Raw genomic sequence first — 72089 nt, 5'->3', positions numbered from 1 at the left:
AATAAGTAGATAGACACATCGACTGCCACGTCACGATTTCGACCCATCAGCAGCCAAATAAGATGCCACATCATTAAATGACAAAAAAATTGAATAAGTTTTTTTATTTTAAAAATTAAATTTTTGAATACACTTTTTACTACCTTATATTTAAAATAATAAATTAAAAAATAATAAATAATTAAAAAATTAATCTTACTTATTTAACACCATTTATTATCAATTAAAATATTTATTAATTAAAAATATATGAAAAATCAATATTAGAGTTTAAAAAATAAAAAATAAAATATGTATACAGCTTAATTAAAAATATTATTAACATAGTATTAATTAAAAATATTTATAAATAGAAAAAATCTTACTCTTACCCATTTATTATCGATTCAAAATATTTATAAATAGACAAAATCTTACTCTTACCCATTTATTATCTATTTAAAATATTTATAAATTGAAAAAAATATTACTCATACAAATCTTACCCATTTATTATCAATTTAAAATATTTATAAATTAAAAATTTATACAAAGAAGTTATTTTGTAGTTTAAAATACAATTTATCTGTACACTTTTTATCACCTTATTTATAAAATAATAAAATACTAAAAATATTAATTAATTAAAAATCTTACAAGACCTTTTATTATCGATTTAAAATATTTATTAACTGAAAAAATATGAAAATTTATTTTAGAGTTTAAAAAATAAATGTATCGGTACAGGTAGACTTTTTATTACCTTATATTTAAAATAATAATTTATTACAAATTCTTACTCTGACCTATTTAATCCATTTTTATTATCAATTTATAATATTTATAATTATTTTTTTAAAATTTTAGTTTTGAGTTTAAGAATGAAATTTATCAATACATTTTTTTCAAATTTATCGATACACTTTTTATTACCTTATATTTAAAATAATTAAAAATAAAATAAATGTACTACTTAATTAAAAAATCTTACTCTTACTTATTTATCACATTTTATTATCGATTTAAAGTATTTTTTTATTAAAAAATTATTAAAAAAATTTACTTTAGTTTTTAAAAATCAATTATTTTGATACACATTTTTTTACGTTATATTTACAATAATAGATATAAACTTAGTATATTAATTAATTAAAAATCTTACCTACCTATTTAATACTTTTTATTAATGATTTAAAATATTGTTAATTAAAAAATATTTTATTAATTGAAAAAAATTTTAGAGTTTAAAAATCAAATTTATCAGTACACATTTATTTACCTTACATTTACAATAATAAGCAAGGATGGATGTAAAAGGAAGTCATTTATTAATAAATATTTTTACATCAAAATGTCAAAAAACATAAAAAATCATATTTTCTACCTCTTCCTTCCTTCCAACAAGGACTTTGTAGTCAAATAACTATAATTACTGGTCTGGCTTTTAGTTTTTGTATCATGACCTGAATTGGTGCTCTCCTGTTGCTTAGGTCTAATATCCTCAAGAATTACTAAACGCCCAGCAGAATCCATCTCTAAATCATTATCCACACCTAGTTTTCGCTTGAGCTGCTTTGATGACCCAAAGGTTGCTCTTGTCTTTTGTCGGTCTAGGAGGTCAAGTGAGTCATTTTCCAATTGATCAGAAAGGTCCTCTACCAAACTCTTACCTGCTGAATAGGATCTACAAACGAATCTGGAGGACCTATCCGAGTTTTTGATTGATTATTTCAAGATGGGGAGATCAAATCTTGAACCTACATGAAAGGAGGAAAAACAAACCTTAACGCATTCAATTAAGTACTTTATATGTTGAAATGAAACAAAAAATACAGAGGAAACGATATTGGCAAAGAGACAGATATAAATGATCAAACATGTTCGTTGTAGAGATCAAATGTAGTGATATAAAAATAAAATTGTGAAGTGGAAGTGCTATCTGAGTTTGACAAATCAAATAAAATCACTGAATACCCTTGGTAGAGCCCCATTTGACTTCGCAGTCACTAAGAATCGTACCTCATCAGTGATGGAGGTAGGGTTTCATTGGCTAATGGATGCCCCTGCAGGCGACTTAGCCTAGTTTGAACTAGACACGACCCACCCTCAATTATCCAACCTACTCTTAATTAGACTCTCTACCCATCCTTAGGGACACATGGAAACTCAATAAAACATAGACAAAAAAAATACCATGTGGTGGTTATTTATAACACTCGAATCTCCTCACCACATAGCAAAATCATTCCATCGCACTTCAAAATTATTCAACAATATTTAAAAATTAATCGAGCTAATTCTATAGCAGATGACTAGTCCTAACAATGCAAAAACACACCTAAGTCCAAATTCACCGAACACCTGATGCAGGAGAAGCATGAGGCGGATAAGTAATCGGATCCGTAGTCGGATCCGTCTTCTCTGAACTCAATTTGGGTTTGTTTGTTTTGAGCTGTAGCCCGGGCTTGTCGGGAGCTTTGCATTTTTTGTTAAAACTTGTTCTGTGTACAGGGGAGAGGGCATTATTGATTGTGAATGATATTGAATAGAAATAGGATGGTTTTCTCTCTATTTTTAGGACAACCTATTGTCATTTTCCCCGCAGATTATGGGTGGAATTCTCTGCAGGATAATCACTATTCTGTGTCCGACATCAGTTGGTATCAGAGCTTCAGGTTGGGGAAGAAGCTAGGTCTCACCAGAGACGCTATAGTAAGCAGTTAGAAGGGTCGACGAAGATGACACTGTCACCCTCGGGATTCGATCGAGCAGTTATAGAAACAGAGCTTCGGGACTCGGCAGAGAGCTCGAGTAGGTCATCGTCGTTGCCAAAACCGTCGCACGACGTCGCCGTAGCCAAAACTTCCGTCAACGTTTCCGTTGTCGTCGCCACAGATAGGGTTCGAAACTTACCGAATGCAGGGGTGCCAAACCCGAGGTTTCGTGGTGCTGAAACAAGGGTCGTCTGAGAGAAGAGACCTCACGCGAGAATGTAGGACCTAGAGCTGCCTGAGACGACAGCCGGAAAGAGCCATCGGAGCGTCGCGATTCTGGGACATGGGCTCCTAACTTCCGATTTTGGTAGATTTCGATAGCGTCCAAATTGTTTTAATTTTGGGGAAGCGCAGTCGGTTTCGGGAAATTTAGATAGATTAAAGAAAAAATGGTTGGTGGTCGTGGTCGTCGCGGGCAACATCCGAATGAGGAAGCTCCACACCATGACCATAATCTTCATAATGTGATGATTGACGATTTACAGCGGCAAGTCACGGAGTTGACTCAGCATCTAGCAGCGCAGGATTTCGGTGATTGTGAGATGGAAAGCCACGATTCCGATACCAGCTTCGAAAATCCATATCGCAATCATGCTCAATTCTGGGAACACCTCGGTCAGGGAGATCAACCTATAGACCTCAGTTTCAGAGTGACACTACCCAAGTTTTCTGGTACGTTATAGGCCGAGGGATTCATCGACTGGTTGCAGGAGATAGAGCGTATCTTTGAGTATAAGGAAGTCCCAGATAGTGTTAAGGTGAAACTGGTGGCCATCAAACTCATGGGCAGAGCATCTACGTGGAGGGAGCAGTTGAGGCGATCAAGAGACCAGCAGGGCAAGGCCAAGATCACCGATTAGGAGAAGATGAAGAAGAAGATGAAGGGTCAATTCCTTCCTTTCGGCTACACTCAAACCTTGTTTCAGCGACTTCATTTGTTGCGGCAAGGCTCGAGATCAGTAGATGATTACACGGAGGAGTTCTATAAATTGATCACCCGGAATGACTTATCTAAGACAAAAGAGCAGATGGTGGCACGGTATTTGTGGGGGGGTTACGACAGCCCCTAAAGGATGTCCTCAGTTTTCACTTGTTGTGGACCGTTTCGGAAGCATACCAGCGTGCATTGACTATGGAAAAACAACAAAACAGAAGGCCAATGGTCAGAAGCGATCATAGTAGCCGACCAGTTTGCCCTCAGGAATCTCGTCCTGCCCTGCAGCTCCCCAAGGTACTTCTAACTCAAATATTAGATGTTTTTGTTGTGGTGAGTCGGGACATAAAGCTACTGAGTGTAGGAAACCTGCTAGTAAGAAGGGCGAAAATCTTCTGATTGAGGAAGACGTGGTAGATGAGCCTGAGGAACTTGGTGAACTTGTGTATAAAGATGTTGAGGATGGAGATGTATTGTACGGTGATGGCCGTGAGACTCTAGTTGTTTGTAAGAGTCTTTTGACTCCCAAGGGGGATTCAAGGGATGATTGGTTGCAAACCAATGTTTTCCACATGACCTGCACAGTAGCAGATAAAGTATGATTTCCATGTCCAGGTTTCTCGTAGAGATAGAGTAGGAAGATTTAGTCTATGCTCTACTGCCTTGCGGGAAGAGAATCACAGATGTGACTCCTGATTTACTAGCAGAGGTGCATCAACTCCTAGCAGAGTTTTCTGACCTGATGCCAGAGGACCTTCCTCCTGGACTACCGCCTATGAGGAATATTCAGCATCAGATTGACCTTGTTCGGGGGTCCAGTTTGCCTAATCGGTCGGCGTCTCGCCTCAGCCCCAAGGAGTCCGAATATTTGCAACGACAGGTGGTAGAGTTGTTGGATAAGGGTTACATCCATGAGAGTATGAGCCCATGTGCAGTTCCTGCCCTACTGGTGCTGAAGAAAGATGGCATGTGTACAAATTTCCCATTCCTCGCCTGGATGATATGTTAGACCAGTTGTCCGGTTCTAAGGTCTTCTCCAAAATTGATCTTAAGAGCGGATACCACCAGATCAGAATAACGCCTGGAGATGAGTGGAAGACAACGCTTAAGACGCAACATGGGTTGTCCAATGCACCCAACACCTTTATGAGGTTTATGCATCAGATTCTACGGCCATTTATGGGAAAATTTGTTGTCGTGTACTTTAACGATGTCCTCTTTTATAGTTCGACGTGGGTATCCCATTTTGATCACCTCCGTGCTGTTTTTATGATGTTGCAGACAGAGCGCCTGTTCGTGACTCAGCTGAAGTGTTCTTTCTTCACTACCTCTATAACTTTTCTTGGTTTTGTTGTGTCTACTGATGGTGTTCATGCAGATCAGTCGAAGATAGATGAGGTCTTGGAGTGGCCCACACCAAAGACCTTGCACGATGTCCGCAGTTTTCATGGCTTGGCGTCCTTCTACCGTCGGTTCATTCGACATTCCAGCACTCTGATTGCTCCTCTCACAGAGTGCCTCAAAGGACGTGAGTTCCGATGATCCGAGGAGATAGAGGCCAATTTTCAACTGGTCAAGCAACAGATGACAGAGGCCCCATTTTTGGCACTTCCTGGTTTTGAGAAGGTGTTTGAGGTGAACTGTGATGCATCCGGGGTTGGCATTGGTGGTGTTCTGAGTCAGGAGGGGTGGCCCATAGCTTTTTTTAGTGAGAACCTATCCGGTTCCAAGAAGAATTATTCCATATATGATCCAGAATTTTATGTCATAGTTCAGTCCCTGAAGCATTGGCGTCACTACCTCGTACAAAAGGAGTTCATTCTATTCAATGATCATGAGGCCTTGAAGTACATCAATGGCCAACACAAACTGAGTCGACGGCATGCCAAGAGGTTGGCGTACTTGTAGGAGTTCACATTTGCACTGAGACACCAAGCAGGGAATCTGAATCGTGTTGCAGATGCCTTGAGCCATCGTATATTACTCCTCACCACCATGAGCGCTAGAGTTGCATGATTTGAGGCTTTCTCTACTATGTATGTTGTAGATCCTTCATTCGGGAGGATACTTCGCGAGGTAACTGAGGGTCAACACCATGATTTTCTTTTGCATCATGGTTATTTGTTTCGTGGATTAAAGTTGTGCATTCCAGAGTGTTCACTACGACAGTTGATTATTAGTGAACTTCGAGGGTCACTTCGGGGGCGATAAGACGTTGGCTTTGATATCTTCTCGCTATTACTAGCCCAAACTGCCCAGTGATGTGGCTCATTATGTGGAGCGTTGTTATGTGTGTCAGCGGTCCAAGGGAGTTCTCACTAATGCGGGCCTGAACACCCCGTTACCAGTACCTGAAGCCCCATGGATTGATGTCAGTATGGACTTTGTGTTGGGCTTACCCCGTACCCAGTGGACCTTGGATTCTATTTTGGTTGTGGTTGACAGGTTTTCCAAAATGACCCATTTTGTAGCTTGCAGGAAAACAATGGATGCTGCCCGGATCGCCCATCTTTACTTCCAGGAGATTGTGTGTTTACATGGTGTTCCTCGCTCCATTACTTCTGATCGTGACACCAAGTTTATGAGTCATTTCTAGAGGAGTTTATGGGAGAAACTAGGGACGAAGTTGAACTTTAGCAGCGCCTACCACCCCCAGATGGATGGTTAGACTGAGGTGGTGAACTGGAGTTTGGGCAACGTTTTGAGAAGTTCAGTAGGAACTAAACCAAAGCAGTGGGATTTAGCATTACCTCAAGCAGAATTTGCCTATAACAGGTTGAAACACAAAACCACCGATATGAGCCCATTTGAGGTTGTCTATGGTCAGAATCCCTTTGGGGTGCTTGACTTGGCCCCTATTCCACGTTTGGGTCATCCGAGTCACCAGGCAGATGAGATGGTAGCATATCTTCGAGATATCCATGAGCAGGTGAAGAAGGCCATTCACGATAGTAATGCCAAGTACAAGGTTCGGGTAGACAGTTGTCGTCGTCAGGTACTTTTTGACGTTGGTGATTTTGTTTGGGCAGTTTTAACTTGTGAGCGTTTTCCTGTTGGAGAGTATACTAAGCTTAAGTCACAGAAGATTGGCCCATGTGAGGTCCTGCAGAAGATTAATGATAATGCCTAAAAATTGGGCCTCCCCAGTCATTTGCCGACTTCTGATGTCTTTAATGTTAAACACCCGAGTCCTTGTTTTCTGGATTCCGATGCTGCTACTATGAACTCGAGGACAAGTTCTTTCGAACCCGAGGCGACTGATGCAGGAGAAGCGTGAGGCGGATAAGTAATCGGATCCGTCTTTTCTGAACCCGGTTTGGGTTTGTTTGTTTTGAGCTGTAGCCCGGTCTTGTCGGGGGCTTTGCATTTTTTTGTTTAAACTTGTTCTATGTACAGGGGAGAGGGCATTATTGATTGTGAATGATATTGAATAGAAATAGGAGGGTTTTCTCTCTGTTTTTAGGGCGACCTATTGCCATTTTTTTCCCGCAGATTATCGGTGGAATTGCCTGTAGAATAATCACTATTCTGTGTTCGGCGTCAACACCCCTGGTACAGCCCCATATGACTTCGCAGTCACTACAAACCGTACCTCGTTAGTAATGGGGGTTGGGTTTCGTTGGCTAATGGACGCCCCTACAAGCGACTCCACCTAGTTTGAACTAGACACAACCCAGCCTCCATTACCCAACCTACTCTTTATCAGACTCTCTACCCATCCCTAGGGACACATGAAAACTCAATAAAAATAGACAAAAAAATACTATGTGGTTTTTATTTATAAAACCAGAATCTCCTCACCACATGGCAATATCATTCCATATCACTTCAAAATTATTCAAAAACATTCTAAAACATTTAAAAATTAAGCAAACTAATTCTATAGCAGATGACTAGTCCTAACAATGCAAAAACACCTAAATCCAAATTCATCGAATACCCTTGGTAGAGCCCCATATGACTTCGCAGTCACTACGAACCGTACCTCATCAGTGATGGGGGTCAGGTTTTGTTGGCTAATGGACGCCCCTGCATGCGACTCAGCCTAGTTTGAACTAGACACAATCCACCCTCCATTACCCAACCTACTCTTAATCAAATTCTCTACCCATCACTAGGGACACATGGAAACTCAATAAAACATAGAAGTAAAAAATACCATGTGGTGGTTATTTATAACACTCGTATCTCCTCACCACATAGAAAAATCATTCCATAACACTTCAAAATTATTCAACAACAGTCTACAACATTTAAAAATTAATCAAACTAATTCTATAACAAATGACTAGTCCTAACAATGCAAAAACACACCTAAGTCCAAATTCACCGAACACCCCTGGCAGAGCCCCATATGACTTCGCATTCACTACGAACTGTACCTCGTCAGTGATGGGGGTCGGGTTTCGTTGGCTAATGGATACCTGTGCAGGTGACTCAGCCTAGTTTGAACTGGATTCAACCCACTCTACATTACCCAACATACTCTTAATTAAACTTTGTACACATCCTAGTAACTAAGGCAAACACAAGAAAACATAAACAAAAAAAAAAAAACCCATGTGGTGGATATTTATAACACCCAAATCTCCTCACCACATGGCATGATCATTCCATGACATTTCAAATTTATTTAACGACAACTAGCAACTAAAAATCCTACAAATCTTATCTCAATAGAATAAACTGCAACTTCATAAATCAAAAAATTAAACTAAAATTAAACTAGCAACTTCAAAAAATACAACATTCAATGGCATAGGAAACCATAAACTAAAATACAGAAAATTAATAAATACGGAGAGGGAAATTCAATCAAGTTTCAATTAAACTTTACGATAATTTTAATTTATTTGCAATTGACAGAAATTTCATTAACATAAACTCAGATATTAAATAGTAAACCACAAAAAAAATCAATACGGTAATTAAACACCTAAATAAAAATCAATATTTTAATTAAACACAGTAATTAGATTCAATTAACAAAAGCCCTAAAAAATCACCCTGCTAAATCGGCTTCTGAAATTCAAATTCGGGATTGGAGGGTGAGTAGGGCTTCAGTTTTGAGAGAAGGGGCAGCGAGAGAGTGAAATGATAGGGTATTAAGAGAGGGGGTGCTGAGAGGAAATTATAGGGTTCGGTTTTGAGAGAGGGGGCAGCGAGGAGATGAAATGATAGGCTTTGGTTTTGAGAAAGGGGCGGCGAGAGGATGAACAGAGGGGAATGGAGAAAAAGAGTGAGAGATGTGGCTGAGACGAAGTCTAGGTTGAGTGGAAGAGAGGGCGGTTGAGAGGGGGGCATTGAGGGCGAGGGCGAGCGGCTGCAGCAGGGGAGCAGTGCGTAGCGGTGGCACCTGGCACGGCGAGAGGGCGAGAGGAGAGGAGAGGGGGTGACAAGAGAGGAGAGGAGAAAGATCGAGCGGAGAGAGAGAACGAAAAAAATAAGTAGAGAGGGCTTACATGGCATCTTACCTTGCAGATGATGTGTCAGAATGGTGACATGGCACTCAATGTGTATATCTACTCATGCAATGTTGATGATGTGGTGACACGTAATCAGTCAAAGCTTACGTGTCACCTGTGACTGTACACATGTATAGTGGACCGGTCAAAGTTGGGTATTTTTAAAAATAAGTTCAAAGTGACATTATTTATCAAAATAAGTTTTTAAAAATGGGTAATTGGGTAAAAAACCCTAATCTATTTCGGGTACCCTATAATCATGGATATTCCGATCTCCCCTGTTGTCGCTCGCTCCCCTGCTGCCGCCGCTCGACTTTGGCCGCTCCCCTGCTGCTGCTGCTCTGCCTCGCCCTCGCCCTCGACGACGCCCCCTTCTCAACCGCTCTCTCTTCGCCTCAACCCAGACTCTCATTCTTCTTCTCCGTTCCCCTCTGTTCATCCTCTCGCCACACCTCTCTCAAAACCGAAAACTATCATTTCATCTCTTCGTCGCCCCCTCTCTCAAAACCGAACCCTATAATTTCCTCTCTGCGTCCCCTCTCTTAATACCCTATTATTTCACTCTCTCGCCGCCCCTTCTCTCGAAACCAAAGACCCCAATTTGAATTTCAGAAGCCGATTTAGCAGGGTGATTTTTTAGGGCATTTTTTAATTGAATCTAATTATTGTGTTTAATTATAATGTTGATTTGAATTTAGGTGTTTAATTATAATGTTGATTTTAATTTAGGTGTTTAATTATAATGTTGATTTGAATTTAGGTGTTTAATTACTGTATTTATTTTTTTGTGATTTATTGTTTAATTTCTGATTTTATATTAATGAAATTTCTTTCAATTGTAGATAAATTAAAATTATTGTAAAGTTTAATTTTAGTTTATGGATTTTCTGTATAATTTGTTGTATTTTTTGAAGTTTCTAGTTTAATTTTAGTTAATTTCGTTTAATTTTCTGATTTATGAAGTTGCATTTTACTCTATTGAGATAAGATTTGCAGGATTTTTAGTTGCTAGTTGTTGTTAAATAAATTTGAAGTGTCATGGAATGATCATACCATGTGGTGAGGAGGTTTGGGTGTTATAAATATTCACCACATGGGCTTTTTTATTTTATTTTTGTTTTATTATGTTTGCCCTAGTTACTAGGATGGGTACAAATTCTGATTAATAGTAGGTTGGGTAATGGAAAGTGGGTTGTCTATGTTTTATTGAGTTTCCATGTGTTCCTAGGGATGGGTAGAGAATCTGAGTAAGAGTAAGTTGGCTCCAGTTCAAACTAGGCTGAGTTGCCTGCACGGGCGTCCATTAGCCAACGAAGCCCGACCCCCATCACTGATGAGGTACGGTTCGTAGTGACTGCGAAGTCATATGGGGCTCTACCAGGGGTGTTCGGTGAATTTGGACTTAGGTGTGTTTTTGCATTGTTAGGACTAGTCATCCGTTATAGAATTAGTTCGATTAATTTTTAAATGTTGTAGAATGTTGTTGAATAATTTTGAAGTGTTATGGAATGATTTTGCCATGTGGTGAGGAGATTCGGTGTTATACATAACCACCACATGGTATTTTTTTTGTCTATGTTTTATTGAGTTTCCATGTGTCCCTAGGGATGAGTAGAGAATCTGATTAAGAGTAGGTTGGGTCCAGTTCAAACTAGGCTGAGTTGCCTGCATGGGCATCCATTAGCCAACGAAGCCCGACCCCCATCACTAACGAGGTACGGTTCATAGTGACTACGAAGTCATATGGGGCTCTACCAGGGGTGTTCGATGAATTTGGACTTAGGTGTGTTTATGCATTGTTAGGACTAGTCATCTGTTATAGAATTAGTTCGATTGATTTTTAAATGTTGTAGCATGTTGTTGAATAATTTTGAAGTGTTATGGAATGATTTTGCCATGTGGTGAGGAGATTCGGGTGTTATACATAACCACCACATGGTATTTTTTTTGTCTATGTTTTATTTAGTTTCCATGTGTCCCTAGGGATGGGTAGAGAATCTGATTAAGAGTAGGTTGGGTCCAATTCAAACTAGGCTGAGTTGCCTGCATGGGCATCCATTAGCCAACGAAGCCCGACCCCCATCATTGACGAGGTACGGTTCGTAGTGACTACGAAGTCATATGGGGCTCTACCAGGGGTGTTCGGTGAATTTGGACTTAGGTGTGTTTTTGCATTGTTAGGACTAGTCATCTGTTATAGAATTAGTTCGATTGATTTTTAAATGTTGTAGAATGTTGTTGAATAATTTTAAAGTGTTATGGAATGATTTTGCCATGTGGTGAGGAGATTCGGGTGTTATACATAACCAGCACATGGTCTTTTTTTTGTCTATATTTTATTTAGTTTCCAAGTGTCCCTAGGGATGGGTAGAGAATCTGATTAAAAGTAGGTTGGGTGATAGCTTTAGTGATTATGATATTGGTTCAGAAGATAGTGAAGGGGATGGGGATGAGATATTCGAAGTCAGGGTTCATACAAATAGAGTTGAAACAACAGATTCAATTGGGTACCTGGATATATATGAAGATGCCTGGGAGGTTAATACTAGATGTATCAAAGATGATTCTAGAATAATAAATGTTTTAGACTCAACATCAAATAATATCAACGTGGGTCAAATATTTGAGGATAAGTCCCAAATGGTAGATTTTTTGAAAAAATACTCGATTGAAAGACATGTTAAGTATAAGACATTAAGGTCTAGCAGTTGTGATTATAAAATTGAATGTGGTGAAGATGGATGTCCTTGGAGTGTTTCTGCATCATGTGATCAAATGATTTGTCAATTTAAGATAAGAAAATATGGTGGAGATCACACTTGTGTTAATAGTATTATTCGTGAAGATAATCCAGTGTGTACATCATCTTTCATTTGTAAAGTCATTATGCCAACAGTGAGGACGAATTTTACTTTGAGTCCTAATGATATACAGCAGATCATGAAAGATAAGTATCATATCTCTATCCGGTATGCGAAAGCATGGAGAGCAAAATGCAAGGCTATAAAAGTAATTTATGGTGATTGGGATGAATCATATAATCTTTTGCCATGGTTTTTAGATGCAATAAAAGAGGTGAATCCAGCTAATGAATTTATACTGTGTTGTGAAAAATTTGGCCATGAAAGGATGTTTAAGTGTGTTTTTTGGGCATTTGGGCCATCCATTGCTGGATTCCAATACTGTAGACCCCTTATTAGTGTTGATGGAACACATTTATATGGGAAGTATCCTCATTATCTATTGATTGCTACTACTCTTGATGGGAACAATGGTCTTTTTCCTCTAGCTTTTGCTATTGTTGAATCAGAAAATTAAGACAGTTGGGAGTGGTTTTTAGCTTGTCTAGATCGTTTTGTTATTAAAGGAAAAAAAAACCATTTACTCTGATCTCAAATCGTCAAAAGGGTTTATTAAGGGCGGTCCAGAGAAAATTTCTACCTTCAAAATGTTTTCATCGTTTTTGTGTGCATCATTTAGTTGCCAATTTCAAGAAGACGTTCAAAAATGATACATTGAATGCTCTCATATGGTCTGCAGCAAGGAAGACAAATATTATTGAATTTGATCGTACGATGGAGTTGATTGAGCAACGAAGTGAGAGAGCAAAACAATTATTGACAGAAGGACCATTGAGACCTGAGTTTTGGTCATTGGTACACGATGGCAATGTTCGCTTTGGTGTGTTGACCACCAATATGTCTGAGAGCTTTAATAATGTTCTAAGAGGTGCTAGAAGGCTTCCAATTCAAGCATTGGTGGCAGCAACTTTTCATAGATTGAATAAATATTTTGTGGAAAGACATGAATTTTCAAGAAAGATGACATCATTTTGTACTCCTTTTGTTGATGTTTCTCTGAAAAATAAGAGGGATAAAGCAAGAGCATGTCGTGTATATCAGTATACGAATAATATGTACGAAATTTCTATGGATGATGAAAGGTTGTATCAGGTTGATTTGGTGAATATGACATGTACGTGCAACCATTTTCAAATGGAACAAATTCCTTGTACCCATGCCATTGCAGTGTGTGCAAAAATCAATTATGATTTCAATCAATTGTGTGGTCGTTGGTATACAATAGAGACATATAGAAGAATATATGCAATTGGATTCTATCCTCATGAAGATAAACTTTATTGGCCTAATACGGGTGTTTGAGTTGTTCCACCAATTGCAAAGAAGCAACTAGGTCGTCCACGTTCAGTTCGTATATGTACAGAAATGGATAAAGGAGAACGTGGTACCTATTTTTGTGGTACATGTAAACAATCGGGGCATAACTCTAGAAAATGTCGAAACCCGCCAGTTAACGCTCGCCCCGATAAACACTCCAGGAAGTAGCAATCCAAGGTGAACATTTACATTACTCATGAAATGTTAAGTATTACTATTGATAACTGTCGTTTATATTGTGGTATTCTATATGTATTAATCAGTCATTTTAAAATTTTATATTTTGTAGCCATTCTTAGTGGGTGGAAGTTGTGGTTAGTGCCCATTTGGTAACCCTTGTTTGAAGATGAGGGCACGTCAGTGGTTCAGTTTCTTGATGATTCACCATTCGTGTAAAGACTGGTAATAATTCAATCGTTTCCATTGTATTTTTTGTTTCATTTCAATATATAGAGTAGTTAGTTGAATGCATTAAGGTTTATTTTTCCTCGTTTCATGTAGGTTCAAGATTTGATCTTCCCATCTAGAAATAATCAATCAAAAACTTGGATGGGTCCTCCAAATTTGTTTGTAGAACTTGTCCAGCAGGTAAGAACTTGTCAACTTTTGAGATAATTCACTTTTAAACAGCTACATCCAATGTCTTTTCAAATCAGGTCAAGCTGCTTCTTCAAATGCTTGTAAAGAAATGTGGTCTTAATGCTTGTAAGGTTTGTCTTGTTTCAGGAAATGTTATCAACCCTTTTGGTTTCTATTGTAATTATAGGTCCAAACTATTTAATTCTCCATGTTGAAACTAACTTATCCTTTTATCCTTGTCTGTGTCTTTTGGCTTTTATTATTTACATAGGCATCCATTTGATTTCACGAAATGGAATCGCATATGTCAATTTCTCATGGAATATGGTGTCTTCGACAAGAAGAAGATAGTGGAACCAGTTGAAGCTTTAGAGGAGGAGGATCTTCTAGTGGTAACTACAATACGTACTGACCTTTTGGGCCACTGGGTGTAGGATTGCACATGTTTACTTTTGGATATGTTGATATGGATTTGTTCAATCAATTCAAAGTTGCATCACTTTAAGCTTACTGCAAAATTAGAAAAGGCCGCCTGCTTTCTTACCTCATATTATGGTTGTGAATATTACTCCCTTGATCTGTCCTTTCAAAGATCAACAATATACAAAATTTTTAGTATAAAGTCAGTACTGAAGCTTCTTTCTCCCAATATCTGTCTTTCGAAGACCAATGAAACATAATCTAGATTTCTGAAGTTATTATTAAGCCGAGGAAACCATAAAAGGAAGTGGTCACTTCTTAAAATTAGCTGCATAAAAGCTCATTGGGAACACTAACCTATAAAGCCCTTTTGAATAATGCTAGCTTTTGTATCTTTTGTTTTAATTTTGGTGAATATGCCATGAATGATCTGAGAGAAGGTTACTAGAAGAGGTTTGTAGATATAAGAGACTAGGTTTACTATTTGGAAACTTGATCAGGTGACTTAGAACTCTTTTAATATTATTTAACATGCTCAGTTTGTTGTTGAGTTGTGTAAAATCATTTCATCCTTGCTGTTGTTGAATGCTTATCCATTTTTCTATGGCTGCCCACATAGGAACGTGGGCAGCCATAAATGCTGGTGGAGGGTTTCATCACTGCTCTGCAGAAAGGGGAGGATTCTGTGTATGCAGATGTCTCACTCTGTTCGCCATATTGTTTTTGCTGTATATGAATTATGCAGGGTGTTGATAATAGATCTTGATGCCCATCAAGGAGATGGGCATGAAAGGAATTTCTCAAATGACAATTAAGTCTCAACATGCCGATGAGTTTCATTGCGATAACACTGTAAAAGGTGAGTACTCTCTCTCCCTCTTTTACTTTTTTTGTAATGAAAGTCGCGCTAGTTTCATGGTCCCTCACTTTCATGCCTCAATGTGCTTTTCCTTTTTCAGAACAGAGAAGGAAGAGTTGTTTCGACAAAGATCGATATGTTTATCTAAATGAAGAAATTTCAGGCAAGGCCCTTTGTTATAATCAGAAAAAAGACTGGAATGAGAATTTTAATATTCTTTGATATTTTAATGTAAAATTATTTATTAATATACGACTTTCCATTGATCATATTTAGAGCTTTCAAATTAAGAAAAAAAAGATTAAAAACTGTGTGCAGATTGGTAATGGGTGGATAGACTCAGAGATAGACTAGAATGGCTTTGTAGATTATGCATATGCATGGAGTTATGCAATGATATCAGATGAGAGTTACAAGGAGATTTTAATTTTTCTCTTATTGATGAAACTACTTGGCAGAAGGATGACTCTGATGATGAGGAAAAGGAGCATTATGATGATGAATGAGCTAGGAGTACCTTTGGCTGTTGAGACTTGAGATAACTTTTAAACTTGTTGAATGTATAATTTTATCTTGCTAAATAAATTTTATGTTGGGTTTGCTTTATATCTTGAGTCTATTTGGTTCGTCCTCTATGAAGTTTGTTAGAAAAATTGGGTGTGTTATAACTTGGTTCAAGAAATGTAATTTGAGTCTTTTGAAACTATGTCAAATATGTTGGGACGCCATGGATCCCATTAACAATCTCTTTTACCTTGACCACAATTTAACATTTTTTGTTTCAATGTTTCTATCATATTTTTAAATATTCATATTTTTTTAGTTAATAAATATTTTAAATTAATAATAAAAGGTGTTGTAAGATTTTTAATTAACTAATGTATTTTTTAATAATTTATTATTTAGTAAATAAGGTCATAAAAAGTATACAAATTAATTGCATTTAAAAAATTTAAAATATATTTTTTGTATGTTTTTTATTTTTAAATATTTTAAATCCATAGTAAATGGGTAAGAGTTAGATTTTTTCTATTTATAAATATTTTAAATTTCTAAATATTATTATTTTTAAATAAGTCAAATAAAAGTATACAAATAAATTTTATTTGTTAACTCTAAAATATTATTTTTAAATATTTTTTTAGTTTATAAATATTTTAAATCAATAATATATGGGTAAAACTTAAGAGTACGATTTTTTAAATTTATAAATATTTTAAATCCATAATAAATGGGTAAGAGGTAGATTTTTTCTATTTATAAATATTTAAATTTATAAATATTATTATTTTTTAAATAAGGTAATAAAAGTATAAAAATAAATTGTATTTTTAAACTCTAAAATATTTTTTTGTATATTTTTTTAGTTTATAAATATTTTAAATCGATAATATATGGGTAAAACTTAAGAGTAAGATTTTTTAAATTTATAAATATTTTAAATCCATAATAAATGGGTAAAAGGTAGATCTTTTCTATTTATAAATATTTAAATTTATAAATATTATTATTTTTTAAATAAGGTAATAAAAGTATACAAATAAATTGTATTTTTAAACTCTAAAATAATTTTTTTGTGTATTTTTTTAATTTATAAATATTTTAAATCGATAATATATGGGTAAAACTTAAGAGTAAGATTTTTTAAATTTATAAATATTTTAAATTCATAATAAATGGGTAAGAGCTAGATTTTTTCTATTTATAAATATTTAAATTTGTAAATATTATTATTTTTTAAATAAGGTGATTAAAAGTATACAAATAAATTGTATTTTTAAACTCTAAAATAAATTTTTGTATATTATTTTAATTTATAAATATTTTATATCAATAATATGTGGTAAGACTTAAGAGTAAGATTTTTTTTCTTTATAAATATTTTTAATCTAATATTTTACTTATTTTATTTTATTTTTTAAAATATAAAGTAATAAAAAGTATAATGATAATGTTTTTTAATTAATAAATATTTTTATTGATATTAAATGGTGTTAAATAAGTAAGAGTTATTTTTTTAATTATTTATTAAAAAATTTTAATTTTTTATTTCATATATTAGGTAATAAAAAGTGTATTTGATTTTTTATTTTTTTAAAAATTTATTCAAAATTTTATCATGATGTGACAGATGACATGTCAATAATAATGACTTGGCAGCCTATGTGTTCATCTACAGTGCCGCTCTGATGACGGGGTGACGCGTAAGCAGTCAAAGCTTACGTCGCCTTTGACTGTCCACATATATAGTGGACCGGTCAAAGTTCGGTAGTTTTGTAAATATTTTTTGGTCTTCGTTATTATTATAAATAAGTTATTTTAAATTGGTATTTTGGTAAAATTCCTTTTTTTATAGGATATAGGACGTTTATTTTGCAAAAAATGTCTTTCATTTTTATACCGAATCCTTGTTTTGACCTTTACTGAATAGCCAAAATTTTTGCAATCCAAGAAGTGTTTCTTTCGCGGGGTTTCAACCCTTAGGCTTCGATTCCATTAGGAACGAGGAATCGGAATATCACACATTAATCAATCAAACAGAGATTCCGCAACTAAAAGAAAGATCCATTCTTTGGGATCCTTCCTTTCTTCTCTGACAGATGCTCAGAACTTCATCCGGGTTCGAATCCTACGGAGAAGTCCACTAGAGATCTGGTGTATCATAAGGGATTTTCCTTTTCTATTGTTCCAACGGATTGGATAAAAAAAAATTCTTGAATAAGGTACTCAACTAGTTTTTTATTTGAAGAGAATGAATCTTTTTATCCAAAGGATCAGAAAAAAAATAGGTCCTGCGGGAATGATTTCGAAGATGATCCAATCATCTTTAGTTTTTTTCTTTTATTTTCTATTGGTTTAAACAGACATGGCGATTGGCCACCGGTCATGAAGAGTTTACGGGCAGCACGACTGTATCTGCCTGCCATCAACGCGTCGTGCCTGACAAAGAGAGTTGAAAAGTTGAAGAGCGCATTAAGTTGCAGACAGTAACTAGACACTTTCTTTGGAAACTAATAAATAGAGCCAAAACGGATCTTAAACCGATTTGTTTCTTATTCGGGTTTTCCCGTGCTATTCAATGCCCATTTATCTAATTTCTCTCTAATTAATATTAAGCCTTAAAAAATTCCTGAGATCGTTACTGTTATTATGGTCAACGAACATGTTCAAATGTAGGAATTCCTGAGACGTGGTTCATGATCCTTGCCAGCAAAACACCAGGGCAGTGCCGACTCTTCCTTGCCCTGGAATTAGAGTTTTTACTACAAATAACCAAACAACATCTATAGCAAAGAGTTTTTAGATAATCTACCAATTAGACGTAAAATCAGCCTTCTTCCATGGTGAACTAAGTGAAAAAGTATTTGTGGAACAACCTCCTGGCTATGAACAAAAGGGCAATGAGCAGAAGGTTTTAAGACTGAAGAAAAACCTTGTATGGACTTAAACAAGATCTACGAGCTTGGTATAGTCGTATAGAGTCCTATTTTATGAAAGAATGATTTGAAAAATACCACCATGAACATAATTTATTCATCAAGACTGGAAATGGAGGAAAGATCTTAATTGTGTGTCTCTATATGGATGATCTTATATTTACTAGGAATGATGAGTTTAAAAACACACATGAGGTTTGAATTTGATATGACTGATCTTGGAAAAATGAGATACTTTTTTGGCATTGAGGTGATGCAAAGATGAGATGGAATCTTTATTAGTCAAAAGAAATATATACAGGACGTGTTAGAGAGGTTCAACATGGACAAGTGTAACCCAGTTTGCAATCCTATAGTTCTTAGATTCAAACTCATGAAAAATGGAGATGGAGTGCGGATAGACAGTACTTTCTATAAGCAGATTGTGGGAAATTTTATGTATTTGACTGCCACTCATCCAAATGTTATGTTTGTGGTGAGTCTCATCAGTAGAGTCATGGATTGCTCTACTGAACTTCATTTTCAAGCAAAAAAGAAGATATTAAGGTATTTGAAAGGTACTATTGATTTTGGTGTGTTCTACAAGAAGGCAGGAAGAGAGGAATTGATCACCTACACAGATAGTGATTATGTTGGGGATTTAGACGAGAGAAAAAACACTTCAGGTTATGTGTTTATGTTGGGCTCAAGAGCAATGTCTTGGTCATCGAAGAAACAACCAGTAGTTGCCTTGTCCACTACTGAAGCTAAGTTCATTGCTACAACCTAATGTGCCTGTTAAGCAATATGGATAAGAAGTATATTGGAAAATCTCAGTCATGCTCAATATGATTTCACTACCGTTTATTGTGATAATAGTTCAACAATCAAGCTTTCTAAAAATTCAGTGATGCATGGTCGCTGCAAACACATTGGTGTTCGTTTTCATTTTTGTGAGCTCACAAAAGATGAAATAATAAAGATGGTTCATTTTCATACGCATGAGGAAGTTGCAGATATAATGACTAAGCCTTTAAAGCTTGACGTGTTCTTGAAGCTACACGATTTGTTCGGGACTATTTTTAGTCCTTAGACCGGTTCTTCTCGATTGTCAAATAGAAGAAATTTTTGTTTTCTATAAGGCTATTTGTAAGTCATTTTAATATTTCAAAAAACGGATTTTTCATCTCCTGAATTCTTGCTTTGTATACAAAAATCAACATCCTCGATTTTGTAGTCATAGATCTTAGAATCTTTTGAATGACCACAATATCCTCCGTTTTCTCACCATGAACCCTCATCTTGTTGGCTATAGTAAGGGTTCGAACAAAATATTCATTCACATATTCTCCTACCTTCATGTTGAGAGCCTCAAATTCTTTTCGAAATACTTGTCATTGTACACGCTGCACCTGTGTTGTCTCCTTGTACTTTTGCTTCAAGGAGTCCCAAATATTCTTCGATGTATCCTTGTTCAAAATAGTCTCTAAGACTGATCGATCAATGACTTGGAAGAGATAATTCTTAGCCTTCAAATCCTTCAACTTGGCATTTGTAATCACCTTCTTTTGCCCTTTTATGAGGTCTACCCCTGCTTCTGGTGTAGGGATCCCTTGTTCTATCAAGTCCCAACAATTCCTTCTAACAAATTTAACATATATTCCATCCTCAATAAAAAGTTGCCAGTACAAAAAAACAAAAGTTTGATTACTACATAATACTGTATATTTTGATAAAAAGGCAGACCATGTCAATGGTTGCCAAATGTGACATGAAATTTCATAGGCTAAATATTATTGCACTACAAACATGTGGTTGCAGTCGTATGCCATTGTATTATCTTGTAATCTGGATCACAAGTATGAAACTTCTCCTCTCCTACTCTGGTTGCACTTCAGACAAGTCCGCCAAACTTAACAGTAATATGACCAAACTTGTCTTGTGCATTGACCCAATGATGGGACGGAGAGTTCGAGCCTGGTGATCAGCAAAGACGTAGCAGGTTTAACAGGAAAATAATCAAACAGGTGGGATCTGTAAGGACGTTTAGGTACAAAGGGTTAGGCGGCATCAGAGTCTTTAACGTGTAATGGAGTGTGTGGCATCTCAATCTTTAACGTGTCTTTTGTTTCTCCAAATGGTAGGATCAGTTGAACCCTGTTCGTCAACGCTGCCACTGTGGTCTTCTCCTGCCTTAAAATTTTCAATCCATTTCTAATTGGCCACTTATCTATCTTTTCCAGTCAAAAGAATGGAAACTCGGATTGAAGAGATTAGGAGAGTTGTGCTGATTGGATGACGTCTAAGTGTCTTCGTTTTGAGAAGTGTTTGTTTGATTCATGTCAAGAACCCCGGATTTGGAATACGGGGTTTACTATATAAAGGAGAGAGAAGTCGTGTATTTCCTGATCCGAGGTTTTGAGGGAATTAAACATGGTGTTCTCAATCGAAACTGTAGCTGTGAAAGGATGTCGTTCATGGGTTAGCTGCTTCGTCTCTCTGCTAACACTTTTCATGGTTGCTCAGGGGCAAATAGTATCGCCGAGAGGGGTGCAGTTGAAGATTTATAGAGAATATGTACTGAACACTTTTTCATCTTAATTCATCTTCCATGTCAGCCTTTTCTTCTCTTTTGGTTTCTGAGCGTTGCAGTTGCAGATATTCTCTTTAACTATTTCTTCTGTTAGCTTTCATGGTTCTTTCTCTAATTACGAGACTGCCGGTTGAGATTGATAACGGGATTCTGAAATTCACATTACTTAAAACTTTTTCATCTTAATTCTTCTTCCCTGTCAGCCTTTTCTTTTCTCTTTTGGTTTCTGAGCGTAGCAGTTGCAGATATTCTCTTTAACTATTTCTTCTGTTAGCTTTCATGGTTCCTTCTCTCATGACGAGACTGCAGGTTGAGATCGATAACGGGATTCTGAAACTCACATTGTCGACACCTGCTGGGATCGTCACTGGCATCAACTACAACGGCTTAGATAATTTGTTGGAGATTCGCAATAGAGAAGTTAACAGGGGATACTGGGATATTGTTTGGAATGACCCCGGAAGGGAGGGAAAATACGAAGTGTAAGTGTGTTTTCCTCTTCTTTTCGTTAACACAAAAGCCTGAGAGGGACTGAACCTTCCTCTACTGAAAAAGCAATCCATCTTTTCTCTGTAGAATCAAGGGAAGAAAGTTCAAATTAATAAGTGAGGACGACGAGCAGGTCGAGGTCTCCTTCACTAGAACATGGAATGCCTCTCACGGCAGCGACCAAGCTCCTTTGAACATTGACAAGAGGTGAATACTGAATATTACTCTATCGTCGTCTTCGTAGAAGAAGAGACGACTGATCTTTCATTTTGTGTCGTTGATCTTTAATTTAACGTGCAAACAACGCAAAACACTAAATTGCAGATTCGTCGTGCTGAGGGGTTCGTCTGGTTTCTACAGTTACGCCATCTACAGTCGCCCTCGAGGATGGCCCGAGTTTGAGATGGCACAGACGAGGATCGTTTTCAAACTTAGGGGAGCCAGGTAAAGTTTTCCAATCGTTTATTACAGAGAGAGTTAGGATACTGAGGATCGGCTTCTTTCAGTTTTTTTTTTTTTTCCTTTTTGAGTTCCGATCCAGCAACCTTTTCTCTTACGGCAACGCTTCTTTCGGGCAACCTCTGTAAATGTAAATCCGAATCTAGTCCACTACGATGGTACGATTAATTAACTGGGATTCGGAAAAAGATCAAAACGGTCTAATGTCTAAACTGAAAGATTTCATAGATCTCCTTACAAAAATTATAAAATTAAACATTTTAAGTTTCATTGCATGCCGGGCCAGGTCCTGGAAATCCCTGCACAAGACCAAAATAAACTACTGATAATCACTTCAAACAATGAGGTTCATCTCAAGAAACTGTAAAGGAATATAATCACACAAAAGGGTCCAATTGAGATTGAGATCATGATCAAACAAACTGGAAACTTGCAGCTTTCACTACATTGTGGCGGACGGGACGAGGCAGCATGTCATGCCTGAGGATAATGACCGTCGTCAAGCTCACAATTTAGAATTCAAAGAAGCTATTCTCCTCGGAAATGCCACCAACCACGACGAAAAAGGAAGGGCAAGTAGCTAAGAATCAAATCAACCCGTTTCTCTTTCACATTTGTTGTTCCTCTCCACATTTAATAAAGCATCGGACATTATTCCTGGTGGTGGTACGCAGGTTGACGACAAGTACCAGTACTCGTTGGAGAACAAAGACAACAAAGTACATGGTTGGATCTCCTCCGACGCTCGGATCGGTTTTTGGCAGATTACTCCCAGCGACGAGTTCAAAGTTGGAGGACCCATGAAGCAGGAGCTCACATCTCATGGCGGACCTACCACGCTTGCTGTAAGTCCTTATTATCGTTTGATTCCAAAGCTTTCTGTGATAGTCTTCGGTGGAAGAAATATTTTCAAAAGCTTCCTTAAAAATATATGAACATACGGAGTAAGTTTCTTTTTGACAAACTGGTTTTAATGGAGAACTTGAATCTGGCGATATTGTTATAATAATGGGTCACGATCTTTTAAGTCCGATAAGGAAATTAAATTGCTCAGTAAATTTCTTTGATTACAGAATAATTAGATATTGCAGTACTTCCTATTAGGCAAGAAAATTTTCTCTCCCCTCTGGTAAACTTTTTTCTTCTTTTGCAGATGTTTCAAAGCAACCATTACTCTGGAGATGATATGAAGACAACATTTCAAGAAGGAGAGCCATGGAAGAAAGTCTATGGGCCTATCTTCATCTATCTCAACTCAGTTGAAGAAGGAACTGGGATTCCTGCACTCTGGGAGGACGCAAAAAGAAAGGTCTGGATCCTGCCGTTGCTTCTTCAGAGAATTATAGCTTTTTTTGATGGTAAATTGCCCTCATTTTTTACAAATTTTGTTTTTTTTGTTTTTTCTCTGGTTATTGCAGATGGAACAAGAGGTGAGAAGCTGGCCATATAGTTTTCCAGCTTCTGTTGACTACCCTCGTTCTCATCAGCGTGGTTCAGTCAGCGGTGGACTACGTGCGAGAGACAGGTAATGGAAATATCAGAATCACTCTCTGCATTTCTTCCTTTTTTTTATCAGATTTCAGATTTGAAGTAAGTAAACTTGCCGATCATCACGTAAATGCAAACTATTCTGTTATCAGGTACCTAAATGAAGGTGCTTCTTTGCCGGCAGCTTCCGCCTATGTAGGCTTGGCTCCGCCTGGAGAGGTTGGATCATGGCAAACTGAAACTAAGGTAAATGTATTTCGACATAATAACTGATCTGTCTTCTTCATCAAATTTACTTTTATAAACTTCCTATAAACGGTATTGTGATTCGATGGCGTGCCTTTTTTTCAGGGTTACCAGTTCTGGAGAAGAGTAAACGCTAATGGGTCTTTCTCCCTAAGTAACGTCAGATCAGGAACTTACAATCTATACGCTTTTGTCCCTGGTTTCATCGGTGATTACAAGTTTGCCGAACCGATTACTGTTACACCAGGTCAGTGACTAACAGAAGACAATCATCATTCAAAACCTATGAACAAATAATCAAGAAAAAATGACTTGATTTGACGTTTCTTTTCAACTCATTAATAAGGCCATTGAAATACAGGAAACGACGTTGTTCTGGGTGATCTTGTATATGAACCTCCACGAAATGGTCCGACGTTGTGGGAGATTGGTATTCCAGACCGTTCAGCAAACGAGTTCTATATCCCTGATCCCAACCCAAATTACTTCAACAGTTTTTTAGCAAACCCAAGGAACAGGTAAACCCAAGGAACATCGTTGTAACGATTGAAGAAACGAAGGACTTGGAAGAAATGGCGATAGAGCAACTTCAAGGATCGTTGCAAGCCTATGAAGAAAAACACAAAAAGAAGAAAGATCTCTCTGAACAACTGTTCAGGACACAGATCACAGAAGATGGTGAAAAACAAGGCTACGCAAGAAATGAGCGTGGTCGAGGAAGAGGCTGAGGCCGTGGACGTGGAAGAGGCCGCGACTCTGGAAGAGGTTGGAATAACAATTCCAACAACAGCCATGAGAGAGGTGAAACCTCAACAAGAGGTCGTGGAAGAGGAAACATGACTTCCAGGTATGACCACTCTCATATTCAGTGTTATAATTGCCAGAAATTTGGGCATTATGCTTCAGATTGTAGAGCTCCCAAGAACAAGTTCGTTGAGGAAACAAATTATGCTGAAGCAAATATAGAAGAAAAAGAAACGCTGTTATTAGCATACAGAAACAGCAATGAAGAGCAAGAGAATACATGGTATCTTGACTCAGGGGCCAGCAACCATATGTGTGGAAGAAGAAGCTTGTTCGTCGATCTCAATGAATCGATCAGTGGCAATGTCTCTCTTGGAAATGATTCCACCATGGCGGTACAAGGAAAAGGTAACATTCTTATTCGAGCAAAAGATAGTAGTCATCAATTCATTTCAAATGTCTACTATGTACCACATATGAAAAATAATATCTTGAGTCTGGGTCAACTCTTAGAAAAGGGCTATGACATTCATATGAAAGATGATAGCCTTTTTATAAGAGATGACAGAGGAGATTTGATAACAAAGGTACATATGTCAAAGAATAGAATGTTTCCTTTAAATATACAAAACGATGTTGCCAAGTGTTTACAGGCTTGCTATAAAGATACATCGTGGCTGTGGCATCTTCGCTTTGGGCACCTAAATTTTGAAGCTTTAAAGCTATTGTCCAAGAAAGATATGGTGAGAGGCCTACCTCGAATGACTCACCCGAATCAAGTGTGTGAAGGGTGTTTATCAGGGAAGCAATTCAGAAAAAGCTTTCCGAAGAGATCAGAGTCAAGAGCCAAGAAGCCACTTGAGCTAATCCACACAGATGTGTGCGGACCTATCAAGCCAAATTCTTTAGGTAAGAGCAACTACTTTCTTCTCTTTATTGATGATTTTTCAAGAAAAACATGGGTATATTTCTTGAAACAAAAATCAGAAGTATTTGAAGTCTTTAAGAAATTTAAAGCTTCAGTAGAGAAGGAAAGTGGTCAAGAAATCAAAGCCATGAGATCTGATCGAGGGGGAGAATTTACTTCCAAAGAATTTCAAGAATTCTGCGAAGTAAATGGAATTCGTCGACCACTGACAGTTCCTAGATCTCCCCAACAAAATGGAGTGGCAGAAAGAAAGAACCGAACTATTCTCAATATAGTTCGGAGTATGCTTGAAAGCAAGAAATTACCTAAAGAGTTTTGGGCAGAAGCTGTGGCGTGTGCGGTTTATTTATCAAACCGATCGCCGACAAGAAGTGTTTGGGGAAAAACACCACAAGAAGCATGGAAGGGAAGAAAGCCTGGTATCTCCCACTTAAGAGTCTTTGGGAGTATAGCTCATGTACATATACCAGATGAAAGAAGAACCAAGCTTGATACTAAAAGCGAAAGTTTTCTCTTCATTGGTTATGATACACGTTCCACGGGCTACAAGCTGTATAGTCCGGCCAGTAAGAAGACAGTAATCAGCCGACATGTGGTGTTTGACGAAGAAGGATTATGGGATTTTGGATCTCATAATAGTGACTTCAATATCGCCCCTCCATCTGAAGATGGACCAATATCGGTCGAACAGAATGGAGAAATGCAGCCTACAACTCCATCTACTGCCGTTACACACGGAGATGAGTCACCTTCATCACATTCCAGTGGGAGCCAGAGAATTGCGCCACGGATACGTAGTCTTCGAGAAATATATGAAGAAACCGAGTCATCTGGTAATCTCACTCTTTTCTGTCTCTTTGCTGGTTGTGAACCAGTAAGCTTCCATGAAGCTGCTCAAGAGAAGAAATGGCAAAATGCCATGGATGAAGAAATTAAGGCTATCGAGAGGAACAATACTTGGGAACTCGTTCCACTCCCAAAAGGGCATAAACCCGTTGGTGTCAAATGGGTGTACAAGACAAAGAGAAATGCCAAGGGAGACGTTGAAAAACACAAGGCCCGATTAGTGGCCAAAGGATACAGTCAGAGAGCCGGCATTGACTATGATGAGGTATTTGCTCCTGTTGCTCGTTTAGAAACTATACGACTAATCATTTCTCTTGCAGCTCAACACAAATGGAAAATACATCAAATGGATGTAAAGTCTGCATTCCTAAATGGAGTTCTCGAAGAAGAAGTTTACATCGAGCAACCTTTAGGGTATAAAGAGAAGGGAAATGAAGACAAAGTGTTGAAGTTAAAGAGGGCTCTTTACGGGCTAAAACAAGCACCAAGAGCATGGAATAGCCGGATTGACAAGTATTTCCAAGAGCATGGTTATACAAAATGTCCATACGAGCATGCCCTATATATCAAGATCAAAAAGGAAGATGTGCTGATTGTGTGCCTCTACGTGGATGACTTGATCTTTACAGGTAATAATCCAAACCTATTTTATGACTTCAAGAACGAAATGGCCAGAGAATTTGAGATGTCAGATATCGGGTTTATGGCTTATTATCTGGGCATCGAAGTGAAGCAAGAAGAAGATGGAATTTTCATTTCACAAGAAGGTTATGCAAAAGAACTCTTGAAAAAGTTCAAAATGGAAAATTGCAAGCCAATCAACACACCGATGGAATACGGAATCAAGATATCCAAGAATGAAGAAGGAGAAAACGTAGATCCAACTTTTTTCAAAAGTTTGGTAGGCAGTCTACGGTATCTCACCTGTACAAGACCGGATATTCTGTATGCAGTTGGACTGGTCAGCCGCTACATGGAATCTCCAACCACCACTCATTTTCAGGCTGCAAAGAGAATTCTTCGCTATTTACAAGGTACTATGCACTTAGGCTTGTTTTATTCAGTTTCTAAAAATTACAAGCTTATTGGATATAGCGATAGCGATTGGGGTGGAGACATAGACAACCGAAGGAGTACTACTGGCTTTGTATTTTTCATGGGAAATACCGCCTTCACATGGATGTCAAAGAAACAACAGATTGTCACATTGTCGACTTGTGAAGCAGAATATGTTGCAGCTACTGCATGCGTGTGTCATGCTATTTGGCTCAGAAATCTGTTGGAAGAAATAGGCTTAATACAAGAAGAGCCTACCAGAATCTATGTTGACAACAAGTCAGCCATTGCTCTAGCAAAGAATCCAGTATTCCATGATCGAAGCAAGCACATCGACATTCGCTACCACTATATACGGGAGTGCATTGCAAGAAAGGATGTGCAAGCTGAATATGTGAAGTCACAAGATCAAGCTGCAGATATCTTTACCAAGCCATTGACCAGTGAAGACTTCATAAGGTTAAGGACTCTACTTGGAGTTACAGGATCAAGTTTAAGGGGGAGTGTTGGAAACTAACCTTGATCCACGAAGCCCATCAAATAGAAGCTTCGGATTTTCAGTGTGCTGGCAAGAGAGGTCGGCAAGCACCATGCGCTGGCAAGGAGGTCGGCAAAGGAGGTCGGCAAGCTCAATGCGCTGGCAAAGAAGACGGTAGAACCAGTGAACGTGTTCGGTAACGATGAAAGATGTATGCGGTGTAGGTTAAATCCAAATGTCTATAAATAGGACCTTAAGCTATGTAATTCATCATCCAGAAATAAAACGAAAGTTCAGAGAGCTTCGTTGTCCCGAGAGAGAGTTTAATTTTCCGTAAGAGACGAGCGTCGATTATTTCCAACACTCTCTCTCTCTCTCTGCACTGCAATATGGGATTCAATTGTAAAAACAAACCAACGCTCTGAAATTCACAGGTTTCGGCAGTACGGCCTTTGGGAAAGATACGCGGAATTATTTCGTGAAAATGATCTCATCTACACTGTTGGTCTCAGCGATTACCGAAAAGATTGGTATTTCGCCCATGTTACCAGGTCTGATCTCTTTCTCCCTTCCCCTACCCTGCTCAGGCTACTTGTTCAATTGGGAGCCTAAAGCTTATTCTAAAAAAATCAAAACGTCTGAATTTTTTCGATGCAGGAAGATCGATGATTACAGGTACAAACCCACGACATGGCAGATCAGATTTCAACTAAGAAGTATCAGAGCCGGGACATATACACTTCGAGTGGCTATAGCATCAGCACATTTATCTCAATTAGTCGTATGAATCTTACAACCAATTAAGCCCTGAATTATTTTATCCAACATTATCCAAAAGTCCTAACTTAAAAAAACTTTTTTCTGGGTTTTTGAAGATTCACTTAAACGACCAAACAACTACCATCTTTAGAAGTGCCACCATAGGACGTGACAATGCAATTGCTAGACACGGAATCCATGGATTACATTGGTTGTACAGCATCGACGTGCAGAGTCACTGGTTCCAGCCGGGATGGAATATCTTCTTCTTCACTCAGACCAAAAGCATCAGCCCCTTCCAAGGATTCCTCTATGACTACATTCGTTTAGAAGGACCCCCAGTATAGAGGGAGTGTTTTTGCCCTCATATACTACAAATCATGAAGAGTCAATAACGAAGAAGAACTTTCTTCTGCCACTTCAAAGTGGGGGTGTGCATTTTTTCGTTCGTTTATCAGTATGGGTCATTTGATTCGGGATTAATATAAGCAAACTGAATAAGCCTAAACCTTGTATCATCTCTAGTTTTTCCCTTTTTGTTTTCATTTTCGGTTCTGAACATTGTAATTTTTGTTCCGATATGGCAAAGCTGTTTGATTAAAAGTTCCCTAAGATCTCATTTCTCCCTTCACTCTCTTCTTCCTTCCTTCGAAGGTGTTTCCTTAGGATTATTGGGTGTACTCAGATCTTTTTAATGTAATTTGGAATAGAAGTACTTCCATTGCAAGGGACAGGATCTCATTTTACTGTAATTAGCGCTGAGGAGAATTTATTTTGTCAATAAAAAGAAGGAAATATGGAAAATGGTGGCATCTAAAGGGTATATCACTTTCTTAATTTTAGATGCATATCTTATTAAATGGAGAGGGAGACTTAGAAAGAAGTTTCTTAACCAATTTCTAGCATTTAAATCACCAATAACTAGTGTAATGGATATCCTATAAGGGGCATCCAAGATCCACAAATTTGTTGCCTTTTCTCTATTTTTTTTTCGTTCCCTAAGTCCTTGATGTACCTGCATCAGCCCTCTTCCTTCCTTCCTCTCTCACATTGTCCCCTGCTCTCTATCCATTAGGTTCCTTCCTCAAGTTTCTTTGAGGTAAGTTCATAAATAATTAATATTAAAAAAGTGCTGATATGACAAGTGAAGCCCTAATCCAAAGAAGCTCACTCACTGTGTGTGCCATGGTCCTGTATTATGCTTCTGCACTGAACCTTGAGACAACATTTTGCTTCCTGTTTCTCCATGTAACTAAGTTTCGTCCAACCATTGTACAATATCCCAAAGTAGATTTTATTTCATCCGGGAATCTGGCCCAGTCTGCATCTAAGAACCCTTCTAAGTTGAATATAATATACATTGGCTCTCATTGCAAGATAATGTAACAACTCAAATTTTTTCCTTTCATGAGTCCAAATGATCTATTCCATAACAATGAAAATAAATTTATATTTGGAATTACGGGTGAGCACTGAACCAATTTTTGTGGGGAGGCGACCTGACCTAGAAACCTCGTTTTAGTTTCACACTACGAATGGGGGATGGGGTTGAGGAAATAACCCCGAATGGGTTCAAGGTGGGGTGGGTTTACCAAATCCAACTTGAACCCGATCTGAATGCTAACCCAACCCAATTATATATATATTAATATTAATTTTCTAGTAAAAGAAAAGACTTCTTTCATTTTTGAGAAATTTTTATTATCTTTATTATACATATAAGAATTATAAATGTTAATTTTTAAAGGGAATTTGATTCAATTACCCATTTTTAACAAATATTAACAAAAAAAAAACAAATTCCTAACTTGATATAAAAAATACCCAACTTTGACAGGTCAACTGCACATGTGTACAGTCCACTAAGAAATAACGAAGAACAGGTGGAGGTCTCCTTCACATGGACATGGAACCCCTCTCTGACTGGCTCCGAATCTAGTCCACTAAGATGGTACAATTTCAGATTCGGAAAAATATCAAAACAATTTAATGTCTAAACCGAAAATATTTCATAGATCTCCTTAAAAAATTATAAAATTAAACTTTTTAGCTTCATTGCATGTCGGGCCAGGTCCTGGAAATCCCTGCACACGGCCAAAATAAACTATTGACAATCACTCCAATCAATGAGATTCATCTCAAGAAACTTTAAAGGAATATAATCACTCAAAAGGGTTAGATTGAGATCATGATCAAATAAACTGGAAACTTGCAGCTTTCGCTACATGGTGGCGGACGGGACGAGGCAGCATGTCATGCCCGAGGATAATGACCATAATCAAGCTCACAATTTAGAATTCAAAGAAGTTGTTCTTCTAAGAAATGCCACCAACCACGACGAAAAAGGAAGGATAAGTAGCTAATAATTTAATCAACCCATTTCTCTTTCACATTTGTTGTTCCTCTCCATATTTAATAATGCATCGGACATTATTACTGGTGGTGGTACGCAGGTTGACGACAAGTACCAGTACTAGATGGAGAACAAAGACAACAAAGTACATGGTTGGATCTCCTCCGTCGCTCGGATCGGTTTTTGGCAGATTACTCCCAGTGACGAGTTCAAAGTTGGAGGACCCATGAAGCTGGAGCTCACATCTCATGCCAGACCTACCACACTTGCTGTAAGTCTTTCTGTCGTTTGATTTCAAAATTTTCTATAATAGAATTCAACGGAAGAATTATTTTCATGAGCTTGCATAAAATATATGAACATATGGAGTAAGTTTCTTTTTGACAAACTCGTTTCAATGGAGAAACTTGAATCTTGCGATATTGTTAAAATAATGAATCATGATCTTAGTCTTGGCCCCACGGAGCTGATTTTATAATTGTGCTCTTTTATGTACGTTAATGGTTGCTTCTGGAATACTTATAGTAGTTGTATTGCCATTTGTTGATTTGTGAGCTTTCAAAAATCCACCGTGGGTACTATAACCATGACCCCTTGTGTCTTCTTCCATGGCCAATATAGAATTTCAATCTAGTGAATCTCAGACTTCCTCTATCTAGGTCAAGTTGACCATGATAATGACTGAAGCTTTGAACAAAGCTTCAGCCCCGACCCAGACCATCGATATGACTGCACCGATTGGAACAAAGTTGGATGACACTAACTATGCACTCTGGTCCCAGGTTGTAGAGATGTATAACTCGGACAAAGACAAGTTTGGGGTATTTGAACGACGATCTCCCTCAACCTCCTCAGATGGATCCTATCTTTCGACGATGGCTCAAAGACAACGTTATTGTCAAATAATGGTTGATTAATTCCATGAACTTTTCCCTCATCAGCAACTTCATTCGATTCTTGATAGCCAAGATACTATGTATTTTTATGGCAATGACACCTCCCAAGTATATGATCTCCAATGACGTGCGACATGTCTCAAACAGTCCGATGGGTCTCTTGAAAAATTCTACAATAATTTTCAGGGCCTCTGGCATCAAATAGACTTCCATCAACCAAATCCGTTGGAGTGCCCAGCTGATATTCAACTATACAATACCTTAGTTCAATAAGATCGGGTATATGTGTTCTTGGACGATCTCGATGATTACCTAGATCATATCTGAAGTGACGTTCTCTAGATACAACCTTTCCCAACCGTGGAGCAAGCATATGCTCACGTCCGCAGAGAGGTTGTTCGTTAAGCAGTGATGATGATTGGTAGCTCCGATGATACACTAGGAGTAGATCTGGAATCCAAGAGCTTCAAACATGGTTCACAACTTCCGACACACTCTGGATCTATCTCTCTGCATGGTGGCAAATTTGGTTCTAACTCCAATTCACGAGCCACTCCTGATGGAACTAGATGCCATCACTATGGGAATGCAAAGCACACCCGTGAAACTTGCTTCAAGCTACACGGGTATCCCGATTGGTGGCATGAACTCCAGGCTAGAAAACACCGAGATGCAGTTGGGATTAATGAAGGCACGAGCAAGGCTATAGTGGCTGCAGCAGAGCCGCATCTTTCCCTTCGTTGAATTTAGGACCTCTTTACTGATATTTCGAGCAAGGTGAGAGAGGGAAAAAGAAAAGGAAAAGGAGAGAGAGCTCTCGGGTAGAGAAGAGAGAGGAGAAAAAGAAGAACAAGTTTAGGCAAGAGAAAAACTCTTCACGAGAGAGAAGTGGAACACTACTTCACTTTGATTTTTTATTTTCGAGTACAAGCACCTCTATTTATAGTAGAGGAAAGTAGTAGAGTCCAAGTACAATCAAACTACCTTCTTTTAATTACGTTCAAACTATAACTCTTAAAGATAAGCCTATCATAATAAAATAATTCAACATAATTAGAAGACTAATATAACTCAAACTAAACCTCTTCTATGAGGACATGACCATAGGATAAAGATGCCAGCTCGTGGTCATCTTTGTGGGTCCCACTTAATCTTTCAGCTCATGTGATAAGGATACCAGCTCATGGTATCTTTGTGGGTCCCACTTGATCTTCAAATCTTTCAACTCTAGTCATCTCGTGTGATGACTCTTCTTTGCATCTCACATCTTTATTGTGGGTCCCACCAGCTCGTGCAACCATGGTGGGTCCCACATTATAACACTCCCCATCAAACTAGGGGTGTGAAAACATCGTAAACACACAACTTGTTGCAGATGGTGGACAAGATCTTATGAGTGATTGTTTGGTGAGAATACTTGCAACTTGGCTTTGTGAAGATATGTGTTTGAGAGGTAATATGCTGGTTTAAAATTTTTCTCGTATGAAGTGCCAGTCAATTTCAATGTGCATTGTTCTCTTATGGAAGGCCGGATTTGATGTTATATGTATTGCTGCTTGATTATTGCAATAGATCCATAAGAGTTTCTTTATAAAATCCCAGTTTAGTGAGAAGGGATTTGATCCATAGAAGCTCACTATCTGTGTATGCCATGACTCTATACTCTGCTTCTACACTAGACTGTGCAATTACATTCAACTTTTTGCTTCTCCATGTAACCAAGTTCCTTCCAATCATTGTACAATATCCCGAAGTTGATTTTCTGTCATCAGGGGATCCGGCCTAGTTTGCATTTGAGAATCCTTCTATGTTGAAGTGATCATGGTTCTTATAGAGAAGCCCTCTTCTTGAAGCTCCTTTCAAATATCGCAATATTCTTTCTAGGGCTTGCCAGTGACTGAGTTGTGGTTTGTGCATGTATTAACTTATCACACTTACTACATATGATATATCTGGTCTTGTTACATAGAGATAAATAAGTTTTCCCACAAGTCTTTGATATTTTCCAATATCCACAACTTCTCCAGTATCTGTACATAATTTTTTATTTGAGTCCATAGGGGTTTCTGTTGGTCTACACCCCATCATTCATGTCTCCTCCAGTAGATCAAAGACATACTTCCTTTGAGATAGTAAAATCCCATGTTTGGACTATAGTACTTAAATACCCAGAAAATATTTAAGTAGCCCAAGATCTTTTTTCTTGAATTCTACACATATTTTTCCTTGGTTTCGTGGATGCCCTCGGGATCACTATCGGTTAAAATAATATCATCAACATATACTGCCAAAATTATCTTTCCTTTATGTGTGTTTTTAATAAATACAAAGTGATCTATTGAACACCTGTGAAATCCAGCCCGTATGAGGGTTTTGCTAAAATTTTCAAACTATGCTTGAGGAGACTATTTCAGACTATAAAGGGATTTCTTAAATCGACATACCGACTCCCTCTCAACCACATAACCAGGTGGTTGATGCATATAAGTTTCTTCTTTGATATCCCCATTAAGAAAAACATTTTTCACATCAAGCTGATATACCTGTCAGGAAGAATTAGCTGCTAGAGATAATAAAATACATACCGAGTTTATTTTGGCCACCGGAGAAAATCTTTCCTCATAATCAATTCCATAACACTGTGTATAGCCTTTATCAATGAGGCAAGCCTTAAGGCAAACAATGGACTCATTCGAATTGTGTTTCACTATAAAAACCCACTTGCAACCGACATGTTTCTTATTTGATGGAAGAGGAACTAGTGCCCATATCTATTTTAGATATAGTTCCTATATTTCTTTGTCTATTGCCGCCTTCCACCCTGGATTTTTTAGAACTTCCTGATAAAACTATGGGATTGATATTGAGGAGATAGATGAAAGAAATAGACAACATAAAGGGGATAAACGATGGTGAGACACAAAATTGGATATGGGGTGAGAAGTAAAGGGCATAGTGCAAGTTTAATATGACAAAGTTGTTTAATTAAAAGTTGTTTTTTTTGTTCTAATATGACAAAGCTGTTTGATTAAAAGTTCCCTAAGATCTCATTTCTCCCTTAACTCTCTTCTTCCTTACTTCAAAGGTGTTTCCTTAGGATTATTGGGTGTAGTTAGATCTTTTTAATGTAATTTGGAATAGAAGTACTTCCATTACAAGGGACAAAATCTCATTTTACTGTAATTAGCGTTGAGGAGAAATTTTTTTGTTAACAAAAAGATGGAAATATGGAAAATGGTGGCATCTAAGTGGTATACTGATAGATGCCATATTCTGACATGAGAACTAGGTTAATTATAATAGAATAACCTTTATAATTGTGTTATAGGTGGTTACTTATCGGTTTTCAAATGAAATGAGCATTTATTGAATTTGGCATTAATCACTGTCGATATTGCATATTTCTCTCTCCTGAATTATATTTCATTATTTTTTAGTCTTATTTCTTCCTGAGATGCTTTTTATAGATTCAATTATGGAATTTCAGGAGAATTTGGGTGGAGAAGAAGATATTTACCAAAATGCCCTTAGTGAAATGGAGGTAATTTCTAGGGCAAATCGTTTTAAAATAAGAAAAATCATATTTAAAGAGAAGAGGAGCGTGAAGAGGAGGAGAGCGTGAAGAGAAGAGAAACAGAGACCAAAAGAGAGGACTTTGACCGGAAACAGGGGAGGACCCGAGAGGAGTTCCCCACCGCTGTTCGCCGGCCAATACCTTTCACCGCGCCACCGTTGTCCACCGCCGTCCACCGCCGTCCAGCAACTGAGAACAAACCCGAGGAGAGCTCGAGAGAGTCTCCGTCGAGGTGAGTTCGACAATCGCTCGCCAGACCGAGAAGTGATCTGAGAGGGCTTCTCCGGTGCCACTTCCGCTTTCTGACCATCCTCCGGCGTCGTTTACATATTCCGACCAGTCCCGGAGCCATTCTGACTCCAACCGAGACTCGAGAGAGCTGGTTAGAGAACGTAAGCTCTGTTTCGCTCTTCGCCGGATGTTACCTCCGTCCGTCGACTTCTAACCGGCGTCGCCGGCGTCGTCTCTACCTCCGTCCACTCACTATTGCTACCCGACGCCACCAATTTCCGGAAATCGCAGCACCCGTGAGAACGAGTTGCTGCCCGAGCGAGAGGAGGAAGAAGGGGAGTAATTCGTCATTATTGAATTTAATTTTTCATATGGTTTGAACTTAGGTTTTGAATGTTAATTGAATCTGATTTGATAATTAAGGTTTATTTAAGATTTGTTTTCTTGATATTTGATTAAATTAGCTAATTAGGGTAAGATTATAATTGAGGTTGGATTTTGGTATTTTAATCCGATTTTTGTCTTTAAGTCTAGGCGCCCGAGAGGGGCTAGACGCAAGGATTGAGAATCCGGATTCGTGGTTACGTGGCGCTCGAGAGAGGCACGAATCACGGTAAAATCCAGAGTTGACGTTTCCTGTTGTGCAAGTAGTTAATTAAATTATTGCTTGATAATTTAGGATATAATTAGTGTTTAGTTCAGATTAATTCATCATAAGTGGTTAGGCTAGTTGACTGAAGAATACACGAAATTCAATCCTCCCTGTGGATATGACCCTCGCTTACTGCTAGATTACATGAATGATTCGTACGCTTGCGAGGTATAAAAGTCGATGTAACTAAAATTTTACATCAAGTTTTTGGCGCCGCTGCCGAGGAGGCACGTATTAAGCGTATATCTTTGTTCTCCATAGTCTTAGGTTAGATTTTATTTTATTTTATTTTATTTTATTTTATTTTATTTTATTTTATTTTATTTTTTATTTTTATTTTTTATTTTTTTGCTTTCATAATTTTAGTTTGGTATTTTTTATGAAATTATTTTAATTTCTTCTAGTTAGTTCATATTTTTAGTAGCGAGTTTGTTAGCTTAATTTGATAGTTCATTTTGTTTCTTTTTGTGTTTTTATGCACGGGCGCCGCTCCCTAGGTGGACCATTAGCTCCCTTTGTTGAAGAGGTAGAACATATTTGTAGGAAAACACCCGAAGTCAAGTTAGGAGCTACCATGGCCAATCAGGGCGAACCATTATAGTTACCTGCAGCAGGTGACCGTAGAGCCCTGAGGGATTATTCTATCCCATCCCACTTCACATCACCTTCTTGCATTATATTGCCACCCACTACTGCCGCCAGTTATGAGTTGAAACCGGGTGTGATCCAACTCCTCCCTACATTCTATGGGTTGGATAAGGAGGACCCATATTACCACATCAAGGAATTCTTAGATATTTGTGCAACTTTTAAATTCCAGAATTTCTCAGATGACTCTATCCGGTTAAGACTTTTTCCATTTTCACTTAAGGATAAGGCCAAGTCTTGGCTTAATTCCTTGGAGGTGGGCAGCATTACTTCATGGGGCACGTTAGTCACAAAATTTTTGTCCAAGTACTTTCCCATTCAGAGAACTACAGCCCTCAGGAGAGAAATCTCCAACTTTATGCAGCAGGAGGGTGAACACTTTTATGAGGCTTGGGAGAAATGGAAGGATTTGATTCGTAGGTGTCCGCATCATGGGTTTGAGAAATGGCATTTAGTGCAATACTTTTATCAAGGTCTTACACCCCAGGTTAGATCCATGGTAGATGCAACGAGTGGTGGGCGTTTGATGGGTAAGAGTGCTAGTGAGGCGTGGGACTTCTTTGAAACGTTGAGTAATCAATCTCAACAATGGGGTTCGTCATTTAATGTTGATAGGAGATCCCACGAAACCAAAAGAGGGGGTCTCTACGAGGTTAGTGAAACACCTATGCTCATGGCCAAGATTGAGGGGTTGACTAGAAAAATTGATGCCCTTATGGTGTCCAAGAGTTCACCTGCTCCTAACCCATCTACTGTCTGTGCCATATGCTCTGGTTCATCTCATCCCACACAAATGTGTCCATCTAGTTCATCCTCCCCAGAGCTCATTGAGGACTTGAATGCAGTCCAGAATTTTCATAGACCAAACCAGAACGATCCTTTTTCAGAAACATATAATCTGGGTTGGGCTAGGCACCCAAATTTCTCATGGTCCAAGGGCCCACAGGTTGGGGGTCCTCCAGGGTTTACTCAACCCCAAGCTCCGCGCCCACACTTCACCCAACAACCATTGATTCCACAAAAACCTTCACTTGAGGATACACTTTAATTATTCATGCAGAATACACAGTCCTCCATTGCCAAACTTGAAATGCAAGTGCGTCAGTTGGCCAGCCAAATGAGTGAACAAGCACAAAATAGACTCCCGAGTCAAACCATTCCTAACCCCAAAATCACACATGAGAGTGAGTTGAGTTCCAAACCCCACCATGAGCAAGCAAAAACCATAACCACCCTTAGGAGTGGTCGTGAGTTGAACAATGGGGTAGGGACCACTAAGTCTAAGGAGTCAAAGGATGACAATGGGGACACATCATTGAGTGACGAACCTCCAAGTTCTCCACCAACAGCCAAGCAGATCCCTAACCAAGTCCCACTAGCTCCTTATCCGCAGAGGTTATCGGGCCCACCTAGGAAAGGAGATAGCATGCATGAAACGTTGGAATTATTTAGTAAGGTTCACATTAACATTCCACTTCTTGATGCTATTAGGCAAGTCCCTGCCTATGCCCGATTTTTGAAAGACCTTTGTACACAGAAGAGAAAACAACATGTTAACAAAAAGGTCTTTCTTACTGAGAATGTAAGCTCAATTCTGAAGCACAACACTCCTCCTAAAGTTAAAGATCCTGGATGTCCCACAATTTCATGTGTCATTGGTGAACATACCATCTAGAGAGCTCTTCTTGACTTAGGAGCAAGTGTGAATTTGCTTCCTTTCTTTGTGTACCAGCAATTAGGTTTGGGGGAATTGAAGCCTACCCCCATCACACTTCAACTAGCTGACCGTTCTGTCAAGATACCACGAGGAATAGTTGAAGATGTTTTGATAAAAGTGGACAAATTTATGTTCCCGGTTGATTTCATTGTTCTTGATACAGAACCAGTAGTCAATGTGACCAACCAAATTCCTATCATCCTAGGACGTCCCTTCTTAGCCACATCTAATGCTATCATTCATTGTAAAAGTGGTGAGTTGGAGTTGTCTTTTGGAAATTTTAAGGTCTCATTGAATGTATTTAATGCCGGGCACCACCCACTTGAGTCTGATGATCTGAGTCCTGCATTTAATATAGAAACTGTTATGCTTGATAACGAATCCACTCTTGAATCTTTTGAGTCTTGCATAACATCTTTAGACATGGACTATTTTGATGAGGAAACATATTTCCTAGAGGTTAATTCTTTACTCAATTCTGTACCTCTGTTGGAGGAAGCTTATGAGGTTATCACAACTGATCATCCACAGGATCTTCCTCTTAACTTGGACAAACCTCTTGAAACTTCCAAGCTAGATCTTAAACCACTTCCTCCCACGTTGAAGTATGCGTTCTTGGGACCCATGAACTCATTACCAGTCATTATTTCCTCTGATTTGAGTATTGAGCAGGAGGAACAATTGACTGAAGTTTTACAAGCACACAGAGAGGCATTGGGGTGGACTCTTGATGCCTTAAAAGGGATTAGCCCCTCCATATGCATGCATCGTATTCATTTGGAGGAGGGGACTAAAGTCTCACGTGAGATGCAACGTAGGTTAAATCCCCATATGCTGGAGGTTGTGAGAGAAGAAGTCATCAGGTTGCTTGTGACAGGAATCATTTACCCTATTTCCGATAGCACCTGGGTGAGTCCAATTCAAGTTGTCCCTAAGAAAGGGGGGATAACAATAATGAAAAATGAGAGTGGTGAATTGATTCCCACAAGAACTACCACCAAGTGGCGTGTCTGCATTGACTATAGAAAACTTAATTCTGTCACTAGGAAGGATCACTTCCCACTACCTTTCATTGATCAGGTACTAGAGCGATTGGCGGGCCACAATTTTTATTGCTTCTTAGATGGATACTCCGGCTACAATCAAATTCCCATTGCTCCAGAAGACCAGGAAAAGACCACATTCACGTGTCCGTTTGGCACCTATGCTTACAGACGCATACCTTTTGGTTTATGCAATGCACCCGCCACTTTCCAACGGTGCATGATGAGTATTTTTTCTGACATGATTGGTGAATTTTTAGAGGTCTTTATGGATGACTTTTCTGTGTTTGGCTCTAGTTTTGATACATATCTGTACAATCTTTCTCTCGTATTGTCCCGTTGCATTAAGTCCAATTTAGTCTTGACTTGGGAGAAATGCCACTTCATGGTGAAAGAAGGAATTGTGTTGGGACATGTAGTGTCTGAGAGGGGTGTAGAAGTGGACAAAGCCAAGGTTGACCTAATTGCCAATCTACCACCACCTACTTCTGTGAAGGGAGTGCATTCTTTCCTTGGCCATGTTGGGTTCTATAGGCGTTTCATTAAAGACTTTAGCAAAATTTCTCGTCCTTTGACGAATTTACTTGCTCAAGATGTTGCTTTTGCCTTTGATGATGCCTGTATTCATGCTTTTGAGACACTGAAGAAATGTTTGTCCACTGCACCCATTGTCCAACCCCCTATTTGGTCTTTGCCTTTTGAGTTGATGTGTGATGCCTCTGACTATGCATTGGGGGCTGTTTTGGGGCAAAAGACGGATAAAATGCCCTGTGTCATTCAATATGCTAGCCGAACTCTTCATGATGCTCAATTGAATTACACTACCACTGAGAAGGAGTTGCTAGCTGTTGTGTTTGCCTTGAACAAATTCAGATCATATCTGTTAGGGTCAAAGGTTATAGTGTTCACTGATCATTCTGCTTTGAAGTATTTATTATCCATCAAGGACACTAAACCTCGCTTGATTAGATGGATCCTGCAATTGCAAGAATTTGACCTTGAGATTCGAGATAAGAAGGGTTGTGAGAATGTTGTTGCTGATCATCTATCTAGGATATGTGTAGTACCTCAGGAAGGATTCCTTCCTTTAAATGATTCCTTCCCTGATGAACAACTTCTCCAAGTATCCCAGTTGCCTTGGTTTGCTGACATAGTCAACTATCTTGTAACTCATAAGATTCCTGATTATTGGAGTAAACAAGATAGGTTGAAATTCTTTTCCCAAGTCAAACATTTTTTTTGGGATGACCCTTATTTGTTCAAGGTGTGTTCTGACCAAGTCATTAGGCATTGTGTACATGAGCAAGACTTTGCCAACATTCTTGAATTTTGTCATTCCCACGCATGTGGTGGACATTTTGGTGCTAGAAAGACCGCGGCTAAAGTCTTGCAATGTAGTTTCTATTGGCCTTCATTATTTAGAGATGCCCATGAGTTTTGTCAGGTGTGTGATAAATGCCAATGAACTGGTTGTTTGTCTAGGAAGAACATGATGCCTCTTAACCCCATTCTTATTGTTGAATTGTTTGATGTGTGGGGTATTGACTTCATGGGTCCTTTTCCTGTCTCGTTCGGCTATCAATACATCCTTGTTGCTGTTGAATATGTCTCTAAATGGATTGAAGCTATATCATGTAAGACAAACGATCACAAAGTGGTGGTAAAGTTTTTAAAAGAAAATATCTTTAATCGATTTGGTACCCCGAGAGCGATCATCAGTGATGGGGGATCTCATTTTTGTAACAGAGCATTTGAGACCTTATTGAAGAAATATTCCATCACTCATCGGGTGTCCACTCCATACCACCCGCAAACTTGTGGTCAAGTGGAAATCTCTAATAGAGAGATCAAACGGATTTTGGAGAAGACGGTTCGCTTTGATAGGAAAGATTGGTCCACTCGATTGGACGATGCCTTATGGGCCTATCGAACCGCTTATAAGACTCCTATTGGGATGTCTCCATTTCGCCTAGTATTCGGCAAAGCATGTCATCTACCTATTGAGCTTGAGCATAGAGCTTATTGGGCCATTAAGGCTTTAAATTTTGATTTAACTCAAGCGGGCGAGGAGAGAAAGTTGCAATTGAATGAGTTGGAAGAGATACGTTATGATGCTTATGAGAATGCCAAACTGTATAAGGAGCGAACAAAGCTTTTACATGATAAATCTATTTTTCGCAAGTCTTTTACTGTTGGGCAGAATGTTTTACTTTATAACTCACGATTGCATTTGTTTCCAGGGAAGCTAAGATCCAGGTGGTCCGGTCCATTTGAAGTTACACAGGTGTTTCCTCATGGCGCTATTGAGATCCGCAATCACAGAGACGGGTCGATCTTCAAAGTTAACGGTCAGAGGCTCAAACCGTATCTTGAGAATGTCCCCACACCAGAGGAGGTGATGGTGATTTTCTTGGAGGAACCTGTCATTTCATCTTGAATGCGTCAGAGTCTTGCTTATGACTATAAACTTAGCACATTGTGGGCAATCCCCACGTTTCTATCCCTTTGTACATTACAGTTTTATTTTTATTTTTATTTTTATTTTATTTTTTGGTTTATTCATACTCTCTTACCGGCTGAGAGCATAAATGGTTCCGGTAGTTGATGACCAGACTTTTGGTCCCTAGTTTGAGAGGTCTGTACTCAAACAACCGTTCTGGGATTGACCAGTTCGATCTTGAAGTATTGAATGAAAACCTTATGGTGAGTAACTTAAGGACTTGTGTTCAGCGCGTGATTCCTGCTGCCTTCAGTGGCCAGTCACACGGAGATTTCTTCAAAGTGTGATGTGGGATAGCGGTTTCATCTACGGATGATTACCTACTGGTACGGTTGATACGAGTAAACCTTCTTCGAGGGAGACTATGTATCATTCCTGGGGGTCTTTATTATTCTTTTTTTTTAGTCGTTATAGTGTTTTAACTTTTCCCCATTGAGGACAATGTCAGGTTTAGGTTTGGGGGGGGGGGGGGGGGGGGGGGGGGGGGAACGACTCTTTTATGTCTTAGCAATAATTTTCGTTCGATTTTTGTTCGTGGTTTTCAAATTACTCCTCTTAGTATGTGGTTAACATTAGTAGAGTTAAAATAATTTGCTCAAATGTTTTTCAAAAATTTTCGTAAATTTGTGTAGAATATGCCTATTAGAAATCTGATATCATTTGTTGTGATTCATGAGAATTCAGTGGGATAGCTTCCTATTGCATTAGACTTGGAACTTAGTTGCAAAAGAGAACATGTAAATCTAGTGTTGATCTATGTTAGTCTGAATAGTCTTGTATGCCTGTTTGAACTCATACCTCAGTAAAATTCCTTGTTGTAATGTATAAATGCAAATGGAAATGCTCTTGCTTGCAAAAGACAGATAACTTCAGAAACAGCCTGGGCAAACCCAGGGACATGCACCGGAACAGTCGGTTACTTAAAAATAAGTGCATGTGCAGTGAAGACGAATACAAAATGGTGGTAATACCAAAAGTATTCAGTGAAGAAAAAAAAAACAAAAATTACGCTGGTAATAGCGAAAAATGGTTTTAAATCTGGAAGCAATGAGTTTCCTTAACTTTGATGATGAATTGTAATTTGAAAGAAGTTACAAGTTAAGATTGAAATTGGTATATTTCTTTGGTGAGATTGTAAGACAACAGGCTTACTTTACTATTTTCTCTTAATTGTGATGTGACCAGGATTTTATTGTTATTTGCTGCCTCTTTGTTCTATTGAAGTAATAGCTTATGGGTCACATTGGTTCAGGTGGAGTAACAATGAGTGTATTTGGATTGATAATAGGCTATCTTTTACACAGATTTTAATATTTCGCAAGATCTCATATGAATTTCAGATATTTTACGATACTAAGTGTTAGTCATATGCTAATGAGGAGTAAATTTTCTTTAGTTTTCCTTTTTATATTATTGATTTAGATGAATTTTGTGGGTAAATTCCATGCAAACCCTCACGAGACATAACTCGTCCACTACTGCAGAGTAGGGGTTTAACGGCTTGTTGCATGCGCTAAATGCAATCGTGCTCCCTACGAAAGTGGCATTTTGTTTTCCTAGGCTTAATTTTGGTTCGATTGTTGTTTTGCTAGGGACTAGCAAAGATTTAGGTTTGGGGTGTGATAGATGCCATATTCTGACATGAGAACTAGGTTAATTATAATATAATAACCTTTATAATTGTGTTATAGGTGGTTACTTATCGGTTTTCAAATGAAATGAGCATTTATTGAATTTGGCATTAATCACTGTCGATATTGCATATTTCTCTCTCCTGAATTATATTTCATTATTTTTTAGTCTTATTTCTTCCTGAAATGCTTTTTATAGATTCAATTATGGAATTTCAGGAGAATTTGGGTGGAGAAGAAGATATTTACCAAAATGCCCATAGTGAAATGGAGGTAATTTCTAGGGCAAATCGTTTTAAAATAAGAAAAATCATATTTAAAGAGAAGAGGAGCGTGAAGAGGAGGAGAGCGTGAAGAGAAGAGAAACAGAGACCAAAAGAGAGGACTTTGACCGGAAACAGGGGAGGACCCGAGAGGAGTTCCCCACCGCTGTTCGCCGGCCAATACCTTTCACCGCGCCACCGTCGTCCACCGCCGTCCACCTCCGTCCAGCAACTGAGAACAAACCCGAGGAGAGCTCGAGAGAGTCTCTGTCGAGGTGAGTTCGACAGTCGCTCGCCAGGCCGAGAAGTGATCCGAGAGGGCTTCTCCGGTGCCACTTCCGCTTTCCGACCATCCTCCAGCGTCGTTTACATATTCCGACCACTCCCGGAGCCATTCCGACTCCAACCGAGACTCGAGAGAGCCGGTTTGAGAACGTCAGCTCTGTTTCGCTCTTTTCCGGACGTTACCTCTGTCCGTCGGCTTCTAACCGTCGACGCCGGCGTCGTCTCTACCTCCGTCCACTCACTATTGCTACCCGACGCCACCAATTTCCAGAAATCGCAGCACCCGTGAGAACGAGTTGCTGCCCGAGCGAGAGGAGGAAGAAGGGGAGTAATTCGTCATTATTGAATTTAATTTTTCATATGGTTTGAACTTAGGTTTTGAATGTTAATTGAATCTGATTTGATAATTAAGGTTTATTTAAGATTTTTTTTCTTGATATTTGATTAAATTAGCTAATTAGGGTAAGATTATAATTGAGGTTGGATTTTGGTATTTTAATCCGATTTCTGTCTTTAAGTCTAGGCGCCCGAGAGGGGCTAGATGCAAGGATTGAGAATCCGGATTCGTGGTTACGTGGCGCTCGAGAGAGGCACGAATCACGGTAAAATCCAGAGTTGACGTTTCCTGTTGTGCAAGTAGTTAATTAAATTATTGCTTGATAATTTAGGATATAATTAGTGTTTAGTTCAGATTAATTCATCATATGTGGTTAGGCTAGTTGACTGAAGAATACACGAAATTCAATCCTCCCTGTGGATATGACCCTCGCTTACTGCTAGATTACATGAACGATTCGTACGCTTGCGAGGTATAAAAGTCGATGTAACTAAAATTTTACATCATATACCCCTTTCTTAATTTTAGATGTATCTCTTATTAAATGGAGGGGGAGATTTAGAAAGAAGTTTCTTAACCAATTTCTAGCATTTAAATAACCAATAAATAGTGCAATGGATATCCTATAAGGGGCATCCAAGATCCACAAATTTGTTGTCTTTTATCTTCTTTTTTTTCGTTCCCAAAGCCCTTGATGTACCTGCATCAGCCCTCTTCCTTCCTCTCTCACTTTGTCCCCTGCTCTCTATCCATTTGGTTCCTTCCTCAAGTTTCTTTGAGTTAAGTTCATAAATAATTAATATTAAAAAGGTGTTGACATGAGAAGTGAAGCCTTGATCCAAAGAAGGCCACTCATTGTGTGTGCCATGACCCTGTATTGTGCTTCTACACTGGACCTTAAGACAACATTCTGTTTCTTGGTTCTCCATGTAACCAACTTTTGTACGATATCTCAAAGTAGATTTTCTGTCATCCCGGAATCCGACCCAGTCTGCATCTGAGAACCCTTCTAAGTTGAATATAATATACATTGGCTCTCATTGTAATACAATGTAACAACTCAAATTTTTTCCATTCACGAGTCCAAATGATCTATTCCATAACAAAAATAAATTTATATTTGGAATTACGGGTGGGCACTGAACCCGTTTTTGTGGGGAGCCCAACCTGACCAGAAATCCTTGTTTTAGTTTCACACTACGAATGGGGTATGGGGTTGAGGAAATGACCCCCCGGGTTCAAGGTGGGGGTGGAGGGTTTACCAATTCCAACTTGAACTTGATATGAAAGCTAACCCAACCTAATTTTATATATATATATATATATATATATATATATATTAAATTTCTTATATTTATTTAGTAAAAGAAAAGACTTCTTTAATTTTTGAGAATTTTTTTATCTTTATTATACATATAAGAATTATAAATGTTAATTTTTAAAGGGAATTTTATTAAATTACCCATTTTTTAAAAAATATTAACAAAAATAACCAACTTCCAAACTTGATATAAAAAATTCCCAACTTTGACCGGTCAACTACACATGTGTACATTCCAACTCGTGACCACTTATATGGTGCCACATCAGCACGCCCACGACAAGGTTCGAGGGCATTAATGCCATGTAACCTTCCATGTCATCAAATTGCCCTTAACAACTTACATGTACTCATTACCTGTCATGGCATTAACAAAAATAAGCAATGTCATGGAAAAACATAGCGAGATGCCCGTATGAGCTCACAAATGAAAATTTCATTTAGGTAATCTGAGGCACATTTTTGCATTACCAGACTCTAATCACTCGTAATCCTTTCAACCAAGATAGACACGTTATGCAAATAAATACTTTTATTTCTGTAAACAAGTGGAGTGAGATATTCAATTCACTATGGACAGTTGCTGTTAGCAACGATCATTTCACTTGCAAAGATGAAACAAACCTGCAAACCTATTCAAAACCTACCATTCAATATAAAGAATAGAAGAGTATCCGACCACCCTAAGCAGGAGGCGCCTCTAAGCGTATGTAGTCATACAAGACACCTTGGAAAGGACTGAGGCAAGATGTCTGGGTCAGAAAGATTGTATTCTCGCCTTGCACCAACCAGTCACTCTGCACGTCGATGGTGAACAGCCGATACAATCCGTGAATTCCATGTCTAGCAATTACGTTCTCCCTTCCAATTCTTTCACTCCTGTAGAGCGGAGGACTCCCCAGATTGTTCAAACGTATCTTCAGAGAAGCAAGAAAAACAGCCTTAGTTTTTCTGAAGTTTGAGAGAAATAATAACTGGGAAGATGAGGATTATGTCTTTTGTTTGTTTTAGATTAGTTTTACCTCCAACACCGATCTCATGGCGGCTGCATAAGCCACCCGAAGTCTATAGGTGCCAGGTGCGGCACTGCTCAGGTTAAATTTTATCTGCCGTATAGATGACTGGTACTCGTTATTACCTATGTACCTGCATAGCAACAGTAAATCATGTTTAACTTAGCCTTCATTTCCATAATCCCAACAAGGAGACAGAAGAGAGTAGACCAAGGGAAAGTTAAGAGAAGAGACCTGCAAATATGCGCGAAAAACCAATCTTTATGATAGTCGCTGAACCCAACGTTATAGACGGGCTCTCCATTGGGATATAATTCCCCATATTTTTCCCACAAACCATACTGCCTAAACCTGTAAATTGCGCAGCGTAATTTGGTTTTTAATTGTTTGGCTAAGCGTCTAATTGATCTGAGCATCCAATTCCAGTTGACAACTGACCTGTCCTTTGGATCCGATAAGAAATTGTTGTAATAGATGGGTTTAGTGTCAGGGATGTAGAATTCGAGTGCAGTACGATCTGGAAAACCTATCTCCCACAACGTCGGACCATCTCTCGGCGGTTCATAAACAAGGTCACCCAGATCAATGTCTCTTCCTGCGCTTCAATGACAGAAACCCTTTCTGAATCACCATTCAGTTACAAGTAAATGATAATATTGACTGGACCAAGAGAAAGAAGGACACCCCGACCTGGACTGATAGTAATTATTTCAGCCTTTTTATAGTCTCCAATGAAACCAGGCACCCACCCATAAAGATTATAGTTTCCTGGCCTGACATTTCTTATTGAGAAAGACCCATCTGGATTTGTTCTAATCCAGAATTGATAACTCTGAAAGCACGAAGCCTCAAAATCAGATACAACTCAAATCTTGAATAATGAAACTGAATTCGAAGGTGAACATTTTAATTCAAATAGAACCTTGCATTCTTTCTGCCAAGACCCAACTTCTCCAGGTAAAGCCAAACCTACATAGGCAGCTGCTGCTGGTACAGGAACATCTTCATTAACGTACCTAAGAATGGATTAACAGGTTGTGTGGGCGTGGTGATTAGTGAACTAATTATAAAACTCAAAAAAGTAAAAAAAGAAAACTAATCCTGTACCGATCTTTCACTAGTAGTCGACCACGAGCTGAACCGCGTTGATTGGAACGGGGAAATTCCTCTGATGCTGGAAAACTATACGGCCAATTTTTAACTTCTGTTGCCATCTGCATTCCCAGTGAAAAATATGCTATAAATTGAGGATTTCTGTTCATCATCTTAATTATGTTATCGTCATTTCTATGACTTGAAGTACACTGAAGGCAGACTTCAATTACAGTATTGTAAAGTGGAATGAATGCAGACCTGTCTTTTCGCATCATCCCAGAGCGTAGGATATCCATTTCCAGTATCAACTGAATTGAGATAGAAAAACATAGGACCATAGACCTTCTTCCATGGCTCTCCATTCTCAAAGTACGGTTCCAGATCCAACCCAGCATAATGAGCACTATGAAACATCTGTCAAAAGAAAAACTAAAATGAAAAAATGGTGATTTTGCTGAAACAAAAGAAAAACTTTGTTATGAAGACATACAGCGAGCATGGTGGGTCCAACATGGGAGGTGAGCTCCTGCTTCATCGGTCCTCCAACTCGAAACTCATTGGTGGGGGTAATCTGCCAAAACCCAATGGGAGGGTCGTCGCCGATCCAACCATGCAGTCTGTTGTCCTTGTTCGTGTTCGAGTATTGGTACTTGTCGTCCACCTGCAAAGTTTATCATTGCTTAAACAGCAGGAAGAAACAGAAAGGAAAAAAGAAAAGAAGAAACACTCTCTTTTCTCACATTTACTACTCCTTTGAGCTGCGGCTCAACGGGATCAACCAGGAGAACTGCTTCTTTGAAGGCCAAAGTCCGTCCTCTTGGCGGTTCACGATCTTCCGGCATCGGCATGTGGTGGAACCTTGAGTCATCCGCCACCATGTAATGAAACCTGCCAATTCCGTTTATAGTCTAAGGAGCATACAGACCCCAAAGAGGAGAAATTGCTACAGAAGAAGAAGAAAGGGCAGAGATGGGGTATTTTACTTGTCTCGTCTCAGTTTCAGAGCTATCCTCGTCTCAGCCATTGAGAAACCAGGCCAGCCCGGAAGGCGCTCGTAAATGCCGTATGAGTAGAAGCCAGACGAACCACGAAGCACTACGAATCTACAATTAATATTTTGTTTACTTGCGTAACTAAATATAAGAACTGTTTACTTTTTGGGGGAAAAAATGAGAAGATGATAAGAGTTTTAATTTATGCAGAATTCACCTCTTGTCTATGTTCAAGGGAACCTGAATGCCAGTGAGAGAGGAATTCCATGTCCTTTTGAAAGACAGCTCTACCTGATCTTCAGTATCTCTTATAACCGTAAAGGTCGTGCCCAGTATTCTACAAAAAAAGTTCAAAAAATTCTTTCGGAAACATAAAAGAATAAGATCAACTGAAACTCATTTCAGCAAAATGCTAAAAACCCTTCGACTCATTGGTGCACTTAGTTAATGGAATTCATTCTTCCATGTGAATGGGCACCATTTGTAAGAATCCTGGATCGAAAATCTGAATTACAGGTGAGAAAACATGGACTGTATCTACACTCTCTGTCAAGATCTAGATTTTGAGGGTAAAGTTAAGGTTGATCCTGCTGAACTATACTCTTTAGATCCAAACTGTTAAAAAAAAAATGCTAAATAGAGGTTGAGATCTCATACGGTAACCCTTCTTTTCTACCTTCGAAAGTGACCAAATATGCATTTACAGCTGAAAAAAAAAAAGAAAAAAACGAAAACGAGGAAAATAAAAGAGTACTTACACATCAAAATTTCCTGGGCCTTTACCATTAGAATCAGACCAAACAAGATCCCAATACCTATCAAAGAAAATTGAACATTCATTGGCCGATCCGATGGAAAGAGGTGATCTTTGTTTATATATATAACTCGGTAAACCATGCACGTTAAAGGAAAGAAACTACAAAGTATGTACATACCCTCTCATTGTTTCTGTATTGTACTCCAGCAAATTATCGACGCCCCTGTACTGGATTCCGGTAATACTGCCCCCTGGTTTCGACAACGTGAGCCTGAAGATGCCATTATCGACTACAACCTGCACCCCACCGTCACACAAGGAATTTAAATCATTCCTTAAAAGCCTTAACACCATTTAATCCATTTTCGTTAAGAGAAGTGTTTAGTAGAATAAAAAAAACTGGTGTACATGGAGACTCAGAAGTGCCATCACTGAAACAAAGTTAAGATCACGTTACTGGAACAGAGAAAGAACAGAGAAAACAGATAAAGAAGAAGAATGGAAACGGAAAGCTTTATACGAGTGAGAGAGATGAGTACGTATTTATTCTCTATCTGCAATCTCACGGACTCGGACGACACTCTTTTGACATTCGCCGTCGTCAACATCGCAAGCAGAAGCAAAACCCGGACGAGCTCCATGTCGTCTTCCAAGCTTGTTGCAACAGGTGACTTGAGAGTCCTCTATATAGTAACACCCAGAAACCCCGCATATGAGTAATCTTTACTGTGCTAGTGATTTCTTGACGAAATCCAGTTTAGTATTGCTCCAAACCTGGCTGTAATTTTCGTCAACTGATCACCCGAGACTGGTTAAAAGCGGAAAACTACCTGGAAGGAGAGCTGTTTAGGAGTAAAACATTGATCAATGGCACCCCCAGCAGGCCAAAAAAATGTCCAGATTCTTAACCCAATAAATTTCCAGGTCTTAACATTTACCAGAGGGAGCTGGTATTCTTTTCTTTCTCAACTGCGGATCACTTAAGACTGCATTCTTTTTGGGAGGTGGGGGCAGAAAGCAGCTTTTCATTTGGAAAAGCTTACGTGTCTATTTGTTTATACACATGTACAGATGAGTCGGGTATTTATACAAATAAATTGGTTAATTGTGTTATTATATTAAAAATTTGGGTAATATCCTAAAATTTCCTTTGGAAAAATGAAGTGGTTCTATTTGCAGATATTGACATTCACAGATAGAGAGAGATGAGGCCATGGGGTGCTAATGTTTTATTCTTAGTTTTCACTTGTAGCTAATGCACAACTTCGTCCTATTAAAATTGACAACTAAAATATATGATTTATTCCATTTTGGATGTCTCCAAGAGACTCTGGGTTTTAACTCACTATTAGACGAAATTAAGGCCATTCTTTATGTGAAACTCACATTAAACTATAAAAATATAAAATTTATTCTATACATCTAGGAGTGGGCGTCGGATTCAAAATTCCAGCCTGACCCGACTTGAAAGCCTGGAGGATGGGTTTCCTCAGACCCCATCAGAGATAGGGTAAGGGAGAAAAGTTGGCATGGGTTTGGGGCAATGACCAATTTTCCATGCCACGTTTGTTGGAAGATGGGCTCAAGCCCACGAGCTCAAGACAAGAAACCCACACGTCAAAGGAGTGACATATATGTAAAATACGGTACTTTCCATAAAGATGGCATAGAAATGTAAATATGTGTTCCTTTTATATTTTTTGTTTTATCAATTTGTAGCCCTAAGGGCATTGTAAAACTATAAATAAAGGCATTGGCTAAGAGGTAGGGCATTGAAGCACTCTCCTCTCTTTCCACAAATTCGTCCAACCTTCATTTTTCTTTTTGACGCAACTCTCTTCTCCCTTAATCCAAACTCTCTCCTTCCACGTTCTTCTTCTTCTCTTCTCCTTCTCTCTTCTTCTTTTTCTTCTTTCTTGTTGATCTAAAGTTTCTTTTCATGAGATCCTAAATTCTACATGGTATCAGAGCAAGGAGTTTAGGATCTCTCTTCATGGAGTTATTATGAAATCTGTTCAAGAAGTTGTAAAAGGAGTTCAATCATGAAGAGATAAGTTCATGCTCTTCTTATTTACGTTTTTTTGTTTCCTTTTCTTATTTACATACTCCTTTTTATTGTTTTTCTTTACTTCTTGAATTTTGAGTCACATCAAGTCAAGATAAATATTTATATGTTGTAAAGATTTATTTCTATGACTAAATTGATGTTATAATCTTGACTCCTTGTAAATCAATTACAAGAGTGATCAAGATCATTTGTTGTTTGCATCTTATTAAGATTGATAGGTGAAATTCAATTACCTTTATGTAATTTGGATCCATCTCATTTGAGGTCGAATTCCAGCACATGTTGTTATATCTTCTTCTACTTAAGGTTGATCATGGGTTCGTGTTATGTTGTTGGTTGCCCATTATATGTTTGATGAAATTCTAGCAGTCATTTACCCTTTGTAGTTCCGCTTTTTAACTTCAACAATTGAATTTTTTGTTTACGTTGAAGTCTCCCATGAACTGAAGATAAATCTCTTTCAAGTGTCTTGGTTTGCCATTAAATCTTCTCTAAATTTTTGTTTATTGTTCGTTTGTGTTGGAGTTTGGATTAAGGCCTAATCGGCTACATATACTTTCTTCTCTTTGTTCTTATGATAACAAGAGAAGTTGAGTGATGGCTGGATGTTATTATCACTTTCTAAAGGCACAAATTTGTTGATAATTTGTTGCCTGCCCTCGTGAAAGAAATTGGTTCTTGTTCTCTTTTGTTGGTAACTGATTTGGTCTACGGGTTCTTCAAATTACATTGAGTAATTGTTCTTTGAAGAAGGCCTTTTCCCTTGACCTCCATATTTACTTGCCTCATCATGGAGATTGGATACAATAGTAATAAGAGTGATATACTCCGTATTACTACAATTCCACTTAGAGGTCTCTCTAATTACATGAGCTGGTCACAATTGATTCGGAGGGTTCTTATTACTCGTGACCTTTTGAGTCACGTTGTTAACTTTCCTCCTCCGATTGATGAAGAAGATGCGTCCTACTATAAGTGGGTTAAGGATGATAACATGGTGATAAGTTGGCTCATTAATAGCATGGAAGAGCAGGTGGCCAACAATGTGGTCCACTTGGAAACCGCCTAGAACATATGGGACACTTGTGCCAAGCTTTACTAAAGCACTGCTTCATTACAAAAAATATATGATGTCTTAAAAAACATGTTGCATACGAAACATGGAGATAATATTCACGAATTTTTGGCACGGTTTCAAGGTCTTTTTCAAGAATGGAAACTAGCTCAGCCATATTCCACTAATATTGTCGTTCAAGAACGACAAAGAGAAGTTTTGGCAGTAGCCATTTGCTTATCAAACATTAAACCATACCTTGAGGTGGCCAAAACTCAGCTTCTAAGTTTTTCTGCTCTTCCATCCTTCGATGATATTAGTGCTACATTACTTCGGATACCAGATCCATCCCCTCCTTCTCCTATTGATGCTCCATCGGCGATGTTCTCTAGCAATCGAGGAACATCTTCCTCATCCCGAGGACGGGGCAAAAATATGTCGAACTATGAGAGGGCCTGAAAATAGAGGTGGTAGAACGGGTCAAAATTCTTTCTGTACTGAGCCTCAACTTTGCACTTATTGTGGCCGTCAGAACCACCTTGTGGCATCATGCTGGAAACTTCATGGCAAGCCTGATTGGGCCACAACTAACCCAGTCTCAGTTAACGTTGAGAAAAATGAAGATAAGGCTGAATCATCATCTGAAAAAGTGACTCTTACGACTGAGGACTATGCTGCATTTTAGAAAATGAAGTCCTTCATGGAATCATCTATTGCTGCCACTACTATTGCCTCAGGTATGCTTTCTTCCTCTTCTTCCTCTTCCTCTTGGATCATTGACTCCGGGGCCTCCGAACATCTATCAGGTAACAAACACGTGTTGCAGTCCTTATCTCTTTGTTATCCTCATAAATTCATTACTATTGCTGATGGTACCCAAACCAAGGTCCTTAGCAAAGGTTCCTCCTCTCTTACTTCATCTATTCCCCTTCAAGATGTTTTGTTTGTTCCTCAATTTCCTTTAAATTTGCTCTCGGTTAGTCAATTGACCAAACAATTAAATTTCTCTATCACCTTCTCACCGTCTTCTTGTGTCTTTCAGGATCTCACTACGAAGCGGGTGATTGGTGGAAGCCATGAAAAGGGGGGTTTGTACTACTTCACTCTTTCACCATTAGCTACATTATCGTCCACCACATCTGAGGCCCAACTTTGGGACAACCGACTTGGTCATCCGTCTACCCCTTCACTTCGTTCTTTGGTTTCATCTTTAAAAGGATTTTCTCATTTCAGTTGTGAGGTTTGTCAATTAAGTAAACATGTCGGGAGTTCATATTCTCCTCGTCTTACAACTACAAGTACTGCTCCATTTTAGCTAATACATTATGATGTATGGGGCACTTTATGTGTCTCAAATATTTTCCAAGTTAAATATTTTTTCATTTTTGTTGATGATTTTACTTGAGTGACTTGGTTATATCTATTTAAAGAGCGTTCCAAAATTCTTCCTTTGTTTAAAAATTTTCATGCTATGGTCTTGACACAATTTGGGAAGAAAATTCAAACCTTTAGATCTGATAATGCTAAGGAATACATGTCTCATGACTTCAAATCATTTTGTGAGTAATGGGCTTATTCATACTGAAAGAAAGAATCATCATCTTCTTGAAGTTGCTCGTTGCCTCCTCTACTCCATGAAGGTACCCTATTTCTATTGGCCTCATGCTACACTTACAACATGCTTTCTAATTAATAGGTTACCTTCATCAGTCCTTCATCATAAAACTCCTTACTCTGTGTTATTTAATGGTGAAGATCCTTTTTTTCTTCCTTTGAAAGTGTTTGGATGTACATGTTTTGTTCATGTTACATTCCCACATAAAAATAAACTTGATCCTCAGTCTATGAGGTGCATTTTTTTGGGGTACTCTTGCACCCAGAAAGGTTATGTCTGTTACAATCCTACCCTTTGGAGGATGTTTATCTCTAGGGACGTGACTTTCTTTGAGGACTCCCCCTTCTACTCCTCCTATGATGCTCCTCCAAGATGGACTTGTCCTTCTACTACTCCTTGTCCGCTTATGCCGTTCAATCTTGAAGTGGAACCATCCCCTGATTCACCGGCCGTACCTTCACCTGTGGAGTTGTCGGATCCACCCAAGGTAAGTCCTTCTCCTCCTATGTATGGGCCTGAATTTGATACTCGGCCTATTGCTTTAAGAAAAGAACGTCGTTCCTGTACTACTTCACATCCTATCTCAAATTTTATGTCTCACCATCGCTTGTCTTCCGAGTGTTTTCAGTTTCTTGCGTCCCTTTCTTCTACTTCCATTCCACAGTCGTATCAGGAGGCTCTGAGACATCCAAGATGGAAGGCAGCTATGGATGAAGAAATGCACGCCTTATACGAAAACCAAACCTGGTACTTAATATTACTCCCGAAAGGTAAAAGACCAGTTGGTTGTCGATGGGTTTTTTTGGTGAAACATAATCCGGATGGATTGGTTGCTCGTCTTAAACCTCGAATTGTTGCTAAGGGCTATACGAAGTGCTATGGGATAGATTATGAGGAGACCTTCTCTCCTGTTGCAAAATTAAATTCGGTACGCATCATCTTATCTATTGCTGCTAACTCCTCATGACCCGTCTATCAGTTGGATGTTAAAAATGCTTTTTTAAATGGTGATATCAATGAGGAAATTTATATGGTTCAACCACCTAGTTATGTTGTTGAGGGGGAGTCAGTATGCCGGTTAAAAAAGTCTTTATATGGGCTTAAGCAGTCCCCTCGGGCTTGGTTTGATAAATTTGGTCAAACACTCCTACAGTTTGGTTTTCATCGGTGCTCAGTTGATCATTCCGTATATTATAAAGATACAGTCAAAGGGAAAATATTATTGGCCGTATGCGTGGATGATATTATCTTAACTGGTGATGATGCTTTGAGCATACATGAGGTGAAGCAGATGATATGTCAGGAATTCAAGACTTTGGTATGCTTAAATATTTTTTGGGTATAGAAGTTCTTCAATCCAAACATGGGATAATATTGTCTCAAATGAAATATGTCTTGGATCTCCTTGAAGAAACAGGAATGAAGGGTTGTAGACCAGTTGACACACCTATGGATACAAATGTAAAATTATATGCCACAAAAGAAGAAGATATTGATATTGGCAAATATCAAAGACTCATGGGAAAACTGATTTATCTCACGGTAACTAGGCTAGACATATCATATGCTGTAAGTGTGGTGAGTCAACCAAAAATTACCCACTGGTAGGCTTTAAAGAGAATATTACGTTATCTAAAAGGAGCTCCAGGAAGAGGATTGCTATATAAAAAACATGGGCACTTCAACATAGAAGGTTTCTCAGATGCAAATTGGGCTAGATCTCCTGATGACAGAAAATATACATAAGGATATTGTACTCTGGTTGGGGGAAACTTGGTTATATGGAAAAGTAAGAAGCAAAATGTGGATGCAAGATCTAGCGCCGAAGCAGAATACAGAGCTATGGCCCATACTGTTAGTGAACTTTTATGGGTCAGGACCCTTCTTACCGAACTAGGTTTTTATAAAAAGGGGTCCATGAATCTACATTATGATAATCAAACAGCCATTCACTTCAAATCCAGTTTTTCATGAAAGAACTAAACATATTAAGGTGGATTGTCATTTTATACAGGAGAAGTTTCAAGCAGGAATAATCTCTCTCAAACATGTGTCATCTCAAAAGCAAGTAGCTGATATTCTCACTAAACCTGTTACATCTAAAATCCTATCGTTTATATATGGCAAGCTGGGTATTTATGATGTCTTTTCTCCTCTAGCTTGAGACGGAGTGTTGAAAGATGGGATCAAGCCCACAAGACAAGAAACCCACACATCAAAGGAGTGGCATATATGTAAAATATGGTACTTTCCATAAAGATAGCATAGAAGTGTAAATATGTGTTCCTTTTATGTTTTTTGTTTTATCAAGTTGTAGCCCTAAGGGCATTGTAGAACTATAAATAAAGGCATTGGCTAAGAGGTAGGGCATTGAAGCACTCTCCTCTCTTTCCACAAATTTGTCTAGCCCTCATTTTTCTTTTTGATGCAACCCTCTTCTCCCTCAATCCAAACTCTCTCCTTCCACGTTCTTCTTCTTCTCTTCTCCTTCTCTTTTCTTCTTCTTCTTCTTTCTTGTTGATCAAAATTTCCTTTTCATGAGATCCTAAATTCTAAAACGTTGAATCCAACCTCTTTAATTTAAATAAATAAATAAAATATTTAAAACTTTTTTAATATAAATATTTTTTATATTAGAGTTTTTCTAAAACTCCCTACCAACACTTACATTGGATGTTCTTTAAGATTTTTTAAAGAAATGATCCAATGAATCACTAGTCATTGGAGGTAGTGGGTTCGATTCAATTCAATCCAAGATGAGTCGTCCGTACGAGTGTCTATTAGCCAACAAAACCCGACCCTCATCACTGACGAGGAGCGGTTTGTAGTGAATGTGGAGTCATATGGGGTTCTACCAGGGGTATTCGGTGAAGTTGGACTTTGGTAGGTTTTTGCGTGGTTGGGAATACTCAAGCAAATTTTGACTTAGGCAGTTTCTTGCATGAATAGGATTAGTCATACGAGGCTCTTCTAGGGGTGTTAGAAGACTTAGGACTTGGGTCTGTTTTTACATAAAGATGGCTAATGGGTATGGAGGGTAGGTTTGGTCCAATTCAAACCAGGTTGAGTTGTCTACACGAGTGTTCATTAGCCAATGCAACCTGACCCCATTATTAACGAGGTATGGTTCGTAGTGACTGCAAAGTCATATGGGGCTCTACCAGGGGTGTTTAGTGAATTTAAACTTTGATAAGTTTTTGCATGGTTAGGACTAGTCAAACGAATTTGGACTTGGTTTTTTCCCTGTTGATGCTTTTGTGAGTGTCGTAGTTAGTAGGTTGGGTAGTTAAAGATTAATTAAATGTATGCATGGTGAAATTTAAAAGTGTTATAGAATGTTTAATTAATTACCTTGTAGAGTGTTTTAGGCATTCATCTGTCCTTATTAAGATGTCAGGAATTTTGTTAACAAAAGACTCATACTAATGTATGTGGATTTTGTCAGTTGTTCGGTTCCTCTGTCGATACAATACAAAATTGAAGGAGAAGTCTAGAAATTTTTATGGTTATGACGGAGGCCAATTACATGTCATAAAGATTTCAATTTCGACTAATTTTAGTGAGTTCTTAGTGATGATGTACAGAGTCACTGGGTGGGATGGTGATACTCGCCCAATGATTATTAAGGACAAAATTTTTACCTTGTCATGGGGATTTTTACTATCTTTAATGTGGAAGATGATCATAATTTGATTGAATTATTTGAGCTTGCTTCAAGTAATAAACCTATGGTTGTGGAGATTTACTTTGTGAAAACAATGGCAAAGAGCATATGGAAGGGAGGGTACGAGGAATCATGATTTTATTGGTGAAACATCCTATCCCCAAAAATTTCCAAGTAGATTTGATGATACATAGGAGTAAGTATTTATATTTGTATATTCCTGGATTGTAATAGGTTTACATGACTTTTTTTTTAATTACTAACTATTATGTATATAGGTTTAATACACAAGGGTGTGAAGTGGGGTTTTTGAACCCCCTCCTATGGCATTACAATTTGAAAGTGGAACATCTTCACCCATGTAATTTCATATATCTCTTCAGTATTCAAGTTTTGCTAAATGTGTGATGTTAATTGTATCCCTACCTGGATATTTATGTTTATTGTTGTGTGTATTCATGGCTACCAGTAATGATGGTAGTGATAAGTGAAGTGATGATGATATTGATTTAGAGGATATTGATAGTGAGTTTAATAGAAGTATGTCAATTGCCATTGACCATGAGGGAGATGAGATATTGGAAGTGAGGTTTACTATGACAAAGTTGAAGAACAATGCAATTGGGTGCTCGAGATATATATGAAGATGTCTGAAAGGTTAATATTAGATGTGTCAATGATGTTCCTATAATAATAGATTATTCGGACTCAACATCAGTTAATATTAGTGTGGGGCAAATATTTGAGGATAAGTCTCAAATGCAATTTTACTTCAAAAAATACTCGATTGAAAGACATGTTGAGTATAAGACATTGAGGTCTAGTGGTTATAATTATAAAATTAAATGTGTTCATGATGGTTGCCCTTGGAGTGTTTTAGCATTATATGGTCGAAGGATTTATCAATTTACAATAAGAAATTATGATGGAGATCACATAAGTGTTAATACTTCTATTCGTCATGATCATCAACAATGTACATCATCTTTCATTTGTAACCTGACTTGCAACAATTTCAGCACTCCACATCCTTCCGAATTTGGATTTGCTTCTTTCATTCCATAACTTCCTTCTACCATTGTCCTGTTGGAATTCGTCTTGAAGTTATTTTCCCTAATATCTACCCTTTGGGCCAAATTTAGATGTCGACGATTCTTCGAAGTCCTTTCTACGAATTTCCTCCACAAGAATGATATCCCAAACATCATTAAAAATCAACTACCCGTTGCTAACAAAGTTGTTGACCGCAACCCTCATAGGCTCCTAACAATTTGGCAGAGACGCCAAAAGAATTAAAGCAGGAACCTCATCATCAAATTTAATCTGAACCGAGGTCAATTGATTGACAATCGTGCTAAACTCATTCAAATGTGATGCCACTGACATGTTTTCTGTCATCTTTAAATTGAAGAGTTTTTTTCATGAGATGTACCTTATCATGTGCGGAAGGCTTCTCATACATGTCAGACAAAATCTTCATAATCCCCGTTGTGGTTTGCTCTGATACCACGTTGTGAGCAATGTTCTTCGATAGTATTAATCGGACTACTCCCAACACTTGTCTATCAAGGAGATTCCACTCATCATTTTTCATACCTTCTGGTTTCATATCCAGAAGTGGTGCATGCAGCTTTTTACTGCATAGATAATCTTCGATTTGCATCCTCTAGAATGCAAACTCCATTCCATCAAACTTGTTGATCCCTAGTGCCGATCCTTCTCTGCTAGCCATTGCTCTCAATCACGAACCAAAGCTCTGATGCCACTTGTTAGGAATTAGATGCCCTAATTTCAAACTAACGAGAGCAAAAAGAATAAATACAAGAGAAGAGAAAAGCAAACACGAAAAATCACAACAAGATTTATACAGGTTCACCTCAAGGTTAAATAGTTTACAAGAGAAATAGTACACTTACATGTGTTTCTCTCAAACCTCTTGAGCTGCAACTCGAGATGCTTCTCGGATTAAGATCATAAAACCCTAATAGCGGTGCCCCAATGACGACCTTACTGCGAAGGTAGATCCGTGACTAACTCAACTTAAGGCATTAATTAGGCTCCACAACTTAACAAGTTAGACACGTAGCAAAATTGATGTGTAATCTGATCTCAGTAGGGCAACTTGATGATGAAGGTCATAATGTGACTTTTAATGGTGTTGTTTAGAAAGTCACTAAGGGAGCCGTGGTTGTTGCACAAGGAATTAAAACTAGAACTCTTTACATCACTTCCAGTTACAGAGACACACTTGCAGTTGTTGATGCTGTTACTGATTCTAATTTGTGGCGTATAGGCTCAGTCACATAAGTCAGAAGAGAATAAAAGTGTTTTAGTCCAAAGGGAAGCTACCAAGGTTGAAAACTGTAAATAATAGTTTGTGTGAAGGCTGTATTTTTGGCAAACAGAAAAGGGTTAGCTTTTCTCAGGCTAGAAAGGAGCAAAAGACAAAAAAATTGGAGTTGGATCACACATATGTGTGGGGGCCTTCAATTTTTACTTCCCTTGGTGGTTCTAACTACTATATCACATTTATTGATGATGCAAGCATAAAGGTATAGGTTTATTTTATGAAAGTAAACTTTGATGTCTTTGATACCTTCAAGAGATGGAGAGCAATGGTTCAGAATGAGACAAATTTGAAGGTGAAGTATTTGTAGTCAGATAATGGGGGAGAATACATAGATGATGATTTCAAGTGGTATTGTACCAATAATGGAATCAAGATGAAGAACATTCCTGGAAAATCTCAACAGAAATGTGTAGCTTAGAAGATGAACAAGACCTTGAACGAGTATGCTAGGAGCATCAGATTACAAGCGGGATTGCCAAAGATGTTCTAGTTTGAGGCTAGGTCCCTCAACACCATTGGATTGCAAAATACCAGAAGAGGTCTAGAGAGGCAAAGAGGTAAACCTTTCTTTATTGAAAGTTTTTGGTCGTGTTTCTTATATTCATATTGATTATGCTGTTAGAAATACACTTGATGCTAAATCTAATATATGTTTCTTTATTGGCTAAGGTGGTACCGATTTTGGTTATCGCTTCTGGGATGACCAATTGTATGGTTATCATGAGCAAGGACTTGATCTTCAATGAAGGTGCCATGTATAAAGATAGGTTGAGAACAAAGTCTTAGAGCACAAGTGATGAAGCTAAGAAGTCTAAAGTGATTTAGTTGAAAGATCTTCCAGTTAATGAGATGGAGAATATCGCTCAGGAAGGCCAGGAAAACATACCCCCAGAAGTAAATCAGGACATTCCTGTGACTAAACTCAAGAGATCTACCAGAACTAGCAGACCACCACAAAGGTACTCCCCTGCATTGAATTATTTTTTATTGACTAATAAAGGTGAACCAGAGAGTTATGAGGAAGCCGTGCAAGTTGATGAATCAATCAAGTGGGAGTTGGCTATGAAGGACGAGATGGATTCACTGTTATCCAATCAAACATGGCAGCTTACCGAGTTACCAAAAGGGTAGAAGGCCTTGTAAAATAAATGGGTATACCAAAGAAAAGACGAACATGATGGCAGCAAGCGGTGCAAGGCAAGACTGATGTTAAAAGGTTTTCAACAAAAAGAAGGCATTGCCTACACTGAGATTTTCTCTCCAATAGTGAAATTGACTACTGTGAGAACAGTGTTTGGACCAATGGCAAATGAAGACTTGCACTTAGAACAGTTGGATGTAAAGACAACCTTTCTTCATGGTGATTTGGATGAAGAAATCGACATGATGCAGCCATAGGGTTTCAAAGCACATGGAAAGAAGAAAATGGTGTGCAAACTTCAAAAGAGCTTGTATGGTCTTAAACAAGCTTCAAGACAGTGGTATAAGAAGTTTGACACATTTATGAGAAGTAATGGTTTCTTGACGTGCCAGGTAAATCGTTGTTGTTATGTGAAGAACCTTGATAACTCCTATATCATTCTAATACTATATGTTGATGACATGTTGATAGTAGGTGCTTGCAAACAAGAAATAAAAAAGTTGAAAAGGGAGTTGTCCTAGAAGTTTTCAATGAAGGATTTGGGTGCTACAAAACAAATCCTTGGGATGAGGATTACTGGCAACATTGATGTCTTGAAACTGTTACAAGAAGAATATGTGAAGAAGGTCCTAAGCAGATTCAACATGAATAATGCAAAAACAGTAAGTACTCCTTTGGCTAGTCACTTTAGGCTATCTAAGAAGGAGTCACCTTCTACTATGCAAGAGTGAGCCAACAAGGCCAATGTGCCTTATGTTTCTGCTATTAGCAGTCTCATGTGTGCCATTGTTATAAACTCGATAGCGAGCCGTGTCAACCAGAGGCACCGAGGCTGAGCCACTAAGTATTGAGTTTCTTTTAGTTTTAATGTACTGCACTTTTATCTCAATTTAGGAGTAAATATGCCATATGGGCATTTTTGTAATTTTTGGCCTAAACTCATGTTGGCACCAAGCTTATGTAAGAGGCAAAGTGGAATATGAAAAGTCAAGTCTCATTTTAGCCAAAGAAGGGTGTATAGTTCTCCTGGACGAGGTCTGGGTAGGGATTTCTCCTCAGGAGTTCTTGGGTTTGGGAGTTCTCCTCAATGAACTCCCTCTTCTTCCAATTTTCTTCCTTTCTCTTCCCTCTTCTCCCACTCTCCCTTTCCATTTTACTGAGTCCAACCTGAGTACAGCAGAGCTGGATGTGTGTTTTGTTGTAAGGGTTAACCCGAGTTCCACCACAACCCCACAGTAGTGCTTAAAACTCATCCTCAAATCTGGATTCAACCTTCCCACGTCGTGTTACACGATCCATGACTAGGGATCGTAACATCTTGGTATAGAGCTATACCGATGTTGCGAGTTCGAATCCCAGAGGGGCCAACCTAGATGCCAGATTAAAATTATTGGTAGGTTCAAAAAGTGGGTCAGGCCACTGTCGCTAGAGTGGGCCGTCGTGGACATCGGCTCATAACGATGGGAGTATTGTTATGGTCTTGGGATTAAGTACTTGGCTTTCTGCTACCAAACAGGCCGATCTTTTGGCTAGTATTGGCTAGGTACTTAACAACCATGGTATGCAATGGGAGTTATGAGTAGATATATGAGTAATACGGTTAAAAAACATTGGGAAGCTATGAAGTGGATTCTCAGGTATTTGAGAGGCACTATCGGGGGGGGGGGGGGGGGGGGGGGGGGGGGTGTTTAGTCAACAAAACTGATTTTTGAAGTTCATGTTCATCTCCAACATGAAGATCATGTCAGTCATCTACATGAACTTCATCTTTGCACTGTGTTAGTGTTGACGACTTCATGTGCACTGGAAAACAATTTCCAGTGTTAGTGCCCCAACATGAGAAAAACATAAAAAACAAGAAAATCCCTAAACCCTTACAGTACACTTAATTACAACATAATTCTTAAACCCCAAATTAAGTAAAACAACCATTATTACTACACGAATAAGTTATTTAATGTATAATTAAATATATTAATATATTTATTAATTGAATTAGATATTTTATTGTACATTAATATGGTAATTACATGCGCCAATGAAATACGCACATGATTAATTACAAGTAATAAATAAATAGCGTTATAAATAACAAAAAAAAAGTAATATGTTTAGTTGTTAATTTATTAATAACAAATGATATACTTTAACCTAAAACTGAATGATTTAAGAGAAAAAATTGATCTCATCATAATTTTAACATACTATATATTTGTACATAATATATTTTATGTATTATTAATTAATAATATATTGTCGCAAAATTTAAAACCATTGGTTTAATTAATTATTGTAGTGGGATAATTAAACCAAAATAATTTATCAAATATTTATTTTAAGATTATTTTAATTATGACTATTAAATCACTATTTTAATATAGTAATTATAAAATAAATATATTAAATAAATAAAATAATTATTTAATAAATAAAAATTATAAATTAGTAATTTTTATGACGATAGTTTAATTTTTCCTAACTTAGGAAAAATTAAACCATTGTCGTCTTCCTTAGCGACTAGCCAGCGGGCAACGACGACGGCGCTCTGACGGTACGCCAAGAGGGAGAAGAGAAGTCGGGAGGCTGAGAGGCTCTACAATAGATGCTCGGCCTCCTGTGCTCTACGACGGAGGTTGAGAGCGAGAGGAAAGGGAGGATGGCCGACGCGGGGGAGGACGCCGAGAGAGAATAGAAGCCGTCACCAAGGGAGGAAGGCCTCCCTCTCCTCTCCCTCTCGACCTACGTTGTAGAGCCTCTCAGCCTCCCGTACTTTGCAACGGAGATCGAGAGGGAGAGGCCATAGAGAGGGAGATCAGAGAGGGACGGTGGAGATGAGAGAGGGAGCAAAGAGTTCGGGGTTTAGGGAGACGAGAGAGGGGGTGCGGGAATGAAATGAGTAGATTGCGTGAAAGGGTGTGCGGCAGAGAGAGGGGCACGCTCGTTTCACGTACATGAATGTCAAAATTGGGCGGAAAGCACTTTCCATCGTTTATGCTTTGGACATGATCTCTTGAGTCATGTACATGACTTGAAGTCTGGATCTCCCCTAACGACCTCAGGACATGAACTGAGTAATGCAACTGAAGTTCATGTCTTGAGTCAAGTTGACTAACCCCCCCATAGACTCAACCTTATGTTTTAGAAAGTCAAACTTGGGATTACAGGGTTATGCAGATGTTGACATGGCTGAAGACATTGATGGCAGGAAGAGTACCACTGGATATGTATACACATTGGGTAGTACATCAGTTAGCTAGGTCTCTAAGGAGGGGTTAGTCAATTTGACACAGGAGATGAACTTCAACCGTATTACTTAATTCATCTCTTGACATTGTTAGTGTAGCATCAGTGCATGATTCATGTTGTTGAATTAGATGAACCCAAAAATCATCTCCATGGTTTAATATATGGAATCTGGATTCCGAAGTATATTACGAATCATTTAGATCAAGCGGGTGCAGCGCTTCGAACCCTTGTCAAATTTTGTTTTTCCGGTCTCTCTCCCACACCCTCCCTCTCTCGATCTCCTTCTCTTGTCTCTTCTTCCTTCAAAATTTTTTTCCTCTCTCTCTTGGTCTCCATCTCCCTTCTCCCTTCTCCCTCTCGCTTCTCCATTCTCCCTCTCGGCCTCCCTTTCCCTTCTCCCTCTAGCTGCAAACGTCATCTCGGTCTCCTCTCTCTCTCACTCGCACTTGCTCTCCCTCTTGGCCTCCCGCTCACTTCTCTCTCTCTCTTATCCCTCTCAGCCTCACTCTCTTCTCCTTCTCGACCTCCAACTTCCTTCTCCCTATCGCTACTCTCTTTTCCCCCAAAATACCTCCCGATTTCGTTCGGTTTCCCCATTTTGATTTCAATTTTCTTCAATTTTAGACATTTCGACGACGATTTCTTCAATTCTACTTCAATTCAGCTTCAATTTCACCCTTTAGCTTCGGTTTTCCCAAAACTTCAAAAGGTAAGCCTAAACCCTATTTTTATTAATTTAGTGTTGTATTTTATTTAATTTAAATTTTTGTTCGTAATTCGTATTGATTGTTGCATAATTGTGGAATTTATAAAGAATTCTCCATCCTCTAGTTGTAACCTAAGGTGCCTCTCTCTCGTCCCATTCCTATGATCATCTACAAGCTCACAAATCGACCCTCTCTAGCATACAATTTTTTGTTAAGAATTACTCTGAGATTTCTTCCCTTAAGGAGAAATCATGTAAATATTTTGTAAATTCGGTGATTGTGTAATCCCGTTAATCACTCATAATTCTTCCATGTATATTCTGTAAAATGGCTATTTAATCCGATGATGTGAATGAGAAAATATGACTGAAGTTGAAGTATTATTTTTGACTTGGTATCAGAGCAGGAGAATCCTTCTCCTTCTCCTTCTCCTTCTCATCGCCAAAAAATGGAGTGAAAGCTTTGTCCCGTAGTCTCTCCCGTAGCCGAAGAACAGAGTTACAACTTTGTCACAAAAAAAAAAAAAAACAGAGCAGGTCTGCTCCGTGAATGAAGAAGACGTTGTTTGCGTTTCTCTTCGGCTGTCGTTGTAACGCAAAACCACCACCACCCGAACTCCCGAAATCTGTCGATGAACCGCTGCCGAACCACCTTCCAATGATCAGCAATAGCGTCACCGACGCAGAAGACGAAGAACCGTACCAACGTCTCAAGTTCGATTTATCTCCGTCATCGCCCCTACTCCGGCGGACCATCCGGACGACACCGACGACTGAAGTTGAGCCATCGCTCGGCCTTCTAGCATACCACCAGCCTGAACGTCGCTGGCGAAGAAGAAGTCGCACAGTCGACGAAGAAGACAAAGATACGAAAAAAAAATCGCTTCCGTTAACTTAGATCCCGCATTTTATTTTTCTGGCGGGTCGCGACAACTTCTTGAACTGGACCAGAGACACGGACCACTTTTCAGATCGGACCGAAAACAGATACCCAACCCGGGTCAACCCATTTGGCAGATCAAATCGGACCAGTTTTTCGAACAGGACCAGACCGGACCGGAAAAAAATTATTTAGAAAGCGGATCGGACCTGTTCTCTGACTGGACCAAAATTGGATACCCAAACTGGGCCAACCCAGCGAACAGAAAGCGGACCGGACCAGTATTTTTTGAGTGATCATCACCAATCTACCGATCTTTTTGCATCATGTCGAAGGAATCAAAACCAGAGAGTATTTGTACTCATTGTAATGAGACTAGGCATAGAAAGTGAAGATTTTATGAACTTATTGGATATCCAGAATAGTGGGATCCTACTAAAGCGTTGCAAACTGAACACTAAACCAAATAATCAAGCTTCAGTTGCAGTAGCAGAACCCTCCACCTCTGCTACATTCGGTAAGGTTTTTAATACTTCCACTCCTAGTAAAAATAGTGAATAGAGAATTGATTATGGTGCTACTGATCATATGACTTTTGATAATCATCATGTTGAAATTATGAAACCATCTAAACAACATATCGTATCTACAACAAATGGTTCTCCCTCTCACGTTATTGGAGAAGGTTCCATCACCCTCACTGAAAATTTGAGTCTTGATTTTGTATTAGTTGTTCCAACCCTCAATCATAATTTATTATCAGTGGCTCAAATAACTTGGCACTTTGCATTGTATTGTGATTTTTTGGCCTAACCATTGTGTGTTCAAGGACATTCGAACTCGGAAGACAATTGGTTATGGTACTAGAAGGGGGAAACTCTATTACCTTGGTCTGAAGCCAGAGAGTTCTCATCAGTTAGCTCAAGCATCCTCCATGAATAAATCTGCAGAAAATGAGATTTGGTTATGGCATAAAAGGTTGGGTCACTCATCTTTTGGTTATTTAAAGAAACTGTTTCCAAAACTATTTGCTACATTATCTGTTTCAGATTTTAAGTGTGAGGTATGTGAATTGGCTAAACACCATCGTGTTCCATTTCAAATAAGCATGAATAGGAGTCCAGCACCCTTTATGATTATCCACTCTGATGTATGGGGTCCAACAAATATAGCTGCTCTGAGTGATAAATGGTGATTTGTTTCCTTTATTGATGATCACACCCGGATGACTTGGATTGGTTTAATGAAATCAAAAAGTGAAGTTAGTTCATTGTTCAAACAATTTCACAAAATGATAGCCACTCAGTACCATTCTACAATACAAATTCTCCGTAGTGACAATGGTGGAGAATTTGTTAATCAAGGTTTGAAAGAATATCTAGATGATCATGTTATTAGTCATCAAACTACTTGTCCGTACACCCCTCAGCAAAATGGGGTTGCAGAGCGAAAGAACCGCCACCTTCTTGAGGTTTTTCGTGCTTCATTGTTTGAAGCTCATATGTCGGCTAGTTATTGGGGTGAAGCCATCAAAACTACAACTTATCTTATCAACCGAATACCCTCAAGTGTGTTACAATTTAAGACTCCCTTGAGTGTACTTCATGAAACTATAAGTTCACCTACTGTGCCGAATCTGCCACCTAGAGTTTTTGGGTGTGTAGCCTTTGTTCATCTCCATAAGCCATTGAGAAATAAATTGGAACCTCGAGCTCTCAAGTGTGTTTTTGTTAGTTATGCTCAACATCAGAAAGGTAATCACTGTTATCATCCTCCCTCTTGCAAATTGTATATGACTCTTGATGTGGTATTTCATGAAGATCACATGTATTATTCTACTCTCGAATCTTCAATTCAGGGGGAGAACATGATTGAATTGCAGAACCTTAATCATCATTTGGATATCTTGGATATTACAAGTGGTAAGTATTTAGATTACAACAGTGAACATCAAAATGATACAAATGAGCATGATTCACAGGTTGGAGACAGACAAGACCAGATGGAAGTGATGCAACCAGAGTCTCAACTGACATCTTCACAGGATGGAGACAGACAAGACCAGATGGAAGTGATGCAACCAGAGTCTTAGCCGACATCTTCCCCCCCTTCATAATGTACCAATGGATCAATTGCCTTATGAGTCTGAGTCCATGTTTGAGCCTCAAGTAAGTTCTGAAACTCAACTAAGAGTGCTACCTCATCGAACCACAAGAGAAAAACCTAGATTCAATTATGAACCTCTTCTCACCTCTAAATCTCAGTATACCATGCAATAATTTTGTGTCTTATCATAGATTTTCAAAGGCAAATGAAGTATATATGAATTAATTATCTGCTATATCTATTCCTAATAGTGTGCAGGAAGCCTTGAAAGATCCTTAGTGGCAAGAAGCCATGCATGAAGAAATGAGATCCCTCCAAAAGAATTCAACATGAGAAGTGGTTGACCTACCTGTAGGAAAGACACCAGTCGGATATTTACCATTAAATATAAAGTCGATGACACCATTGAAAGGTTCAAAGGAAGGCTTGTCGCCAAAGGATATACTCAAACCTATGAGATCGATTACATGGAGACATTTGCACCAATGGCCAAAATCAATACTATTCGGATTATACTATCTCTGGCTGTGAATCTTGATTGGCCCTTATATCAGTTTGATGTTAAAAATGCATTTTTGCACGGAGATCTCCAAGAAGAAGTATATATGGAATTACCACCCGAATGTATTATGCAAAACAAATGATGCAAATAAGTATGTAAACTAAGGAAAATCCTTATATGGTTTGAAGCAGTCCCCGAGGGCGTGGTTTGGAAGGTTCAAAAATTTAATGAAATCTATCGGATACAAGCAAAGCAACTCAGATCATACTCTCTTCTTGAAATATAACAAGGAGGCCATCACAAGTCTTATTGTGTATGTTGATGATATGATAGTAACTGGGAATGATCCAGAAGAAAAGAAAATATTGCAAAGTCATCTTACTAGAGAGCTTCAAATGAAAGATCTTGGCTACTTAAAATATTTTCTTGGTATTGAAGTGTCAAGATCTAAGGAGGGAATTTTTTTTATCTCAATGAAAATATGCTTTGGATTTATTGAAGGAAACTGGTATGATAACATGTAGTCTAGTCAGTACTCCTATGGAAGAAAATTTGAAACTGAGAACACATTCAGATCAAGTCCCTGCTAAGAAGGAACATTATTAGAGACTAGTTGGGAGGTTAATGTATCTTGCACATACCAGACCCGACTTAGCTTATGTACTAAGTGTGGTTAGTCAATTTATGCACTCTCCAAGTGAAGAACATATGAATGTCGTCAACCGTATCCTGCACTACTTGAAATCATCTCTAGGGAAAGGAATTTTATTTAAAAAGGGAAGTGACTTAAAAACTGAAGGATATATTGATGCCGATTGGGCTGGGTCAATAGAGGATCGATGGTCAACATCTGGATACTTTACATTTGTAGGTGGAAATTTTGTCACTTGGAGAAGTAAGAAACAAGAGGTGGTGGCAAGTTCATCAGCTGAAGCCGAATACAGGAAAATGGCCAAGGCAATATGTGAATTATTATGGATCAAAAATCTGATACAAGAATTACATATTGCGCAGAGAAGTCCTATGAAATTATACTATGACAGTAAGGCAGCATGTGATATTGGGCAACCCAGTCTAGCATGATAGAACTAAACATGTTGAAGTTGATAGACACTTTATTAAAGAAAAGTTAGAAGCAAGAATCATTGAAGTCCCCCATGTTCGATCTGAGGATCAGCTTGCCGATGTGCTAACCAAGGCAGTGTCTTACCGAGCTTTTAACAATTTTCTTGACAAGTTGGGCATGAGTGATATCTAAACACCAACTTGAGGGGGTGTTAAGATTTACTCTGAGATTTCTTCCCTTAAGGAGAAATCATGTAAATATTCTGTAAATCCGGCGATTGTGTAATCCCGTTAATCACTCATAATTCTTCCATGTATATTTTTTAAAACGGCTATTTAAACCGATGATGTGAATGAGAAAATATGACTGAAATTGAAGTATTATTTTTGACATTTTCATTCGGCATCGCCAGCCATTTGGCATAAAAGAAACCAATCGCAGCCTACCACTTGTTTGATCTAATGACCAAATCAACCGCAAATATTTATTTTGACCTCAATATTTACAACTCCCTTCTCGCTACTCTTTCATCTAGTGGGCACTTACAATTTTCTCATGCTGCCTTTGATACAATGCTTTTAAAAAAAATCAGCTTCAATACCATCGGTTTAGGTGTTTTCATAAACTAGTTTTATCGAGTTTCCAAAGTGGATAAATTTATGTGTATATTGGATAGGATAAAAGAGAGGATTAAAGAGATCAATGGGTCAATAGTTGCAGTTATGGTTGGCCTCCTCTGAAAGTCAAATTTCACATAGCAAAATATCTTTTGTTCTCCCATAGGGAGACATGGGGTCTCCTCTGAACCTATAACTTAGCATGCAGTCATCTCATTCTCCAAGTTTGCCATAGTTTAGCCTCTGCAATAGTGTGAAACTTTTATATATTAAATATTTCTTTCCACATGACAGAAGTTCTGTTATGGTCCTGGGTTAAGTACTTATGTCTTCCGCTCCTAACAGGCCGGTCTTTTGGGTAGTATTGGCTAGGTGCTTAACATTTGGTATCAGAGCAGGCGCTACGTCCTGACTTCGAGTCCCAGCGGCCGCGTGCGCAGGTGGACCGCAAGCCCCTGGCGTGACCCCTGACCCGGTCGCGTTGCTGTGTTAATGCCGCCGTGGTCGTCGGCTCGGGCGGGCAGGGTGTGATGTTATGGTCCTGGATTAAGTACTTATGTCTTCCGCTCCTAACAGGCCGGTCTTTTGGGTAGTATTGGCTAGGTGCTTAACAAGTTCCTACCATTTTGTCCAGTTCTTTTCCACTGCACCAGAGATAGTAACATGGCATCTAGGAAAGTTGTCAAATCGGCTCTAATGGTGCAGTGCCTAAACGTCTTGTTGAATTTATGGAAAAGTGAAATACTTCATTGACATCAATAACTTGTTGTAATCAGAGTACATGAACCTCTATTTATAATAGAGGAAGGTAGTAGAGTCCAATTAAAATAAAACTACCCTTGTCCCAATTACACCCAAATTCTAACACTTAAGGTAAGTCCTAACATAATTAGGTAACTATATATTGATAAAAGACAAATATAACTTAAAGTAAAACTCTTCTTGGTCGTGACCCTAAGATAAAGATACTTTTGTGAGTCCTTCTTGATCTTCCAACTGATGTAATAAAGATGCCAGCTCTTGGTAATCATTGTGGGTCCTACTTCTTATGGGCTTGGGCCCATCTTGTGGTCTCC

The 72089-nt window shown here is 38.5% G+C and overlaps 2 protein-coding genes and 1 non-coding gene across 3 annotated transcripts; 1 reads left to right on the top strand and 2 right to left on the bottom strand.

Annotated features, from left to right (window-relative positions):
- Positions 1–12727: 12727 nt before the first annotated feature.
- Positions 12728–29037, top strand: LOC137947633 (uncharacterized). The gene is made up of 18 exons (XM_068793430.1): positions 12728–13114; positions 13832–13918; positions 13987–14040; positions 15089–15188; positions 15289–15351; positions 21472–21679; positions 21774–21893; positions 22011–22130; positions 22582–22717; positions 22820–22990; positions 23299–23454; positions 23564–23670; positions 23786–23879; positions 23985–24126; positions 24241–24397; positions 28366–28482; positions 28589–28712; positions 28807–29037. Exons 1-18 carry the CDS (start codon positions 12728–12730, stop codon positions 29035–29037), a joined length of 2574 nt encoding a protein of 857 aa, XP_068649531.1.
- Positions 29038–37375: 8338 nt separating this feature from the next.
- Positions 37376–37482, bottom strand: LOC137949151 (small nucleolar RNA R71). Its single transcript, XR_011111723.1, has one exon. It is a non-coding gene; the product is annotated as a small nucleolar RNA R71 (small nucleolar RNA).
- A 9342-nt stretch (positions 37483–46824) lies between these two features.
- Positions 46825–50639, bottom strand: LOC137947632 (uncharacterized). The gene is made up of 15 exons (XM_068793429.1): positions 50538–50639; positions 50177–50295; positions 50000–50056; positions 49459–49578; positions 49233–49352; positions 48996–49137; positions 48740–48910; positions 48508–48663; positions 48262–48368; positions 48077–48170; positions 47845–47986; positions 47593–47749; positions 47389–47505; positions 47164–47287; positions 46825–47058 (listed from the first exon to the last, which is right to left on the bottom strand). Exons 1-15 carry the CDS (start codon positions 50637–50639, stop codon positions 46825–46827), a joined length of 1962 nt encoding a protein of 653 aa, XP_068649530.1.
- Between the last annotated feature and the right edge of the window lie 21450 nt (positions 50640–72089).

The sequence above is a fragment of the Aristolochia californica genome, unplaced genomic scaffold (assembly GCF_029961685.1).
Source record: "Aristolochia californica isolate CCGP_79_NKW_82.1479 unplaced genomic scaffold, dmAriCali1.0.hap1 SCAF_13, whole genome shotgun sequence".
Taxonomy (NCBI): domain Eukaryota; kingdom Viridiplantae; phylum Streptophyta; class Magnoliopsida; order Piperales; family Aristolochiaceae; genus Aristolochia; species Aristolochia californica.
This window is presented reverse-complemented; position numbering and strand designations above follow the sequence as displayed.

Excerpts from the sequence above, each read along its gene's own strand:
- LOC137947632 (XM_068793429.1), bottom strand. The coding sequence starts at position 50,639 with ATGGAGCTCGTCCGGGTTTTGCTTCTGCTTGCGATGTTGACGACGGCG. Across the intron at positions 47,506-47,592 it reads TTATCGGATCCAAAGGACAG|GTTTAGGCAGTATGGTTTGT; the intron begins GTCAGTTGTCAA and ends CGCAATTTACAG. Across the intron at positions 47,059-47,163 it reads CCATGAGATCGGTGTTGGAG|ATACGTTTGAACAATCTGGG; the intron begins GTAAAACTAATC and ends GCTTCTCTGAAG.
- LOC137947633 (XM_068793430.1), top strand. The coding sequence starts at position 12,728 with ATGGAGTTGATTGAGCAACGAAGTGAGAGAGCAAAACAATTATTGACA. Across the intron at positions 21,680-21,773 it reads AGGGAGGGAAAATACGAAGT|AATCAAGGGAAGAAAGTTCA; the intron begins GTAAGTGTGTTT and ends TTTTCTCTGTAG. Across the intron at positions 23,455-23,563 it reads GGGAGGACGCAAAAAGAAAG|ATGGAACAAGAGGTGAGAAG; the intron begins GTCTGGATCCTG and ends TGGTTATTGCAG.